Source organism: Schistocerca cancellata, chromosome 7, assembly GCF_023864275.1.
Source record: "Schistocerca cancellata isolate TAMUIC-IGC-003103 chromosome 7, iqSchCanc2.1, whole genome shotgun sequence".
Taxonomy (NCBI): Eukaryota; Metazoa; Arthropoda; class Insecta; order Orthoptera; family Acrididae; genus Schistocerca; species Schistocerca cancellata.
In genome coordinates this window covers 422,677,040-422,749,128 of record NC_064632.1, presented here as the reverse complement: position 1 = coordinate 422,749,128, position 72,089 = coordinate 422,677,040, and the positions used below count along the sequence as shown (strand labels likewise).

Sequence of the window (72,089 nt, the reverse complement as noted above, 5' to 3'; positions counted from 1 at the left end):
TAGGGCCCCCACAATCTGCCCTCTTTGGAAATCTGTTACGTCTTTCATTGCACGTCAACCTCGGCCTCTGAACGCAGATACGAAGAGTGCACTACTCGTAATCAACCTGCACTGATGCCTATCCCGTACTGAACACGCACAGTCCAGCGCGACACGTGTCTTACCTGAGTTGTTGACTGTCAAACACAAACATCCCATAACTACCTACCACTGTTCACATTATTTTGTCTGTCCCCTGTATCTTTATTACTATGTTGGAGCCCGTCCGATGGTCAAGTAACGGTACGATTCTCCTGTGTGAACGATTTCTTGAATGCGAAATTTAAAACTTTGGCTTTCGTTTTGCTGTCTTCAGCCTTAGACCTGCTTAGCGATTTTACGTAAGACCAGAATTTTCTCGGGTTCTCTACCAGATCTTTCGCTAAGGTGCGACTGTGGTGTTTTTGTATGCTTCGCGCATAGATCTTTTCACAGACGAACGAATCTCTCCTAACCTTCGCTTGTCATTTGTGGGTTCTCTTTCGAACCGAGAGTGCAAGAGCCTCTGCTTCCTCAGCATCCGCGTAATTTCGTTATTGAACTACGGTGGGTCTTTTCTATTTTTTATCCACTTATTAGGCACATAACTCTCCAGAATACTATTTACAGTCTGCTTAAACTTTACCCATAATTCCTCTACATCCATTTTACTGGAATTAAGTGATGCCAATGCACTGTCTAAGTGAGATGCAAATAATTGCTGATCTGCTCTGTCTAACAGAAGCACTCTCCTAGCCTTCTTGACTGACTTATTAACTTTTGTAATAATGGTTGCTATAATGACATCATGATCGCTGATCCCAGTTTCTATACTGACGTTGTCTATCCGGTCCGTCCCATTTGTAGCTACAAGGTCTAAGATATTTCTACTGCGTGTAGCCTGCCGATCTAGCTGCTCAAGATAATTTTCAGAAAATATGTTCAAAAGTATTTTGCATGACTGTCTGTCTGTGCCCGCCGCAGTGAAGCCATAGACATCTCAGTCTATACTCAGCAGGTTAAAGTCGCCTCCAACTAGTATCGCATGATCTGGGTATTTACGCTCTACTCACCGTAGACTTTCTTTGGCTGACTCTACAACTATCACAGCAGAATCGGGTGGCCGGTAAAAATATCCGACAAATAACATGGTTTCACCTACACCCGTTATACGCAAACAGACGACTTCACTGTCACATTCACCTTCGACCTCAATAGAGACAATATTTTTGTCAAATGCGATGAACACTCCCCCTCAAATGGCTCTGAGCACTATGGGACTTAACATCTATGGTCATCAGTCCCCTAGAACTTAGAACTACTTAAACCTAACTAACCTAAAGACATCACACAACACCCAGTCATCACGAGGCAGAGAAAATCCCTGACCCCGCCGGGAATCTAACCCGGGAACCCGGGCGTGGGAAGCGAGAACGCTACCACACGACCACGAGCTGCGGACCACTCCCCTCCCCCCCCCCCCCTAAGGCCTCTAATCTGTCTTTCCAATATACGTTCCACGACCCGCTAAATATCTCAGACCTTTCCATTTCGGGTTTCAGCCAGCTCTCTGTCCCAATAATAATTTTAGTGCCAGAACTTTCCTGGAGGGCAGTAACTTCAGGAACTTTATTGCGAATGCTTCGACAGTTTACTAAAACAATTATGATAGTCGAAGTGTCTTTATTGGCCCTGAGCACTATGGGACTCAACATCTTAGGTCATAAGTCCCCTAGAACTTAGAACTACTTAAACCTAACTAACCTAAGGACATCACACACACCCATGCCCGAGGCAGGATTCGAACCTGCGACCGTAGCAGTTCCGCGGTTCCGGACTGCAGCGCCAGAACCGCTAGAAGTGTCTTTATTCTGAACGCCGTTGCTGTGAATCGACTGGCGAGTGTTCATCAGAGCACCTCAAACTACCGCCCAGCCCAAAAAACCCTCAAGTGCACTCCACAAACACTCTGCTACCCGAGTAGCTGCTTCTTTGTGTGGTGCACCCCTGACCTATCAAGGATGTCCTACAAATCCTCACACGAAAACGCAGGTATAGAAATCTATAGCTAAGACCGTCACAGAGTCGACGAAGCCATTCGTTGAGACCCTCCACAAGGCTCCAAAACAAAGCACCCCAATCAGCTCTGGGAACGATGCTGCAAATTACGAACTCTGCTTGCACCCAGCGAGAGAGGCCAACAGTCTTCACCACCTCCACCAGCCACCTCAGAACCCGTGCGACAGGCGTTGTTGGTGCAGACGTGAGCCACAACATGCAAACGACTGCACCCTGCACGTTCAATAGCCACAGATAAGGCCACCTCCAAATCTCAGAAAAGGCGCCCCAGTAGACATACCGAGCGCACATTGGCTTTCTTTACAGCCCTGAATGCTGTCTGTGTAAGGAGCTCCATAACGCGCCTAACATTGGAGCTCCCAATAATTAGTAAACCCCTCCCCCGTGTGCCTGCCCAGACCCTGCTGAAGGAGCGGCCAACTGTCCACTCACAGGGTGAAATGGCAAGGTTACGCGGCCAGTCTCCACAATTGGCCGTCCGCTTCGAGCTACGCGAAAGCAACGCATTACCACCCGCCATTTACCCTGCTGTGAGGGCGGATCCACCGCGTCAGGTGCACTAGGAGGTGCCTCGGAAGCAAAGCCCGTGGACAAAACAAGCGATACCTGAGATGTCCCACGCGACACGCCAGATTCTCCGCCACCGCTACACCCCGAGCCAACAGCCTGAACGTGACTGACCTTAGCCACAAGTACATTCAGCTGATCGCGAATTGCAGCCAGCTCCTCCTGTGCCAGCACACAGCATGCACACATCCTAGCCATTCTAGCAAGACTAACTGAAGAAGTGAACCGTAAAAGCAGACAGTTCTAGATATACAACTTCCTACCCTCCTGATCTGTCACCAACGAACGCTGATGCGTTAATGAGCTACGTAGCTGGCTGCTCAGTGAGTAATTATTGCCCTACAGACTGAATGAATTTGCACTTACAAAAACGCGAGATTAAACCTCTTAAACAGGGAAACACACTCGAAATTTAATAAAGATACGACGAGGAAAGCACAGAAAAAGATAAACTCTTAACTTGCCGCTCTGTAGTTGTACATCAGCCGAGAGCTGGACCCTGACTCATTGGCTTATTAAACAAACGGACGGTTGCTTTCAAAACAAAACAAATGAGCAACTACTGCGCTACAGGGTGCCGTCACGCTCCAATTGCCTATTGCTGTGTTGTCTGTGTGGGTCGATAATTAAGTGATGAATTACAGTAATAATGCTTATGTTTAAATGCATTGTCCAATATGAGACACGATCAGAAATATAAACTACATTTTGAACGCCAATTTTATTTTATTTTATTTTATTTTTACTCGGTGCGTTGTGTTAGAACAGTACCGACATGATTTCGTATTCCTTGTTACAGTTATATGCAGCATCTGAAAATAACAGTCTCTATAATTCGTATTCACGATTACAAGTTACTCTTCCATTTGGAATTTATACCCCCCCCCCCCCCCCCCCCGTACGTCCTCTAACCCGTAGTTCCCACGCTGCTTCCCCCTCTTCCCCTGAAGTAAACATCCAACTTTAATTAGATCATGGCCGAAATCACCAACGTCAATTAAAATTAAGCACATCGTAAAATATTACTGCCTCTGCAACTTTTATATTTGCTAATGTGCAGGAAAACTACATTCTGAAGAAGCTCTCAATGTCAGGCGAGGTTTTTGGATTCTGCTGTTAGTTGTTAGATGCATATTACTGCAGAGTTAGTAAGCCCCCAATTACTTAAAGAATCGATCCTCGGTGTATAAAACAGCTTCAAACGTCTGATAACTTTACAAACGAGTTAATGTATTAAATAAGTGATTAAGTGTATACGGGAAAAATGTTTAGACAAGATTTGAAATTATGCTTAAAATTTGCTGAGAGTCCTAATTTGCATTTCATTTTAAGCAACAGAAAATTTTTAACCAATCTCAAAGTTTATGACATCATATCTCGTGCCCTATGTGTCATACAATGGCATTATTTTGCAGGTACGTTCAGTGATATATATAGATAAAGGTACATGGGGAGGAGTAAGACACTTTTTTTCATGCTAGTACTTAACATACATTATTTACATTTTCAAACTTTTCTTAGTACCACATCTCAGTGTAAGCTACAGTTTATGCAATTTGCTTTCAAAATGAAACAATATTATATATTAAATAATTTACACACAACTATTTAAGCAGATGTACTTTGTACATTGATCAGCCAGAACATTATGGTCACCCACATAATAGCTGGTATTCTACATTTGGCACGGATAACAGCGATAGCAGCGTATCATGGCATGGAAGCAGTGAGGCCTCGGTTGGTCACTGGAGGGAGTTCGCACTACATCTGCACACACAAGTCACCTAATTCCCGTAAATTCCGGGGAGGGGGGCTCTGAGTTCTCACACCACGTTCAGTTACATCCCAGAGGTATTCGATCAAGTTCAGATCTGGCGAGTGGGAGGAAGGAGAGTGGGAGGGGGGCAGCACATCAATTGGAACTCGCACTGTGTTCCTCGAACCACTCCTGGTCATGTGACACGACTCATCATCTTGTTGAAAAATGCCACTGCCATCAGGAAACATGATAGTCATGAAGGGCCTACGTGGTCTGCAACCAGTGTGCGATTCTCCTCGGTCATCATTGTGCCTTGCACATGCTCCAGTGGGCCCATGGATGCGCACGTCAATGTTCGCCAGAGCGTAGTGGAGCCACCGCTAGCTTGTTTCCGAGCCGCAGTACGTCTGTCAGGGAGCTATTCCCCTGCAAGACGACGGATTCGCGCCCTACCATCGGCATTATGAAGAAGGTAGTGGGATTCATCAGATCATGCAACGCTTTGCCATGGCGCCAACGTCCAGTGCTGATGGCCACGTGCCCGTTTACGTAGTAGTTACTGATGTCATGGTGTTAACATTGGCACATGCATAGGTCGTCGGCTGAGGAGGCCCATCATTAAAAGTGTTCGGTGCACTGTGTGTTCAGACGCACTTGTACTCTGCCCAGCATTAAAGTCTGATGTTAGTTCCGCCACAGTTCGCCGCCTGTCCTGTTTTGCCAGTCTGCCCAGCCTGCGACGTCCGACATCTGTAATGAAGGGTGGCCGCCCAAGTCCTCGACCTCTGGACGTGGTTTCGCCATGTTTTGAAACACTAACCATAGCACTCCACAAACACCCGACAAGTCGTGCTGTTTCCGAAATGCTCGTGCTGTGCCTACCCTCGGTCAAACTCAGGCAAATTGCACGCCTTCTCCTTTGACCACACAGACAGCACACTTATTGATACTACATGCACCATATGTGTGTCTGACTAGCAGCATTCCTCGCCAGGTGACGGTAGTAGGTCAGTGATCATAATGTACTGGCTGGTCAGTGTATGTGGAGCATACTGAGACAGTTGATGGGGAGGATTAATACAAGGAAATAATGTGAAAATAGTAAACTTCTTGGATAATTACAAAACTGGAATCAGTTTCAAAACTGTAAAAGAATTGCTGTCTTTTAGCGTCACTGCAAAATTCAGGTTTTCGAAGGATCATCTTTATGTTTCCAGTGCGAATTGGAGAAACATCTGGCACAAGAGGAACAAGAGATTTCCTACTGCTTTAGAACTTTTTCTTAAAAAACTAACTTCCACTCATCTTTCATGTCTCTTTTCTTGGTTACTTGTTTAGTAAAGAACACAACTCTTTTTTCCGTTTTAGAATTGAGTCAAAATGCAATCACCAATATCAGGTTCCCGATCTAGTTCTTCAAGCGCTGATGGATCTGTCTGTGGTTTCCATGATTCATCTGAACTGTCACGCAGCTCTAGTTCTTCTCCTTTTTCTGAAGTCTCCGCAACAAAAAAAGATTTTTTTTGTAGCTTTTTTCCTTTCCTTTCTGCCTTGCCTTGTGCGTCAGTCTTGCCTCTGTGAGGTTCTTTTCTGGAGTACCTGTTGCTGTTTTACTTCTCCGCTGTTTCTTTCCATTCCGTGTGTTCTTTCTCTCATCTGCTTTGGGATAGCCTCTTGCTTCCTCTGGGGCTATAAATGAACTAACAGCAGCTTGTAATTCCTCACAAGGGAACATCCCCATCGCACCCCCCTCAGATTTAGTTATAAGTTGGCACAGTGGATAGGCCTTGAAAAACTCGAGGGAAGACTTAAACCAAGGACCTCTCGTTCCGCAGCTGCTCACGCTAACCACGCGACCACGGCGATCCCGAGCTCACACTATCCTTGATGTTGCTTATCGTGCACATGGACTACTCAGTTTGTATATTTTGCTTATTTTTTCATAGTTCCACACAACTTCTTCCTGTTTCCTCGATTGATCTGTGTTCAGTTTTTCAAGGCCTATCCACTGTGCCAACTTGTTACTAAATCTGAGGAGGGTGCGATGGGGAGGTTCCCTTGTCAGCAAGTGTATTTGTAGCGTCTTGTAGTTCATAATTTGATTGACAAGGCACTGGCTCACTAGAGTTGGAATTGCTGGTTCCAGAGGACACGGATGGCAATGGTCTGCCAGTAACAGAACTTAGTGAGAGATCTCTTTCAGTGAAGATATTGCTATCATAGAGGACAATTCCACATTTCTTGAATGCTGCCAAGATACTTGAAGGAGTAAGGCCTTTCTGATGACCACTGCTTACACATGCAGCAGTTTCATAGATTTTGAATGGTTTACCTGGGTGCTGAATTAACCAAGCATCGACCACAACATCATATACGAGATTAAAAGGTTTAAATATCCCGACGTCTGGTGGCTGAACCCTGTTAGTCAAATGTGAAGGAACAGTCAAAATAGTGAGACGCCGTAATAGAAAGATGGCTCTCATAATTGTCATAAATTAATAGAGAAGGACTTTCCTTTGAGCTTGCTGATTGTTTTATGAAATGTTCCATCACTTCATAGGAAAATTCTGCGTCAACCAGATGGTGAAGATAGATTCAGCCTTCCAGGAGGTTCCCCATTCAACATGTGCTCTTTGAAATGCACTCTTGGAAAGGCCAGAACTGGTGGAAGACTGTTCCCTGCAGCACTCACCATGCAGCAAGATGTTACTAATTATCCTTTTCCAGCACTTGTCACTTTGGATACTTGCCTGATTCCTCGTTCACCGAGACTTAAGCAAATGTTCGCATGTGATGTTACGAACTAACGCAGTAAGATCCCAATTGCAGCCACCGTATGCTGGATCTTACAAAGTACAGTAACGTAACGCACACACAATGAAGCTCCTGATTCACGATAAACCGGTTACTGTGTCATTCGATCGTACGTAGCCTGCTCACTTGATGGCGGAAGACTTAAAGCAGGAGTACATACAAAACTCGCAGTGGAATACTGTGTCACAAGAGATGCAAGCATCTAGCAGAACACCAAATAAACCGAATCTGGTGGAAGATACGGTAGCGGAAGAACAAGACATGCAACCGGTGATTTATACAAGGGCGGGCCGGGAGGTCCGATACGAGGTCCCACGCGCACCTGGAGCTCCGCTATACCGGGAAGAGGCTGTGTGGGAGCGGGAAGATAAAATAGACTAAATTCCGCCGAACAGATCATGGAGGCCCGCCATGAAGGCCCAGGTGCACCGTGTCATCCTCTGCCCGCAGGCATCTCTGGATACTCGGTCAAGTAGCTCCTCAGTTTGTCACACAAGGGCTATGTGCAGCCCGCTTGCCAACAGCGCTCGGCAGATCGGATGGTCACCCATCCAAGTGCTAGCCCAACCCGACAGCGCTTAACTTCGGTGATCTGACGAGAACCCCTGACCCCTGCGGCAAGGCGGTTGGCCGCAGAAAAACGGACAAAACAAACAGTTACGCACGGTGCAGCAGTCGAAGGCAAGGACGTTAATTATTTGAGTACTGGTTATTCTTTGGCTTTGTTCTATGAGTGAGGTTGTTTCGTTGTAGATTATTCGCTTTTATGTTTTACGAGCAAGAGAAATAAAGGTGTATGTTCTCGCATATGCGTATAAGAAGTTATTATTTAATATGATGTTACATAGCGGCCATATAATAAATTAAAACATCATGCCTGATGCTGAAGTTATACTGGCCACCATTATAGGTCCAAGCCAGTGCTTCACACTTCTAAATATGTATGGTATCATATCTCCTAAACTATTTGTCGTACAATCATATAATTTTGCATGTACAATCAGCGGTACATGTGGATATGGCCTGCAAACAGTGTTACGAATAGAGTCGCCAGTAAAAAAGTGATACATTAAAACTGATGCTGAATTTTTACTGCATGAACAGTGAAAATGTAGTAAGCGATGAACTTTTCCCTTTTATCGTTTTGTGGGGATGTCAAGAAGAAATGATTTTTTAGAGGTTTGAAATTATGTGTAACGTTTGTTGGAAGTCATTCTCAAATACTGGATGAATAAAGTTCGGGTAATGCACGCCATCAGTTATCCTGCCTCAAGACAAACACACAGATTCTAACTGTAATACGTGAATTTCCTTGTTGAACTTGTAACACAAAATTATATCTCTTAATGAGTACCTAAAGACAGCATTTTAATTTTTTTTAAATTCGGTCAATAATTAGGAGAAATATTGAAAATATAATTTTTGTAGCCGTTGGAAGCCGTTACATGTGCAACCAGCAGCTAGTAATAAATTCCGGGTTATATGCATCATAAAAATCTTAAAATATGCACGAAAAATGCTTAAAAATACTTGAAAAGTGTCGAAATATGCAAGATCAAATAATTTAAAAATAACGTGGTAGTTACTGCGTGCATTATATCTCAATGTCGAACCTGTGCATATCAGTCACGAGGAAGAGCGCCGGCCATTCGAAAAATCGGTTCATTTAGAATATTGATATCATTTTCTGAATACTTTCCGGTCGAGGTTAGGAAGGGGACCGAGTGCTGTTCCAAATGTTCGGTATTAAAATTGTGTCTTCGATCACTTAAAACATGTTTATAAGCAGAAAAGAACCGCTCTGCATCATGTGAGGTTACGGGCAGTATTTGTATTTGGGTGCTATATTGGTACTTACTCTTTCTGGTAAAAATTCACCCGTCCCATAAATAAAACTATCCATTTGGCACAAGGGTTCAAAGCCTGGATTATTGTTTAAAATGTTTTAAAACCTTTCTTTACGGGTTTTTGGGAATACCTTCGGCAATGAGAAGTTCGATACAATAATTTTATTCATTAACTGAAAGGTTTCATTCAATGCCAAATCTTGAGTTTCAGGGTTGCTAATTTCTTGCAGGTATATGGGAGAAATGAGGGCTGGTCACAGCAATGTCTTTTTTAATACCGGAATCATTAAAACCTTCCTTGCAGTGGCAAACTGTCAAAGCCTCTGCACTATCGAAGTCGTTTACTACCCCTCTAAAAGCCTCGAAACGTTCACTGTAAAGCAACACAGCTTCGACCCACGTACCCTAACGAGGTACCACTGGTTCGAGAGGTAAACACACATTTGGTAATTTTTCTTGTAGGTCTTGATGCGAGCAGGATCCTTTAGAAACACATTTCTTTGTGGATGAAACCAGTTTATTTACATTCACAACAGTGGAAGGGCTTTTCCTGCTTTGATCATATTGGGAGCAGAACCTGAAATAAACATAAACACCCTTTAATCTGCAGAAGATTCCAGAAATATTTTTCTAATACTTTCATTCACAAATCTGGAGATCGTAGAATGATTTACTTTTCCAAGTTCTTTGCAGGTCGTTAAATAGGAAGAAGAAGGCTCTTCTTTAAAGCACCAACAATTGAATTTGCAATGTAACGGCCACAAGTGTCTGTAGCTTCGTCAACTGAAACCCAGATAATGCTGCCCTTGGATTCATTGCAAATTATCTGTATGTAATTTTTACGCAAGGTTGATTCATTTGTATATTTTGATTTAAGCAAAAATTGCGCAGGAAGCCTTTGAAGATAGGGTTTGTAAGTTTGTGAAGAGGAATATTGCTTGCAATGAATGCTTCACATAGTTCCATGGTAAACTGACCTTTTTGGTAACCTTTGCACAAATCCCTGTTACTGCCACTTGCTGTTGTCAGAAGTTGTTGTCGTGGTCCTTTCTTCTGCATTCCTGCGGTATGAAGACTTTTCTTGACATGCTGGTCTATTTGAAATTTTTCTTTATCTACACGTTTTTCTCGCAAACTCGACAATATAAAACAATTCTGTCATATGTAAATGTTCCGGGATGGTCAGCTATCCACGAAACGACGCTTCTTTTTTGGACGGCATGGCGCACAACACGTTACACACTACACCGCGTAAACACGTTCAACTGCGTACAAGTAAATAGAAAGCTAAACTGAAACAATGGACGAGCGACTAATTAATTGCTGCCGACGCGTACGGTATGACAGCGGAGGGGATTTGAGTGTTAAGTTCCTATGGAACCAAACTGCTGAGGTCATTAATGCCTAGGCTTACACACTACTTAATCTAACTTAAACTAACTTACGCTAAGGACAACACAAACACCCATGCCAAAGGGGGTTACCCGACAGGGGGGGGGGGGGGGGGCGAACCGTGGCTAGGCACCTAGACCGCATGGCTATTCCGCACGGCGACTAGGGGATTGACAGGGGGCGCGGGTGCAGAAGCAATGATTGCCTGCTTGTTCCTCTTCTGTAATGATTTCGCTAGGCAGTGGCCTCTCGGTTAGCGACTGCACGCAGTTCTAGGTAGAGCTCAATCTGTGAGACGTAAAACTAGATCGAGCTAGAGACTGCCCGTCTAAATTTTTAAAATGTTGGAAACATAGAGCGAAAATATGCATCGTCACTGGTTTTTAGTTAAAATATGCAATAATCGGTGAAAAGCAGCCATATAACAAATAGGGTGAACGAGACCTCCACCGACAAACTTTCTGAGGTGGTAATATGGAACTAAACAAGAAAAAAAATGTATGAAATACAGCTGTGTACCGCAAGCCGCATGCGGCCCACGGCCCGCAGTTTGACGACCACTGTTCTATACCATAGATAAAGTCTTGAAAATAAATAATTATTTATTTATGCAGAAATAAAACTGAGCAGCGCGTAGCCACATAAATATTTTTCCATGGCTTAAGATATATGTTGTATGTTAGTTCAGTTGGCATGAGCCATGAGCCATTCATAAAATTATCGTGAATATGGCCTAGGGAACACGCAAGTAACAAACAGTGCCTGCAAGGAGGTTAAAATGTTGTGCTCATCGCCATAGAGTCATAATCTACTCGATCCACGCCACCAACGAGTAACTGAGACTTCTGCGCATGTCTCAAACCAGGCATTCCCACAGTAGTTCCATTTTGCAGGGAAGCAACATTACGCGTAACAACGTCGAACTCGATGTATTACCTGTTTTCAAATTATATATTGATATAGTAATAAATCTATCGATTCAGTAGTATAATTTTAATTTACATGTGATTTTTTATGTGAGCTGTCAGAAATACTGTACAACAGGTAACGGATGTCAATATTTGGTTGCGTTGGTACACCTGCAGGACTCCTGCTGCCCTCTGCCACAGCTCTGCCATTTTCGTGGATTTAGGATTAGTTTAGTTGCAGCAATGGGAGGAGTAGGTCGGCTAGACGTACTTTGGACGAATCGGTAGTACACACCGACCGTGCAGAATGCAGTGCCGGGCGACTGTTGTGAGCGTGATAAAATTATTTCACGAAGCTTCTGTGTTAAGCGTCGGAAGAAGTGTGAACAGTTATCCTTTGCTTTGCTGTAATACCACGAAGTTCGCAGTATTGACAGCTCTTTGCTTCACGTTAACATAGAAGGTGCGAAACTAGCAGACGATGATTTTCAGCCTAGCCTGGGCCCTTTCAGTGTCTCTGTCGTTTGTAGACTGCCAGATATTCAGAGATACGAACTGTCAGTGATGAATGAAGAACAATAATACGATACTATCCGAAAAGCAGAGATTTGGACTGCGTCCATTTTTCTCGCATAGAGCATCATATCAGAAAATTTGTTATTAATATGACATATAATGAATTGAGGCCATTTGTATACGACACAACAATGTGCTTCAGCTCTGTGCACGAAAGAATTAAGTACTTGACATGATAATCACCTTGCCATGTCACTGTATCGCGCTGGCATCGTGTTTCCACGGTGTTCGAGCTTATGTTTACTCATCACCGTTTACGCAATTTTGTTTGCTGTAGCTGGTGTTTTGCTTCTGCAACTTCGCTACAGCAGACGTGTTGCAACGAAGCCCTCAAACTATGAGGATAGCTACTTGTGGGAGGTAGAGGGATGGTATAGTAACGAGAGTGGCTTGAGATGGCCAGTTGCTGCAGAAAGACACTTATTTGGTTGCCTTTCCTTGAGAGAACTGACTGACCTAGAGTTCGTAGCAGCAGGGTGGACAAAAGCTGTCTATAAGGGTACCTTTAGAGGTCAGAATGTAGCTGTAAAAACTGTAAACTTGAATGGAAAAGACATGAGAGAATGTGATGCTTCAATGTCAGTGTGCTATCGCAGAGCAGCAGCAAAAATTTTGAAAGAAATAGTGCTTTTAACGGAGCTTGCCCATGACAATGTTGTGACCGTAAGTAATAATTAAGTGATTTTAATCATCTTCCAATGCGTAAACAATTTTTAATACACGTTTTATTTACACGTAACATGATTTAAGAAAGCAAGCTGCTTGCTGTGTAGAATCAGTATTCTTCTAGTATGTAGTGTTTCTCCCGTAAATCACTCATGTAATTTAAATAATTTGTGGTGTAGAAATATTTTTACCTAAGCTTAGCCCAAACTAAATCACTCCAAAGAAATTAGCCCATAAATGAAGGTAATACTTGTCAACTTACAAATCTGGTGGCTATGCTGAACAACATGCTGTTTTTCCTTGTAGATAAGCTGCTATTTACTCAGCATTTGTTCGCCAGGTTATAAAGTGTCATAATGCAAATGTAGTACACCTGCATGTTGTGTATAAGCTTCTGTAGTCAGTTATGAAACAGACAGTGGGAGTGATACTGTAGTCATTTGAGGAAAAAAATATGAATAGTTGAGTAGGTATAGACAGTAAGACTGCAGTCATTAAACAGTATTGTCGTTTTGTGTTGTTGAAATATTTTGCTGGTGAGTTGATAGATACCGTACATAAAATACGTGCCATTCAGAGCATTTAATGTTCCATTTTTCTAATTGTAAAATGGACCTAGTACAGTGTAATCCACTGTATACAAAAGTGCTCTAACTCCTGATTTTTTTTTTTACAGGTTATTGGCTCATGTGTTCCTGAAACTGTTGGTCCTGTCGCCATTGTAACAGAACTTGGCGAACCTCTGGATACAGTCCGCTTACTTCAGTTGTCATGGGAAGACAGGCTGAGAGTATGTATCACATTATTATAAACATGATCTTAGTTTGTCTTTCATAGCATGTCTAAGCAAACATTCTTAATATTACAGTTGGCTCTTGGAATAGCCCACATTCTACATCACCTTGCAACTTCCCCCCTTGGTTCTTTGTCAATGAATGACTTTAGAAGACAGCAGTTTGTTTTGGTTGGAGGAACACTGAAGTTATCTGATGTTGATGATATTGGAGTTGGGGAACCAGAATGTGCAACAGATGATGACTGTATTATACAAGCAGAGGTATGAAAAGTGAAATGTGAAGAATGTGTTGACTTTCCTTAAATTTATCCCACTTTTATGATAGACTACTCCGGTAAAATGTCTTATAATTGTAACATAAGTAATAGGTGATTTGGCATTAAGTTATTTGTATAGATTTTACCAAATTAACTCATTCAGTATGGGTTATGGAATGTCTTGCATCTTTACGGTCCCAAAAAATATTAAGATAACCAAATGGTGATGACCATTTGAGTAAGTGGTAATGTTTTAACTTTCAGGTTTTACGTTAACTTAGTTGCTCTTGCTCTGGCACTTTTGTTGGCTACTTAACAGGATGCTTCTGTGTGAGACGTAACACACAATATCTGAATTCCTTTGTAGATTCTTCTAGTAGTCCTCAGTCTTGTGCGTGTTGTGTGTTGCAGGGAGGACATAATGGAACCAGAGAGATACACCTGAACTGCCACAACTCACACTGCGTAGGCTACAATGAACGTCTTAATGTGTTGCGTGCAGGTCAACATTTCATAAGTTTATTTTTGCCTCTGAGTGCTCCAGCATCACTAGAGCCTCAAGTCCAAGAGTTATTAAGAGCTTATAAGGAACCTGGTACATGGGAAACTGCTCATATATTATCTGCAACAGAACATTTGGTTCACAAATTTGCCTCTGGCGAATATTTGCAACGACACATACCACAGCCACCATCGTTGGACTCTCTAGGTTAGTATTACGTAACGTCATATAAAATTAGTCATGCTTTTTGAAATGAAGAGATAAATGTATCAAACAGTGGTAAAAACTTATCTTATAAGACCAGTACATTAGTTGCAGATGTTATTTATTTCTGATATCCATAATCTCACTATTGAAAATACAAACACCATCACTACATGCTGACAGCAGTGTGATGACCACCTCCTCCTCATGTTTGTCTACACTTGTGCATAAATTTCTGTTTATTAAAAATGAGTTCAAATGTACAGAAAGAAGTTTTCTCTTTCAGCCTTTATTTTAATATTATGTAGGCCTACTTCAAATATATTTCTCTTTGTATATTCAAATAGGTGTGAATGATATCCCCCATTGGTAAAATGCTATTTTTTGTGTACTCTTCCACAACACAAAAGAAGTGAGACCACTTGTGTTACAGAGGAACATTTTTTTGTGGTGTTTTAGAGTATGGTTGTTTTTTAACTTTAACTGTTTTCTTAAGCTGTGACTAGTGTAATCAAAATCGACCAACTCACTCGCTATGGGTAAGCCGTTTTCTTTCACTCTGCTGGGAAATATCATCTTAAGAGTTCTGGTGCAAAAGGAAAGATTGATTTTGGAAATTTATGAACTCACCAAGTATCGTTAATTATTTCTTGTTCCTGTCTGACTTGGACCAATTTGCATTACATGTGTCTGCATTTATTTCTCCACCATTCAAATCAGTACTGAATGTCATTCCGCGTGTGCCTGTGCAGCAGCTCTGCCATGTTTAGCTTTCAGCAGAGAACAAAAGCACTTCTGTAGTAAACCGCTCATCCACTATCTCTATTGATAAGCTTTGTTAAATGTTGTCATAGCATAGTGACACAGTTACTGGTCAAGCAATATCCATACCATTTCAGATACTTCATTAGTAACATAACTAGTCTCAATTTTAAGTATAGCTCAAATAAAATAACTTTGTGATTGAGATATATCTGTGTTGTGACCTAGTGTGATGCATGTCATTTACTCTTTCAGTCAGTAGTTGGCTGCACACAGTAGATGAAACAAATTGTATACTGAAAGACATGTCAGATTGGTGGTGGTTGTTATTGCAGCTGATATGGCAATGTATTAACAACACATTTAAAGATGGATAACTGCTATTAGAAGGGTGTTCAGTTATGTGTAACAAATATCATGGAGTAACAAATTACCCATAAGATTTGAACAAAACTGAAGTTCGTTAAAACAGCCCGTATCACTAATGCGTGGTGCTGCACTCACATTGGGAATCAGTTTCCCTACCTTTTGTTTGATCAGTAGAAGTTCTGTCAGAATTTAGCAAAATGATGAATGTGTACTACCCAACAAAGTGAACTGGTTATGTGGCCAGGGTGGCAGCACTGTCTTATATATGCCAGAGAGACAGGGAGTAGAGGTAGTAACAGCATACGCTGTAGAACTCTTAAAAGTGGAAGCACTGTCATAAACTAAATATCTGTATGTGCTACTGACTGTACTGTGTTATTTAGAGCGAAAGCAGAAACAAGACCTACTGTACATCTTATCTTGATCCTAATAACAGTTTGTCGGCAGTATCAATAAAATTAAGTTGCACAGTGATATTGCTATTTTCACAGGTGTGTAGGTTGATTCATTACTTGTTGTTTCTCTTGGATGATTATGCTGACACTTCATTCAACTCAATGCAGGCTGATTTTATTATATTTGTAGTTTCCTCTTCCATTAAAATATGTCCTCCAGTAGACATCCCAAACTTTTTTTTCGCAACAGTGAAACCTAACTTCACTCCACTGCCAGTTGATGGTTGGAGTACTGACACATTATCTGTGTATCCAGTAATGCTGGCAGCTGAGGGTTATGCGTGGGGATCGTATCAACCTTTACTGCGTCAAAGACAGCTTGAAGATTGATGCAATGAAGCGTTGAAACTGGTAGCAACAAAATAAGTTAAAATCATAGGAACGGCTGTAGTGTTTCTATTTTTTGTCACGAAAAGAATGGCAAAGTGTACCTGTCCTTGTGTCTACATGTTTTTAATTTCTTTCTGTCCATTTTGACAGGGTATCCTAAGTTAGTTTCTCTGTTATTCAAAAAGAAGTGAACAAGAATAAAGCCCTGCATTTGCAACAAAGAAATGTTGCCAGGCTCTACTGTTTGACAGTACTTTATTCACATTGTCACTCTGCAACATTTATTCAGTGTGGTGTGTATACATCTGCATTTTGTTTCAGTGAATGAGTGGTTGCTTTAATTCTGATGCTTCAGTTTTTCATAAAACACCTAATGTAGCATGCTATTTCTGCAAGTATGTTGTCCACACATAATGATTCGTATTATTTAACACCTTTCAAAATAAAATCACATAGGATATTGATGAAATAGGTTTCCTCAGAGCCCACATGTGCAGGTCTGCATGACGAAAGCTGCAAAGTTTTTGCAAAAATGGTAGTTCATAGTATTGCAGAGATTGCTGCCAGATAAAGCATTTATCGGTATCGCCAAAAAATGTGTGTGTTTGTGTATTTTGCTTCTGATTCATGGCAGGTGCTTGAATCCTGCTTCACTCAATATTGTGTCCCTCCTTTCACACTTTCACATCACCGACCTGCCTAAAGTAAGAGGTGCATTCAAGTTCTAAGGCCTCCAATTTTTTTTCTCCCGACTGGAAAGAGAGAGAAACATGCGTCATTGTTTTAAAATGATGCCGCGTTCATTGTCAATACGTCCCAGAGATGGCAGCACCATACGGCAGATGGAATTTTACCGCCAGCGGCGAGAATGAGAACTGTTTTAAATACTTAAAATTGCGACGTTTTCCTTACTTGAACAGCATGCAATCATTCGTTTTCTGAATTTGCGTGGTGTGAGACCAACTGAAATTCATTGTCAGTTGAAGGAGACGTGGTGATGGAGTTATGGATGTGTCGAAAGTGCGTTCATGGGTGCGACAGTTTAATGAAGGCAGAACATCGTGTGACAACAAATCGAAACAACCTCGGGCTCGCACAAGTCGATCTGACGACATGATCGAGAAAGTGGAGAGAATTGTTTTGGAGGATCGCCGAATCACTGTTGAACACATCGCTTCCAGAGTTGGCATTTCTGTGGGTTCTGTGCACACAATCCTGCATGATGACCTGAAAATGCAAAAAGTGTCATCCAGGTGAGTGCCACGAATGCTGACGGATGACCACATGGCTGCCCGTGTGGCATGTTGACAAGCAATTTTGACGCACGACGACAGCATGAATGAATGGGACTTTCTTCTCATCGGTTGTGACTATGGATGAGACGTGGATGCCATTTTTCAATCCAGAAACAAAGCGCCAGTCAGCTCAATGGAAGCACACAGATTCACCGCCACCAAAAAAATTTCGGGTAACCGCCAGTGCTGGAAAAAATAATGGTGTCCATGCTCTGGGACAGCGAGGGCGTAATCCTTACCCATTGCATTCCAAAGGGCACTACGGTAACAGGTGCATCGTACGAAAATGTTTTGAAGAACAAATTCCTTCCTGCACTGCAACAAAACCGTCCGGGAAGGGCTGCGTGTGTGCTGTTTCACGAAGACAACGCACCCGCACATCGAGCTAACGTTACGCAACAGTTTCTTCGTGATAACAACTTTGAAGTGATTCCTCATGCTCCCTACTCACCTGACCTGGCTCCTAGTGACTTTTGGCTTTTTCCAACAATGAAAGATACTCGTGGCCGCACATTCACCAACCGTGCTGCTATTGCCTCAGCGATTTTCCAGTGGTCAAAACAGACTCCTAAACAAGTCTTCGCTGCTGCCATGGAATCATGGCGTCAGCATTGTGAAAAATGTGTACGTCTGCAGGGCGATTACGTCGAGTGGTAACGCCAGTTTCATCGATTTCGGGTGAGTAGTTAATTAGAAAAAAAATTGGAGGCCTTAGAACTTGAATGCACCTCGTATGTTTGTCATGATTTACTTGCACCTTCTGTCAGCATCTCTGCCAGCACTACTGCATTCATCTTTATTTCATTGTCTTTAAAATTAATTACTATAACAGCAAGATGATACTGGTTCTTACAGAGGTATTTTCCACACTCACTTTTTGTGATATTATTTCCTGTCAGTTGGTTATTGTCGCACATTTTGTTAGTTTCATGACATTTTGCCACTGCAGTGACAAGTCTCATTTTGTCATTTCTCTTCAGTTCTACTTCTGCCAATACACATTTTTATTGCACTTTGTAAAATTTTTATTTTTCTTTGTCAGATAGTCCTTGGGGTGAATCCATTTAAATTCTATGCAAGTAAAAGGTCATAAATATCATCGCAGTCTCATTATCCTATGACAGAGTTTGCCTGCAGGAGCAAGTGGGGTTTGTTTGGATCAAATAATATTCCCTTTGTGTAGTTGTGTGGCATGGGATTGCTTAGTTTTCAAAAAGTAAATGATGTCCCATGTTGTGGGAGTAACTCGATGCACCTTGTGAAGGCTCATTGAATTATGAGAGATTTTGCCAATTTTAGTCATGAAAATTATTAAAGGTTAGTTAAACTTTGCAATATTGAGTACTTGAACAACCACTGATTTGTGTTCATGTTCATTTCTTCATAGTAGGAAGTGGTTACAAACCCCACCAATGTACCCCGTTGGAGGAGTCAGTATACTACTATTTTGTATGCGGAGAGCCTTCCATTAAAGTCTGACTGTAAATATTAAGAACTGCTGTACCGTTGTATTCTTTCCACAAGCTGTCAAAATAATTTAGAAAAAATTCCATTGTTTGGTTGCTTATATATATATATAAACTTCCCTCTTTCCTGATGAGGCAACAGTTTGTTGCGAAAGCTTGAATTTTGTGTGTATGTTTGTGTTCGTTTGTCTGTCTGTCGACCTGCCAGCACTTTCATCTTTGTTTTTAGGTGTATATATATATATATATATATATATATATATATATATATATATATATATACACCTAAAAACAAAGATGAAAGTGCTGGCAGGTCGACAGACAGACAAACGAACACAAACATACACACAAAATTCAAGCTTTCGCAACAAACTGTTGCCTCATCAGGAAAGAGGGAAGGAGAGGGAAAGACGAAAGGATGTGGGTTTTAAGGGAGAGGGAAAGGAGTCATTCCAGTCCCGGGAGTGGAAAGACTTACCTTAGGGGGAAAAAGGGACGGGTATACACTCGTGCGCACACACACACATATCCATCCACACATATACAGACACAAGCAGACATATTTAAAGACCGTCGTGGAACATGTCAGTGCATGAAATTACAACATACAAGTGATAACAGATAAAATAAGATGTTTTATGAACCCAAAAAAGAAGACAAGCCATAAGTTTGTGTAAAGGCGATCAACAATACAACATAGGAATTGGCTTAATTTTTCAAGGAACACCTTGACAGAATAGGAGTGACCGATAAGGAAACTCTTCAGTTACAATTTGAAAGTGTATGGATTACATCTAAGATTTTTTAATTCTTTTGGTAGCTTACTGAAAATGGATGCAGCAGCATACTGCAAACCTTTCTCCACAAAAGTCAAGGAGGTGCAGTCCAAATGCAAATTGGAATTGTGCCTACTATTAACTGTGTGAAAGCTCTGTGTGTGTGTGTGTGTGTGTGTGTGTGTGTGTGTGTGTGAACACCTACAAATTTTAACTGTTAAGTTTGACTAATCATATGCCCATTCTGTGAAATTAAAACATCAGGGTTTGTTGACTTGTGTGTTAAAAACTGAGTCTTACTGTGATTTAGCATTAGTTTATTTTGTACAAGCCACTATTTGAAACAGAGCCAGTGTTGGGAAACAGAAATATTTTAGTGTGGCCTGTAATACTAGAGGGCATATCATTTATACAAATAAGGAAAAGGAGTGGCCCAGTAATGATCCCTGGGGCATCGCCCATTTGACATGTTCTCATGGACCTTAAATTTTAGAGATACTATGTAACATAATGTAGCTCTTGTGGATCGTGTAGCATGTATAAAGAGTGTGTGCTGGTGGAACACACTTTTACTTCATATAGCAATGAAATTTAAATGGCTGGACAGACTTTCATGGAACATAGCTAAGAACCATTCTGATTAAACCAGCTTAGAGAGAGAACCTACATTAAAATCAAACCTTTCGTTTGGGTTTGGGAGACATGTTGGTGCAGACTGATATACAGACTGTCATAGGGGTCAAATATATAACAGCCTCAGTTTTGCGCTGGGAGTTGAAAATACTCCCCTGCTGGGAGTACCCCTCTACTGTATAAGTAATCCTAGATAAGTTGAGTGTCAACCTCTGTTTTAACAAGGGTGTGAGACAGGAAAAAAGCAAAAAGATCTTGACTGCCATGGGCAAAGGGGTATGAGGGGAAGGGTATTGGCTCGAAAGGCTGCCAACTATTAAATACATATGCATCATGTGCGCAGCTGGTCAGCAGCTATGACATCCATTATAACTCCGAAGAAACAAGATTTTCTCTCTCTCTCTCTCTCTCTCTCTCTCTCTGTCTCACACACACACACACACACACACACACACACACACACACACACACACACACGTGCCTCATGCCCATGCCTATCATATCACATTTGTTACCTATTGTCACACACCAGTGCCATCCCTGTGGCAAATTATAGTTACATTGCAGTGTAATATGTATGTACTAATTTAAACATCTGGTGCCAAGTTGCCCTTGGGAGGTGCCAGAACTGTTTCAGCCAAACTTTAGCTTCGTGCTGCAGCTTTGCCTTGTTTACATAAAAGAATTTTTTGGAGAGGCGCAACAGATGACATCTCCCCTCTGTCTCTTACAGTCTGTCAAACCTGACAAGGTTCGGTGTGTATTTCCAGAACAAGCAACACAGTCCAAGAAAGAACCGTGATTGGCTTATTGGCAGCCCATTTTCTTAGGCTCTTTAGAACATCAATCACAAAGTTATTTTTCACACTATGCTACCTGTACTCATGAAGGTGTCATCCACAACACAAAATGGTGTATTGAATGTATATATGAATGATTTTAGAAATGTTTTATTTAAATCTAAATGTAATACACTTAATACAGAAATGCAGTAATGTATAGACTAGGTGATAAATATTTTGGCAATTGTTCATAAACAGCTAGAGTACCTCTCTGAAAGCAGCCAACTTGTCATTCTTTCTGTGAACACCTCCAAGGATACTATCAAACCTCAGATACCTTAAGTGTGACCTGAATCAGTTTTAACTCATGAGTTAGTAATATGATTCAATTCCATTGCCTTTTGAGCTATCCCATAACTTTGATAAACTCTTTCTAGAATGTTTCAGATATCCTCATAGACATTACAAACCAATGAAAGCTCTGACGTCCATAACAGAAATTGCTTTAGAATTCCTTCCCCTTGAAAAATTACCATGAACTTCATTGACATAATTATTAGTACATGTTGCCATAAGCTGTATTATATTTTTCCTCTGTTTAGCTTGTCCATAATAAAACATCCCTGGCTGTCATGCTGTGGCCGAAGGGATATCACTTTAAAACGTGACGTTTCATCCCCATCTGCAGAGGACAATTTCAAGGGGGATTGTAGCTTTGTTGAATGTCCAATTCACACCCTGGCTTGCTACTGACTACAGCAAAATTCCACTTCCACTAGCTTCCGCACCTTGGCATGACTTCACATGTTTTGAATACGCGAGAGCATCTGGCCGTTGTCGACTGCCGTTGTCGACTGCCGTTGTCGACTGCCGTTGTCGACTGCCGTTGTCGACTGCCGTTGTCGACTGCCGTTGTCGACTGCCGTTGTCGACTGCCGTTGTCGACTGCCGTTGTCGACTGCCGTTGTCGACTGCCGTTGTCGACTGCCGTTGTCGACTGCCGTTGTCGACTGCCGTTGTCGACTGCCGTTGTCGACTGCCGTTGTCGACTGCCGTTGTCGACTGCCGTTGTCGACTGCCGTTGTCGACTGCCGTTGTCGACTGCCGTTGTCGACTGCCGTTGTCGACTGCCGTTGTCGACTGCCGTTGTCGACTGCCGTTGTCGACTGCCGTTGTCGACTGCCGTTGTCGACTGCCGTTGTCGACTGCCGTTGTCGACTGCCGTTGTCGACTGCCGTTGTCGACTGCCGTTGTCGACTGCCGTTGTCGTGGTAAAAATCTTCTTCAGCACTGGAATCCAAATTTCATTCAATTTCACACCCTCCTTCTTCCCATTGAAATTCCTGGAGTGTTACACAGTGGTATCCATTTGTGGCTGCCACAACTTCAGTCCGGTCAAAATCAATGTGGTGGTCTCCCGGCTCTAAAGCATGTTCCACAACCGCTGATCTGTCAATCTCCCCTCTTCTGCAATTGTCCTTGTGTTCTTTGAGTCATTTTTTACAGTATTTTGTAGTAGCCATATATATCTCCCCACAGCTACATGGAATCCTATAAATTCCAGCGGTTGGTGAGCATCCTTAGCCGATTTTAAGAGATCTTGTATCTTCCATGTGGATCTGTAAATTACTGTGATGTTCCGCTTCCTCACGATTTTTCCAATGCAGTCAGTCACGTCCTTAATGAATGGCAGGAAAAGTTTTCATTTCACCAGCACTTGAGCATCACTAAGATTTCTACATGGTGGTCTTAACGCCCTTTTCACCTCAGTGAACAAATAACTTAATGATCAATGCGGTGGTGAGATGTTTCAATTCTGCATCAAGCAGCTCTGATTCACAGATTTTCCTTGCTCTATCCACCAACGTGAGGCATCATAAAAACTTTTGTTGTGAGTGGTGGTTTGAATCCCGGTGTAGGTAGCAGTCTGCATGCATGAGTTTTTGGTAAACTGTGTGGCCCAAGCTACCATCTTCTTTCTTGAAAACTAGTACACCAAGAAAATTTAATCTTCCATCTGTCTCCTCCTCCTCCTCGATAAACTAAATCTTTGGATTGATCCTGTTCAAATGCTTGTGAAAATGATCCAGTTCCTCCCTGCCGTGCCACCACTAGACAAATGTATCAGCCAAGCAAGAGAACCAAATATTCGGTTTCTTGTTCTCAGTTGCCTGCTCCTCAAATTTTTCCATAAAGAAATCTGCTATAACTGGGTTTAAGGAGCTCCCCATAGCAGCACCATCCGTCTGTTCCTAGAACTCTTCATTCCATTTGAAATATGTGGTTGTGAGGCAATATTTAAACAGTTCTGCAACATCAGGAGGGAAAATCCGATTCAGCTGTTGCAACACTTCATTAAGTGAACCATAGCGAACAGCGACACATCAAAATTAACTATTACGTCCTCCGGCTGTACCACTATGCCATTTAATTTACTGATAAAATGTGCTGAATTCTTGATATACTAATCCAATTGGCCCACATACGGTTGTAATAATTTGTAATAAAGTTGTCAAGAACTTGGAAATCGAATAGGTAGACGAACCAACGGTATTCACTATAGGCCTTAGAGGAACATTTCTTTGTACACCTTCGGCAATTCATAAGGTCTTGGTACTAATGCAACTGAATTGAACAGACTTTCCTGAATGCGCGGGCCGACAGAGGACTTCCTTATCAACTGCGTAACAGTTCTTAATGTTTGTCAGTGAGGTCTTTAGTTTCCTTTATGTTTGCAGATCTAGTAAGTAGTTGTTAGTCTTACTATAATAGTCAGTCACATTCAAAACAACTGTTGCATTTCCCTTGTCAGTAGGGAGAATGCGTTCAGGAATTTTGAGGCATTCCTCTCACCCCCAGTTAAATTACTTTTTGGAGGCTTTGTGCGAGAGAATACTCTTGCAGCTTCTATATGGATTTCTTCAGCCGTAACTTTGTCCACACTATGAATGCCTGCTTCTGCACTGGTTGTTATTTCTTCCACGGGCACAACTCGTGGGCTGATGTCAAAATTTCCACCTTTGGCAAGCTCAAATCTCTTGTTGTCAGATAACTTGCAACCTAATAAGAGCATTCATCATTTAGATGCTTCCCGTGCCATTAGCAATTTATCCGGACGTTTGGTACCTGACGATAGTGATGCTAAAACACAGGTGAAATCAAAAGTTTTCCTGTCATTCATTAAGGACGTGACTGAGCGCATAGGGAAAAATCTTGAGAAAGCAGAACATTGCTGTAATTTACAAACCCACATAGAAGATAAAAGTTCACCTAAAACTGGCCAAGGATGCTCGCCAACCACTGGGAAAAAGCTGGAATTTATGGGATTCCTCGTAGTTCTGGGAAGGTGTATATAGATACTACAAAAACAACTGTCAAAAAATGCCTCAAAGAGCACAAGGGCAATTGCCGAAGAGGAGAAATTGACAAACCAGCTGTTGCGGAACATGCTTTACAGACAGGAGACCGCCACATTAATTTTGACCATACTCAAGTAGTGGCAGGTACAGATGGATACCACGAAAGACTGTACAGAGAGGCTATAGAGATAGTGGGCCAGGGTGTGAATCACATTCAACAAAGCTATGATCCCCCTTGAAAATGTGCTCCGCAGGTGGGAACAAAAGTCAGGTTTTAGAGTGAAATCCCTTCGACCACGGTGTAATAGCCCAGAATATTTTTTTAATTATTCCATCTTTTCTTAAAAGAAACACAACCTCTTGAATTACTCCTTCCTATGATTCGTATTCATCATTTTCTGGCTCTTCTTCTGATCCTGAATCATGACCACTTTCATGTACACAATCATGGTTCTCTGTCTGTCAATATCACTGTCAGGATCACCACCACTCAACTCATGGAACCATTCCAGCCATTTTGTTTTTTTTTTTTTTATTCTTAGACTTTTATCCCACATAGTAAAAGTTTAGAGAATATTTACTTTCATATGTGAGCATTCTGGGTAAAATGAAAATTAACTGTAATTAGTTTCAATATGCTTCAAATTACACACATGAAATTTAGATTGAATCTAGGAAAATGGTGAAGTAACACTCAGTTTGTTTCAGATAGTAGCAGTAGTGCTCGCGCAGATGACCAGCATCCTCCAAGCAATAATAATGTTTCATAAGCAATGCAGCACTGCTTAATTAAAAGACAGTGATGGCTCAAGCTAACAGATGAGTGTCATCTGCGCAAGCAATGGAGAGTTACTTAGGATCTAATACATAGTAGTCTTCCACTCGTTTTATTATATAAGATTGTGTGTGTATGCTTAACAGGATTCGAGAAACTGAGAGATAGGGACCTACCTGGGGAATTTGATTACCACTGCCACCATTCATCGTCCTCTGTTGTTTGTATAAAGTCAGTTATGAATGAGATCGAAGCTGCAGAGATTTGTGCCAAGGATGCTGGTTGCCGAGCAGTTGTGATCGGACACGAGTACACGTGGACAGGTATGAAAAGAACACAGTTCATTCATTGAAAATGCCTCTTCATGAAATTATCACCAAATTGTTTTTTTTATCTGTGGAGTATTGTGCTTACACTAACAATTTAATTGCTAAAGGCTGAAAGTAGTTGAGAAACAAAAGTGAATTTGCTTAAGTGGAAAAAAAAGCCTTCTTACTAATGCTGTAATTTATATTAGCAACAAACATAACATCTTAATTGTTGCATTAAAAGGTATCTATCTTATAAGTATTTTCTGCTCTAGTGTGCACTAACTTTGTTACACACACACACACACACACACACACACTGATGACTGCAGCATCTGGCAGCTGAAGCCACACTGCAAGCCAGCAACAGAGCATGATAGGTATGGGAGGGGGTAAGGAGGAGGCTGAGGAGCACGCAAGGACAATGTGGAGAGAGGGTAGGGCAGCTAGGTGCAGTTGGCAGGAAAGAAGTAAAAAGACTGGGTGCGTTGCTGGAATAGGGCTGTGTAGTGCTGGAATGGGAATAGGGAAGGGGTTGGATGGATGAGAAAAATGATTAACAAAGGTTGAGGCTTGGTGGGTTATGGGAATGTAAGATATATTGCAGAGAGAGTTCCCACCTGTGCAGTTCAGAAAAGCTGATGTTGGTGGGAAGGATCCATATGGCATAGGCTGTGAAGCAGTCATTTATACGAAGGATGTTGTTTTGGGCAGCGTACTAAGCAAAGGGTGGTCCATTTGTTGCTTGGCCACAGTTTGTTTGTGGTCATGCCCACATTGAATTCGGCATGATGGTTGCAACTTAGCTAGTAGATTACATGACTGGTTTCACAGGTAGTCCTCCCTGTGATGGAGTAGGTGATGTTTGTGACTGGAGTAATTGGGAGGGGGGGGGGGGATGTATGGGACAGGACATTTCTCATTTCAGAGCAAGACAAGAGGCAGTCAGAAGCCTGGTGAAGAATGTAATGCAGTTCCTCCAGTCTTGGGTGGTATTGTGGGAGACTTGAAAGCTAAGGCATGGGAGATTTGTTTCTGTACAAGGTTTTGGAGGATAATTATGGTATGCGAAAGCGTCAGTGAGACTCAGTATATTTCAAGAAGGACCGCTCATCTGCATCTACATCTACACGGTTACTCTGCAGTTCACACTTAAGTGCCTGGCAGAGGCTTCATTGAACCAATTTCATACAACTTCTCTACCATTCCACTCTCAAATGGGTCGTGGGGAAAAAGGAACACCTAAATCTTTCTGTTTGAGCTCTGATTTCTCTTACTTTATTATGACGATCATTTCTCACTACGTAGGTGGGTGTCAACAAAATATTTTCGCATTCGGAAGAGAAAGTTGGTGATTGAAATTTCGTAAATAGATCTCACTGCAAAGAAAACCACCTTTGCTTCAGTGACTGCCACACCAACTCGCATATCATATCAGAGACAATCTCACCCCTATTGCATGATAACACGAAACTAGCTGCCTTTCCTTGCACTCTTTCGATGTCCTTTGTCAATCCTACCTGGTAAGGATCCCATACCATGCAGCAATATTCCAGCAGAGGATGGACAAGTGTAATGTAGGCTGTCTCTTCAGTGGATATGTCGCATCTTCTAAGTGTTCCGCCAACAAAGTGCAGTCTTTGTTCCGCCTTCTCCACAATATTATCTATGTGGTCTTTCCAATTCACGTTGCTTGTAATTGTAATTCCTAGGTATTTAGTCGAATTGACAGCCCTTAGATGTGTGCGATTTATCATATACCCTAAATTTATCGCATTTCTTTTAGTACCTATGTAGATGACCTCGCACTTTCCTTTGTTTGGTGCCAATTGCCACTTTTCGTACCATATAGAAATTCTCTCTAGATCATTTTGTAATTGGAATTGATCATCTGATGATTCTACTAGATGGTAAATTACAGCGTCATTTGCAAACAATCTAAGGAGGCTGCTCAGATTATCACGTAGATCATGTATGTAAATCAGGAACAGCAGAGCGCCTATGACACCGCCTTGTGGAACGTTGGATATAACTTCTGTTCTACTCGATGATTTAACGTCTATCACTATGAACTGTGACTTCTCTGAGAGGAAATCATGAATCCAGTCACGCAACTGAGATGATACTCCACATGCACGCAATTTGATTAATAGTCGCTTGTGCGGAATGGTATCAAAAGCCTTCTGGAAATCTAGGAATATGGAATCGATCTGAGATCCCTTGTCGACAGCACTCATTACTTCATGGGAATAAAGAGAATGATATTTTCTGAATCCGTGTTGGTTATGTATCAATAAGTCATTTTCTTCAAGGTGATCCATAATGTTAGAGTACAGTATATGCTTAAAAATCCTACTGCAAATTGAGGTCAGTGATATGGGTCTGTAATTGAGTGGGTTACTCCTATTTCCTTTCTTGAATATTGGTGTGACCTGTGCTACTTTCCAGTCTTCAGGAATATACCTTTCGTCAAGTGAGCGGTTGTGTATGATTGCTAAGAAAGGTGCTATTGTGTCTGCATACTCTGAAAGGAACCTGATTGTATACCATCTGAACTGTGAGTCTTGCCTTTCTTGAGTGATTAGAGTTGTTTTGCAACACCTAAGATACCTACTTTTATGTCATACATGCTAACTGCTGTTCTTGTTTCGAATTCTGGAATATTTACTTGTTCTTTCATGAAGGAGTTACGGAAAACTATATTTAGTAACTCCGCTTTAGTGGCACGATCATCACTGCAGATGCAACGACCACAGGTGGCTAGACTGTGTGGAAGGGACTTCTAGTATGGAATGAGTGGCACCTGTCAGAGTGGAGGTATTGCATGTGGTTAGTAAGTTTGATATGGACAGAGGTACTGATGTAGCCATCTTTGACGTGGAGATCAACATCTAGGTAGGTGGTTTGTTGGGTCGAGTAGGACCAGGTGAAGCAAATTGGGGAGAAGCTGTTGAGGTTCTGGAGGAATGTGGAAAGGGTTTCCTTACCCTCAGTCCAGATCGCAAAATATATACAGGGTGGTCCATTGACCCTGACTGGGCCAAATATCTCACGAAATAAGTGTCAAACGAAAAAACTACAAAGAACGAAACTTGTCTAGCTTGAAAGGGGAAACCAGATGGTGCTATGGTTGGCCCGCTAGATGGCGCTGCCATAGGTCAAACGGATATCAACTGCGTTTTTTAAAATAGGAACCCCCATTTTTATTACATATTCGCATAGTTCATAAAGAAATATGAATGTTTTAGTTGGACCACTTTTTTCGCTTCGTGATAGATGGCGCTGTAATAGTCACAAACATAGGGCTCACAATTTTAGACGAACAGTTGTTAGTAGGTTGTATGTTTCAACATTTTATTTCAGTTGTTCCAGTGTGATACGTGTACCTTTGTGAACTTATCATCTCTGAGAACGCATGCTGTTACAGCGTGATTACCTGTAATTACCACGTTAATGCACTAAATGCTCAAAACGATGTCCGTCAACCTCAATGCATTTGGCAATACGTGTAACGACATTCCTCTGAACAGTGAGTAGTTCGCCTTCCATAATGTTCGCACATGCATTGACAATGCGCTGACGCATGTTGTCAGGCGTTGTCGATGGATCACGATAGCAAATATCCTTCAACTTTCCCCACAGAAAGAAACCCGGGGACTTCAGATCCGGTGAACGTGCGGGCCATGGTATGGTGCTTCGACGACCAATCCACCTGTAATGAAGTATGCTATTCAATACCGCTTCAACCGCACGCGAGCTATGTGCCGGACATCCATCATGTTGGAAGTACATTTCCATTCTGTCATGCAGTGAAACATCTTGTAGTAACATCAGTAGAACATTACGTAGTAAATCAGCATACATTGCATCATTTAGATTGCCATCGATAAAATGGGGGCCGATTATCCTTCCTCCCATAATGCCGCACCATACATTAACCCACCAAGTTCACTGATGTTCCACTTGTCGTAGCCATCATGGATTTTCCGTTGCCCAATAGTGCATATTATGCCAGTTTACATTACCACTGTTGGTGAATGACACTTCGTCGCTAAATAGAATGCGTTCAAAAAATTTGTCATTGTCCCGTAATTTCTCTTGTGCCCAGTGGCAGAACTGTAAACGACGTTCAAAGTTGTCGCCATGCAATTCCTGGAGCATAGAAATATGGTATGGGTGCAATTGATGTTTATGTAGCATTCTCAACACCAACGTTTTTGAGATTCCCGATTCTCGCGCAATTTGCCTGCTACTGATGTGTGGATTAGCTGCGACAGTAGCTAAAACACGTACTTGCGCATCATAATTTGTTGCAGGTCATGGTTGACGTTTCACATGTGGCTGAACACTTCCTGTTTCCTTAAATAACGTAACTATCCGGCGAACGATCAAGACACTTGGATGATGTCGTCCAGGATACCGAGCAGCATACATAGCACATGCCCGTTGGGCATTTTGATCACAATAGCCGTACATCAACACGACATCGACCTTTCCCGCAATTGATAAATAGTCCATTTTAACACGGGTAATGTATCGTGAAGCAAATACCGTCCACTCTGGCGGAATGTTACATGATACCACTTACTTATACATGTGACTATTACAGCGCAATCTATCACAAAGCGAAAAAAGTGGTCCAACTAAAACATTCATATTCCTTTACATACTACACAAATATGTAATAAAAAAATAGGGGTTCCTATTTAGAAAAATGGATTTGATATCTGTTTGACCTATTGCAGTGCCATCTAGCGGGCCAACCATAGCGCCATCTGGTATCCCCCTTCAAGCTAGACAAGTTTCGTTCTTCGTAGTTTTTTCATTTGATGCTTATTTCGTGAGATATTTGGCCCGGTCACTCTCGATGGACCACCCTGTGTGTATGGTGTGACTTACCAAACGAGAAAGTGCTGGTAGATGGACACAGTGCTGGTTGATAGACACAATAAAAAACACACAAATTTAAAGCTTTCGCAACCCAAGGTTGCTTCATCAGGAAAGAGGGACGGAGAGGGTAAGGAGTCATTCCAATCCCGGGAGCGGATTGGTAAGTCACAGCATCTTTGTTTTTTAATATATTTTTCCCACGTGGAATGTTTCTTTCTATTATATTCATATCATTAATTTGAACCCAACAATTACGTTTGTTATATTCACTGTTGCATTTTGGGATCTTTTCTGTCATCTTACTTTCTCTTTTTGTTTGTGCAAGTAGTTTCACTTTGTATTCACCTTCCCTTTTTACCGTAATCTACCATACAATTTATCCTGCCTATATATACACTTAATAATAGGTAACTTACTTCCAAACCATAACCAAAAAAATTTTTTACCACTTTCAACACTACCGCTGCTATGAAATACACCTTTCCCAGTTCACAAACATTTTCTCGTGAATACTATTTCACAGCTTCAGTTCTTTTCCCTCATTTTCATAATCTGTCACTATATAACCAGACCTTTTAATACATTTTCACGGAGGTTTTTCGAAATTTTCCCAAATTTCTCCACCCTTTAACATGTTTTGGAGGCGACACAACTACCTAACCTTTGTACACATCGTTGTTTACCAACCTAAGTTCACCACAGGATCAACGTAGCTCAGCTTAAACCAACACTCTTCGACTTTTTTCACACCAGATCTCCAGTTGCTTTCTAGTTCTCCTTTATCTCTCCCCATATATTTTTATTTTCATTTTAGCCTTATGTTACACTTTCCACCTTCTAATACCATGTCACCCTCACAACATCCCCACAACAACCCAATTAAGTTTTATTTACATTCCCTCCGCAAACATGCCTTCGCCAAAGCCAGATTACGCTCCCATATTTTATTTTCTCAGGCTTGTCTGACATTTGGCATTACCCCAAAGGCCTCACACTTAATGTTTCCATCTCTGGCTGTAACCCTTCTTTCCATCAGTCCCTGTTCCAGTTCCAAACTGAACAATCCATTGCCCTCACCCACCTAATCCTTCACCTACACATCAACTCAGCCAATGAATACACCCGTCAACTCCTATCCTTAATAAAAGTCCTCAATCTTTCCTCTCCCACAAGCACACCGGCTGTTCAGAGCATCCTCTTACAGGCCAACCGCAAATTAGAACAGCATGCCACCCTCCACCTCAAACAACTATCCAATCTCCTGGTTTCCCACCTCCGGAAAGGCAACTCACTCACCCCCCACCACCTTTCCAACAAACCTCAACCTCTCATTGCACACAGACCCAGTCTCTCCCATCTACTCAATCCCCCACTTCCAGCTCCACTCCCCCCAAAACCTCAAAATTCTAGTCAACGCAATCTGGAACCACAACACCCCAATTCTGTAGCTAACATTTCCTCCAAACCTCTGTCCTATCCAAAGGCCTCACCTTCAGCCCCACTCCCAGATTCAACCAAACAGCCTTCGTCAAAGATTTACTGTCCTACACTCCTAGTCTCTGCTGGAAATATCACTTTGCTATGAAGAAAAATAATCCTAATCCTACTCCTAATGATCCAACTCCCCAAGACACTATCCAAATTGAACCCTGCCTGGAACAGTTCCATCCTCCATCACAGCAGGACCAACCTCCTCTTCCTCAAAATCACCCTCTCCAAACCTTCCAGGAATTTCTCACGTCCAGCCTTGCCTCTCAATCTTTCTTGAAGAACCTTAATCCTACTCCCAACATCACCACAGCTGAAGCCCAGGCGATCCGTGATCTGAAGGCTGACCAATCCATCGTCATTCTTCTGGCTGACAAGGGTTCCACAACTGTGGTACTTGATCGTCAGGAGTATGTGGCTGAGGGACTGCGTCAGCTTTCAGACGATACATACAAAGTTTGCCAAGGTAATCCCATTCCTGATGTCCAGGCGGAGCTTCAAGGAATCCTCAGAACCTTAGGCCCCCTACAAAACCTTTCACCTGACTCCATCAACTTCCTGACCCCACCAACACCCCGCACCCCTACCTTCTACCTATTTCCTAAAATTCACAAACCCAAACATCCAGACCACCCCATTGTAGCTGGTTACCCAGCCCCCACAGAATGTATCTCTGCCTATGTAAATCAACACCTTCTACCTATTACATGCAGTCTCCCATCCTTCATCAAAGACACCTACCACTTTCTTGAACACCTGGAATCCTTACCCAATCTGTTACCCCATAAACCATCCTTGTAACCATTGATGCCACTTCCTTGTACACAGATATCCCACATGTCCAGGGCCTCGCTGTGATGGAGCACTTCCTTCATGCTGATCACCTGCCACCCTACCTAAAACCTCTTTCCTCATTACCTTAGCCAGCTTCATCCTGACTCACAACTTCTTCACTTTCGAAGGCCAGACATACCAACAATTAAAGGGAAGAGCCATGGGTACCAGGATGGCCCCCTTGTACGCCAACCTATTTATGGGTTGCTTAGAGGAAGCCTTCTTGGTTACCCAGGCCTGCCAACCCAAAGTTTGGTACAGATTTATTGATGACATCTTCATGATCTGGACTCACAGTGAAGAACTCCAGAATTTTCTCTCCAACCTCAACTCCTTTGGTTCCATCAGATTCACCTGGTCCTACTCCAAATCCCATGCCACTTTCCTTGATGTTGACCTCCATCTGTCCAATGGCCAGCTTCACACATCCGTCCACATCAAACCCACCAACAACCAACAGTACCTCCATTATGACAGCTGCCACCCATTCCATATCAAACGGTCCCTTCCCTACAGCTTAGGTCTTCGTGGCAATCGAATCTGCTCCAGTCCTGAATCCCTGAACCATTACACCAACAACCTGAAAACAGCTTTCGCATCCCACAACTACCCTCCCAACCTGGTACAGGAGCAAATAACCAGAGCCACTTACTCATCCCCTCAAACCCAGAACCTCCCACAGAACCACCCCAAAGGTGCCCCACTTGTGACAGGATACTTTCCGGGACTGGATCAGACTCTGAATGTGGTTCCCCAGTAGGGATAAGACTTCCTCAAATCCTGCCCTGAAATGAGATCCATCCTTCATGAAATCCTCCCCACTCCACCAAGAGTGTCTTTCCGCCGTCTACCTAAGGTTAGGTAGACGGCGGAAAGACACTCTTGGTTCATCCCTATGAAATCCCCAAACCACCTTCCCTAACCTCTGGCTCCTACCCTTGTAACCGCCCCCCGATGTAAAACCTGTCCCATGCACCCTCCCACCACCACCTACTCCAGTCCTGTAACCAGGAAGGTGTACACGATCAAAGGCAGAGCCAAGTGTGAAAGCACCCACATGATTTACCAACTGACATGCCTACCCTGTGAAGCCTTCTATGTGGGAATGACCAGCAACAAACTGTCCATTCGCATGAACGGACACAGGCAGACGGTGTTTGTTGGTAATGAGGATCACCCTGTGGCTAAACATGCCTTGGTGCATGGCCAGTGCATCTTGGCAGAGTGTTACACCGTCCGGGTTATCTGGATACTTCCCACTGACACCAACCTATCAGAACTCCAGAGATGGGAACTTGCCCTTCAATATATCCTCTCTTTCCGTTACCCACCAGGCCGCAACTTCTGCTAATTTCAAGTTGCTGCCCCCTCATGCATCACTTGTCATTCAACAATGTCTTTGCCTCTGTACTTCTGCCTCGACTGACATCTCTGCCCAACCTCTTTGCCTTTACATGTCTGCCTGTGTCTGTGTAGATAGATGTGTGTGTTCGTGCGAGTGTATACCTGTCCTTTTTTCCCCCCTAAAGTAAGTCTTTCCGCTCCCGGGATTGGAATGACTCCTTACCCTCTCCCTTAAAACCCTCATCCTTTAGTCTTTCCCACTCCTTCCCTCTTTCCTGATGAAGCAACCTTGGGTTGCGAAAGCTTAAATTTGTGTGTGTTTTTTATTGTGTCTATCTACCAGCACTTTCTCGTTTGGTAAGTCACAGCATCTTTGTTTTTTATATATATTTTTCCCAGGTGGATGTATATACCAGAGCCAGTGGTTCCTTCTTCTGGTGGAAGGGTTGAAGGGGAAGGGAGAGGAGTACAGGAAAAGGACTGGAGAGGTTTAGGAGAAGGGGTACAGTTCAGAAGTCACCCAGAACCCTGGGTCAGGGGAGACGTGCCAGATGGGATGAGAAGGAAAGACTGATTGTTGGGGACTGCACTGGATGAGATTTTAAAACCTGAGAGCTTAAAGGTGGAAGACAAGGTAATATGCTAGAGAGAGATAACTAATAAAATGTAGTGCACAAGTTAAAAACAGTGAAAAGCTAATTGCATTGTATGTAACAGAGGTGGGATGGCGGATGGCGAAAAATAGAAAAGTCGGAAAACGAAAGATGTAGAAAACTGAAAGGGAGTGAAGAAAGGAGTACTTACTGTGAATAAATGCCGAGACAGAAGGAATTAATTTAAATTAAGGCCAGATAGATGGCGAGAACCAAGGACATGCTGTAATGTTAGTTCACACCTGTGGATTTCTGAGAAATTGGTGTCTGGAGGAAGAACCCAGATGGCGCACGTAGTGAAACGGGCACGTTGTACAGCATGTTCTGCAACAGAATATTGTGTGTTGCCTGTATATACCCTCTGCCTGTGCCCATTCATCCTGACTGATATCTGGGTGGTATTCACACCAGTGTAAAAGGCTGAACAGTGTTCACATAACAGCTGGTATATGACATGTCATTTCACAGGTGGCTCTCTCTTTGATAATACATGTTTTTCCAGTTACAGAGCTAGAATAGGTGGTGGTAGGAGTGTGCATAGGGCTAATCTTGCACTGGAGATGATCAGTGTTAAGAGCTATATGGTAGGGAGATGGGTGAAGAAGGAACATAGGGTCTGACAAGGATATTGTGGAGATTGGGAGGGTGATGAGAAGCTATTCTAGGTGTGGTGGATAATATGACAGAATGGATCTCATTCAGGGCATAATTTTAGGAATTCATGGCCATATTGAAATAGTTGACTAATACATTCAAGGCCAGGATAATACTGAGTGACAATTGGTGTGCTTCGAAGTTTTTTTTTTTTTTTTAAGGGATCAACAGTACCATTATTGCATGTGGTGGTCCGGGAAATCTGTTTTTGAACTATGCTGTTGGGAGAATGATGTCCAGTGAAGGCTGGTGGTGTACTGCTGTAAAGAGTCTGCATCCGAACAAATGTTTTTGCCTTAAGTGCCAAGGCTGTATGGGAGGGAATGTTTGACATGGAAAGGATGGCAACTGTCAAAATGTAAGTACTGTTGACTGTAAGTGGGCTTGATGTGGACAGAAGTGTGTAGCTGGCCTTAGATGAGAATGAGATCAACATCAAGGAAAGTGACATGGTATTCAGAAATATGAAATTTCATTGGGAGAAGGTATTTAGATATTCCAGGAACTTTAGCAAGTCAGTCTCACCATGCGTCCATACAGCAAAGATATCATCAATGTGTCTAAACCAAAACAGGTTCTGAAGGCTTATGGATCCCAGGAAAGTTCCCTCAAAGAGATCCATGAAGATGTTGGCATAGGAAGGAGCCATCATGGTTCCCATGGCCGTACTCCTGATCTGTTTGTACTTTTGCCCCTCAAAGGTGAAGTAATTGTTGGTAAGAATAAAGTTGATTAAGGTGATCAAGAAAGATGTCATAGGTTGGACAGACCATGTGCATGGGGGATGTTGTTATAAAGGGAAGTAGCATCAGTGTTGATAAGCAAGGTGTGTGGTGAGAGTGGGACGGCCACAGATTTCAGGCACTTTAGGAAATGGTTGGTGTCTTTGGTATAGGAGGGAAGTTTTTGTACTATGAGTTTGCAGGTGTTGATCAGCTAAGGCAGATATACATTTGTGGGCGCTTTGAAGCCAGTGGCTATAGGATGGCCAGGATGAGTGGGTTTGTGGATCTTAGGAAGAAAGTAAAGGGGGGGGGGGGGGTGCGTGGCTTGGGTGGGGTAAGAAGTTCCATAGATTGAGATTAAGTCCTTGTGAGGGACCTTAAGTTTTTAGGAGGGATTGCAGGGCAGTTTGAATCACAAAGATGGGATCGTAATGGCAGATGCTGTATGTAGGTGTGTCAGGCAGCTGTCGTAGGCCTTCACTAAAGTACTCCTGTCAGTCGAGTACCTCAGTGGTCGATCCTTTGTCTGGTGGGAGGATAATAATGGAGTCATTAACTTTTATGGAAAGTAGAGCCTGGAATTCTGCAGAGGACAGGTTAGTCATGTTGTAGGGACCTGAGGAGAAGCTGTGAATCAATGCCGGACATTAGTAGTTCTTGGAAGGCTTGTAAGGGATAATTCTGAGTAGTAGTGGTGGTGGATCAAGTTGGGATCATGGCTAGAACTGTTAAAGGCAGGGATCAGTGCTATGTTCATTTATTGGAAAGGTTTTGGGATTGGGTTGCAAAGTGATATTTACAATTGACATTATGTGTGAAGTACAGTAAGTCATTCACCAAAACAGCATGGTTAAATGCAGGTTTAGTGCTGAAAGTGAGATCCTTGGATAACAGATATTTCGGGAGTGGAGAGCGCTTTGAACGAGACTTGTTCTTGTTATTATGAGTTATTACAGGTCTGAGAGGCTGTGGGTTGTTAAGGAGGTTGGCCAAGCTCAGTTTGTAGGAGAGGAGCAGTGGTTGATGGTGTGGCTGTTTGGGGAGCTGCAGAGACAGGAAGGAAACCACCATTGTTGAGGTAGTTTAGGGGAAGGTTGGATATGTTTTTGAAGTGAAGTCTGGCATGTTGTTATAGTCTGCAGTTGGCTTGGTGGATGATACTATCCAAGAAAACATGAGGAACAGTTATCTGCAGGATTTTGTGGGAGTAGAGAAGAATGGTGGAGTGGAAACTGGCAGACGAGGCATGTAGGTTGCAGATTAGTTGAATAAGTGCATGAGAGTTATGTATTTAAACTGTAAAAGAGGCTCGTGTAGAGTAGAATTACATTCAGAAACAGGGACTTTCAATATTAGGCCTTTGGGAGTAACTGCAAGGCTTGACCTATGCACCATCCTACCACCAACTTATTCTAGCCGTGTAACTGGCAAAACATACTATCAAAGAGAGAGTCACCTGTGAAATGACACATCATATACCGGTTGTTGTTTAAACACTGTTTCTTTTACATCAGTGTGGCTACCACCCAGTGGCTGAAGGAGCCATAAGCTGCTGGCCACAGAGCTTTGTGATCAACCTGTTTACCTGAAACTGATTCAGAGAAGCCCTTGCAATCATCAGAATCCTCAAAGGAGAGTAAAGACAAGAAAAACTCCTCCAAGGAGGACATTCCAGTGGCCCCCAAACTACCAGATCCTGCCTGTTTAACTCCTGTGGCCGAGGCAAGATTCTGGCAGCCCCTGAGGCCCCAGTGGGCACCACACAACAGAACCCAGAACCTATGTATAGTGATGGCATAACCCCTCAACCAGTGGCAACAGGTGATCCTAGGGCATAACCTGTCCCCTTGCTCCCTTCTTGGCCTCACTGTACTTCGACATCATCATTCAACAGTGGAATTTTAGCAGTTTTTTTCCACCCGTTGGTTGAGCTATAACATCTTTTAACCACATCAGCTGCCTTCTGCATTGTACTTCTTGGATATGGGGATATTATAAGAACCATGCTGCCTATGGCAGGGTGTTAGGCGGAGTTTGCACATATGTTCTAGACACTATATATAGCAAACTCCTGCCTCTTAATACACCTTTGTAGCATTTCAGGATATTACCCTCTGCACTTAGTACCCATCTCTCGTGCTCTTGAGCATATCCATTCCTGCACTGGTGGGTTCTTTCTCATCTGTAGCGACTCCTTGAGCAGTTGGCAAGCTCTCAACCAGTGCCACCCTCACTATCCCTTGGTCATTACTATCCAGGATTCCCTGTATGCTCTTGAACAATGTGTATGCTCAGTGACCTTTGTCTGGACCCCAGGCCACATTGGGATGCTGGGGAATGAACTCACAGATAGCCTGGCCAAACAGGCTACCAATATACTGAATCTTGATACCGGTATTCCAGAAACAGACCTCCAGTTGGTATTATGCCGTCAAGTTTTAGGTGCCTCTAATATGGAATGCCTCACTCTGACTTACCAAACTAACTACGGATGATAGAGGAGACATGAATCTGTGTAGGTCATCTGTGAAGGCATCTCACAAGGACTCTACCATCCTATACCGTCTCCGCATCAGCCATACTTTGCTGACTTCATAGTGAAGACCCACCTTACTGTCATTGTGACACCCATTTGATGGTGGTCCACATTTTCTCTGACTGTCCCAACCTAGCCACTCTATGGCAGACTCTTTCTCTCCCTGACTCGCTATCCCCAGATGAATGCTGACTGCCAAACTATGACCAAGGGCAAAGTGGACCACCCTGTGGCACAGCATGCAGCTGAAAATGTCGTGCTTGATTTCAGTGGGTGCTTCATAACCCAGGGCATCTGAATCCTCCCTCCACCATCAGCTTTTCTGAACTGTGCAGATGGGAGTTACGCTTACATCACATTATCTGGTCCAAAATCATCCCGGCCTCAACCTTTGATAAGTGTCCTCACACCCTCCGGCCAACAGTTTCCACCCTTCCCCTCCCCAGTCCTATAACCTCCTCCCAGTTCACATCTCCTCATCCTCATTGTGCGCCACCCTGTGCGAAAGCACCCACTGATCTTTTGTTCTTCTCTCCTCCCGCTCCTCTCACCCATCCCTCTCCCTACCCATCCAACATCCCATCCCTTGCCCTTCTCTTTCCGCCACAGCTTCCAGATGCAGCGTCTGGCATCTTTGTCATGTCACCTTCTAATCCCTGCATATACTGCCAAAGAATGCTCTTCTCTCCTCCCCCCCCCCCCCCATACCCTGCTATCCCTCCCCCTTCCCCACCTCGTCTAGATTGCTGCTTCTATTTGATGTGATTGAGCTGCATTTTGGTCAGAGCAGCTGGAGATAGCTGTCATGTGTACATGAGGTGTGCTTGCTGTTGTGAATTTGTGTGTGTGTGTGTGTGTGTGTGTGTGTGTGTGTGTGTGTGTGTTTTCCTTTCTGAAGTAGGCTTTAGCCAAAACCCCAATGTGTAACAGTGTTTTTGTTGCACCTATCTGCAGCTCGCAGCATCTTAGCAATCTATCCTTTTTGTAATATTGTTAACCTCTTTTAATTTCCCATTGAATGGGTGATGTAAAGGAAGCAGTTTTCTCGGATCACTAGACAACAGTTCAAGCAAATCATATTGATGGCATTTATTACTCTAAGTCAAATCAACAATACTTAATGTTGTTTATTCACAAAGATGTGTCGCATGCAAATGGCGACATGCAAATAATCAATGTCCTTCGATATATACAATTTCAAGGCAAGCAAAACAATATAGTTCATAAGTCACTGCTATAATGTTTGTATGTCAGCTCGTCTTCCACTGTGGCCATGGTAAGGCACTGCGGCGCTTACATTCTCTTCGTGTAGAAGCCGCTCCTTTCTTCTTGTTGTCCTATAGGGTGTACCATTGGCTGATGTCATCTCAGGCCCTCTCTGCCCTCCCTTTCTTCATCATCATGCCGGTGCTTGTCGTTTCATCAGAACATTCCTCTCCACCAAAGCGACGGGCTGTCATTGTGTAGGGACCATGACAATGGCGGGGGAGGCAGTAGTGTGGACGCTTCACTGGACCGGAAGCTGTGGCTACAGGGGACACAAAGCTTCCAGTCGTACACCACCATCTGGCCTTCGCTCTGTTGGAAACATCCCCCAGAAAATGGCCAGAAGGAAACGCGTCCACCTCCTGATGCCAATAACTAGATGTAGAAGGTGTTGGCTGCTGCGGTGTGGGCGGCTCCAGCTCCATCAGTAGGATGAGAGGAGACAATTACCATGCACATGACAGTGATGAAGTTGATTGTGATGTCAATGCTGCAATCCGTCTGGACTCGAAATAAAATTTGTACGAACTATCCCCGGTGTGCAATAACTGCAACACTTCTCTTTGCAAAGCTTTAGGGATCAACACACATGACTGTCCACTGCCATTCTGAATGAGAACCACACCTTTCTGTGTAGTAAGGCCATGCCAATGTGCAAGGTATCGGTGCACCAAAGGGTTCTTGATGCTATGCAAAAAGATGCCAAGATGTGCAAATGTATGTTAGCAAAATGTTCAAATCTGAATCAGCTTCCATGGCCTGTGGAATTTCCCTGTAGGTCAGAGGAGAGGATTGAAGCAATTCAGAATTCTGAGCAACAATGTGACATCAAAATGCAGCAGAAGCATCAAAGTCTGTGAAGACGTGAAAGTGCATCTTTGGTGAGTATGTGCGTCGCGATCACGTGGCCCCCCCGCAGCACCACTTCTCTTTCAGTGCTGCTTCTCTCCTCCTCTTCTGTCCTTTACCCCTCTCGTGCCTCCATGGGCTCTTGAAGCTCATTTGCGTTGTTTACTTGTAGGTGTCTCTCCCTGCCCCGCTCTCTCCCTCCCTGCCCCGCTCTCTCCCTCCCTGCCCCGCTCTCTCCCTCCCTGCCCCGCTCTCTCCCTCCCTGCCCCGCTCTCTCCCTCCCTGCCCCGCTCTCTCCCTCCCTGCCCCGCTCTCTCCCTCCCTGCCCCGCTCTCTCCCTCCCTGCCCCGCTCTCTCCCTCCCTGCCCCGCTCTCTCCCTCCCTGCCCCGCTCTCTCCCTCCCTGCCCCGCTCTCTCCCTCCCTGCCCCGCTCTCTCCCTCCCTGCCCCGCTCTCTCCCTCCCTGCCCCGCTCTCTCCCTCCCTCCCTGCCCCGCTCTCTCCCTCCCTCCCTGCCCCGCTCTCTCCCTCCCTCCCTGCCCCGCTCTCTCCCTCCCTCCCTGCCCCGCTCTCTCCCTCCCTCCCTGCCCCGCTCTCTCCCTCCCTCCCTGCCCCGCTCTCTCCCTCCCTCCCTGCCCCGCTCTCTCCCTCCCTCCCTGCCCCGCTCTCTCCCTCCCTCCCTGCCCCGCTCTCTCCCTCCCTCCCTGCCCCGCTCTCTCCCTCCCTCCCTGCCCCGCTCTCTCCCTCCCTCCCTGCCCCGCTCTCTCCCTCCCTCCCTGCCCCGCTCTCTCCCTCCCTCCCTGCCCCGCTCTCTCCCTCCCTCCCTCCCTGCCCCGCTCTCTCCCTCCCTCCCTCCCTGCCCCGCTCTCTCCCTCCCTCCCTCCCTGCCCCGCTCTCTCCCTCCCTCCCTCCCTGCCCCGCTCTCTCCCTCCCTCCCTCCCTGCCCCGCTCTCTCCCTCCCTCCCTCCCTGCCCCGCTCTCTCCCTCCCTCCCTCCCTGCCCCGCTCTCTCCCTCCCTCCCTCCCTGCCCCGCTCTCTCCCTCCCTCCCTCCCTGCCCCGCTCTCTCCCTCCCTCCCTCCCTGCCCCGCTCTCTCCCTCCCTCCCTCCCTGCCCCGCTCTCTCCCTCCCTCCCTCCCTCCCTCCCTCCCTCTCTCCCTCCCTCCCTCCCTCCCTCCCTGCCCCGCTCTCTCCCTCCCTCCCTCCCTCCCTCCCTGCCCCGCTCTCTCCCTCCCTCCCTCCCTCCCTCCCTGCCCCGCTCCCTCCCTCCCTCCCTCCCTCCCTCCCTGCCCCGCTCTCTCCCTCCCTCCCTCCCTCCCTCCCTGCTCCGCTCTCTCCCTCCCTCCCTCCCTCCCTCCCTGCCCCGCTCTCTCCCTCCCTCCCTCCCTCCCTCCCTCCCTGCCCCGCTCTCTCCCTCCCTCCCTCCCTCCCTCCCTCCCTGCCCCGCTCTCTCCCTCCCTCCCTCCCTCCCTCCCTCCCTGCCCCGCTCTCTCCCTCCCTCCCTCCCTCCCTCCCTCCCTGCCCCGCTCTCTCCCTCCCTCCCTCCCTCCCTCCCTCCCTGCCCCGCTCTCTCCCTCCCTCCCTCCCTCCCTCCCTCCCTGCCCCGCTCTCTCCCTCCCTCCCTCCCTCCCTCCCTCCCTGCCCCGCTCTCTCCCTCCCTCCCTCCCTCCCTCCCTCCCTCCCTGCCCCGCTCTCTCCCTCCCTCCCTCCCTCCCTGCCCCGCTCTCTCCCTCCCTCCCTCCCTCCCTGCCCCGCTCTCTCCCTCCCTCCCTCCCTCCCTCCCTGCCCCGCTCCCTCCCTCCCTCCCTCCCTCCCTGCCCCGCTCTCTCCCTCCCTCCCTCCCTCCCTCCCTGCCCCGCTCTCTCCCTCCCTCCCTCCCTCCCTCCCTCCCTGCCCCGCTCTCTCCCTCCCTCCCTCCCTCCCTCCCTGCCCCGCTCTCTCCCTCCCTCCCTCCCTCCCTGCCCCGCTTTCTCCCTCCCTCCCTCCCTCCCTGCCCCGCTCTCTCCCTCCCTCCCTCCCTCCCTCCCTGCCCCGCTCTCTCCCTCCCTCCCTCCCTCCCTCCCTGCCCCGCTCTCTCCCTCCCTCCCTCCCTCCCTCCCTGCCCCGCTCTCTCCCTCCCTCCCTCCCTCCCTCCCTGCCCCGCTCTCTCCCTCCCACCCTCCCTCCCCCGCTCTCTCCCTCCCTCCCTCCCTCCCCCGCTCTCTCCCTGCCCCGCTCTCTCCCTCCCTCCCTCCCTCCCTCCCTCCCTGCCCCGCTCTCTCCCTCCCTCCCTCCCTCCCTCCCTGCCCCGCTCTCTCCCTCCCTCCCTCCCTCCCTGCCCCGCTCTCTCCCTCCCTCCCTCCCTCCCTGCCCCGCTCTCTCCCTCCCTCCCTCCCTCCCTCCCTGCCCCGCTCCCTCCCTCCCTCCCTCCCTGCCCCGCTCTCTCCCTCCCTCCCTCCCTCCCTCCCTGCCCCGCTCTCTCCCTCCCTCCCTCCCTCCCTCCCTCCCTGCCCCGCTCTCTCCCTCCCTCCCTCCCTCCCTCCCTCCCTCCCTCCCTCCCTCCCTGCCCCGCTCCCTCCCTCCCTCCCTCCCTCCCTGCCCCGCTCTCTCCCTCCCTCCCTCCCTCCCTCCCTGCCCCGCTCTCTCCCTCCCTCCCTCCCTCCCTCCCTCCCTGCCCCGCTCCCTCCCTCCCTCCCTCCCTCCCTCCCTGCCCCGCTCTCTCCCTCCCTCCCTCCCTCCCTCCCTCCCTGCCCCGCTCTCTCCCTCCCTCCCTCCCTCCCTCCCTCCCTCCCTGCCCCGCTCTCTCTCTCCCTCCCTCCCTCCCTCCCTCCCTCCCTGCCCCGCTCTCTCCCTCCCTCCCTCCCTGCCCCGCTCTCTCCCTCCCTCCCTCCCTGCCCCGCTCTCTCCCTCCCTCCCTCCCTGCCCCGCTCTCTCCCTCCCTCCCTCCCTCCCTGCCCCGCTCTCTCCCTCCCTCCCTCCCTCCCTCCCTCCCTCCCTCCCTGCCCCGCTCTCTCCCTCCCTCCCTCCCTCCCTCCCTGCCCCGCTCTCTCCCTCCCTCCCTCCCTCCCTCCCTCCCTCCCTCCCTGCCCCGCTCTCTCCCTCCCTCCCTCCCTCCCTCCCTGCCCCGCTCTCTCCCTCCCTCCCTCCCTCCCTCCCTCCCTCCCTCCCTCCCTGCCCCGCTCTCTCCCTCCCTCCCTCCCTCCCTCCCTGCCCCGCTCTCTCCCTCCCTCCCTCCCTCCCTCCCTGCCCCGCTCTCTCCCTCCCTCCCTCCCTCCCTCCCTGCCCCGCTCTCTCCCTCCCTCCCTCCCTCCCTCCCTCCCTCCCTGCCCCGCTCTCTCCCTCCCTCCCTCCCTCCCTCCCTCCCTCCCTGCCCCGCTCTCTCCCTCCCTCCCTCCCTCCCTCCCTGCCCCGCTCTCTCCCTCCCTCCCTCCCTCCCTCCCTGCCCCGCTCTCTCCCTCCCTCCCTCCCTCCCTCCCTGCCCCGCTCTCTCCCTCCCTCCCTCCCTCCCTCCCTGCCCCGCTCTCTCCCTCCCTCCCTCCCTCCCTCCCTGCCCCGCTCTCTCCCTCCCTCCCTCCCTCCCTCCCTGCCCCGCTCTCTCCCTCCCTCCCTCCCTCCCTCCCTGCCCCGCTCTCTCCCTCCCTCCCTCCCTCCCTGCCCCGCTCTCTCCCTCCCTCCCTCCCTCCCTGCCCCGCTCTCTCCCTCCCTCCCTCCCTGCCCCGCTCTCTCCCTCCCTCCCTCCCTGCCCCGCTCTCTCCCTCCCTCCCTCCCTGCCCCGCTCTCTCCCTCCCTCCCTCCCTCCCTGCCCCGCTCTCTCCCTCCCTCCCTCCCTCCCTGCCCCGCTCTCTCCCTCCCTCCCTCCCTCCCTGCCCCGCTCTCTCCCTCCCTCCCTCCCTCCCTGCCCCGCTCTCTCCCTCCCTCCCTCCCTCCCTGCCCCGCTCTCTCCCTCCCTCCCTCCCTGCCCCGCTCTCTCCCTCCCTCCCTCCCTGCCCCGCTCTCTCCCTCCCTCCCTCCCTGCCCCGCTCTCTCCCTCCCTCCCTCCCTGCCCCGCTCTCTCCCTCCCTCCCTCCCTCCCTGCCCCGCTCTCTCCCTCCCTCCCTCCCTCCCTGCCCCGCTCTCTCCCTCCCTCCCTCCCTCCCTGCCCCGCTCTCTCCCTCCCTCCCTGCCCCGCTCTCTCCCTCCCTCCCTGCCCCGCTCTCTCCCTCCCTCCCTGCCCCGCTCTCTCCCTCCCTCCCTGCCCCGCTCTCTCCCTCCCTCCCTGCCCCGCTCTCTCCCTCCCTCCCTGCCCCGCTCTCTCCCTCCCTCCCTGCCCCGCTCTCTCCCTCCCTCCCTGCCCCGCTCTCTCCCTCCCTGCCCCGCTCTCTCCCTCCCTCCCTCCCTCCCTCCCTCCCTGCCCCGCTCTCTCCCTCCCTCCCTCCCTCCCTCCCTGCCCCGCTCGCTCCCTCCCTCCCTCCCTCCCTGCCCCGCTCGCTCCCTCCCTCCCTCCCTCCCTGCCCCGCTCGCTCCCTCCCTCCCTCCCTCCCTGCCCCGCTCGCTCCCTCCCTCCCTCCCTCCCTGCCCCGCTCGCTCCCTCCCTCCCTCCCTGCCTGCCCCGCTCGCTCTCTCCCTCCCTCCCTGCCTGCCCCGCTCGCTCTCTCCCTCCCTCCCTGCCTGCCCCGCTCGCTCTCTCCCTCCCTCCCTGCCTGCCCCGCTCGCTCTCTCCCTCCCTCCCTGCCCCGCTCGCTCTCTCCCTCCCTGCCTGCCCCGCTCTCGCCCTCGCCCTCTCCCTCTCCCTCTCCCTGCCTGCCCCGCTCTCGCCCTCGCCCTCTCCCTCTCCCTCTCCCTGCCTGCCCCGCTCTCGCCCTCGCCCTCTCCCTCTCCCTCTCCCTCTCCCTGCCTGCCCCGCTCTCGCCCTCGCCCTCTCCCTCTCCCTCTCCCTCTCCCTCTCCCTGCCTGCCCCGCTCTCGCCCTCTCCCTCTCCCTCTCCCTCTCCCTGCCTGCCCCGCTCTCGCCCTCGCCCTCTCCCTCTCCCTCTCCCTCTCCCTGCCTGCCCCGCTCTCGCCCTCGCCCTCTCCGTGCTCCGCCCCTTTCTTTCCTTGTTCTGCTCTCCTTTTCCTCTGCTGTGGTGTTTGAGACCATCCTTCCTTTCCTTGTTCTGCTCTCCTTTTCCTCTGCTGTGGTGTTTGAGACCATCCTTCCTTTCCTTTGTATCTTTCCTTCTCCTCCCTGTGTGTGCCTGATGGCCAACCACACATTTGACGCGTAAGAGGGGACTGGGTAACGGGTAGTTCCCAGCCCCAGGGAGGGGTGATTGCCTGAGCTGTTACCTTCCTCCTCTGCCGATTGGTCCCTCCGTCTGTCGCTCGGGAGGTGTGACCTAAGGTGTGGACACTCACCTAAGGCAGGGGGTTGCCCTTTATAGGGCCCCTGCTGGAAGGAGTGCGCCATCGGAGATGCTGGCAATCGTGGAGGACTTCTGCCCAATGACTGATTTTCTTTCTCTTTCTCAGTGTTTCCTATAAACGAAAGTGGAATGAGGCTCTTGCCTCAATGTATCTTCATGTTGCACCTCAATATCTAGTAGTCTAACGTTTAGACGAAAACCAGACTTTTGCTTCTGTAAACCCCTTTGTTATACAGTGTTTCATTCACCGGCCCTGTGAAGTTACGCTCTCGTCTCCACAATGGAATGCTGCTTTTGGAAATTGATAGTGCTCTGCAGGCCCAGAAACTACTCAAGACCCAAACCCTCCACGAATATCCTATAAAAGTGGAGGCTCATAAGATACTTAACTCGTCCCGCAGTGTTATCTACACCCGGCTGTTGGTTGGCTTGACGGTGGATGAAATAACTAATTATCTATAGGATCAGGGTGTTACTGCTGTTCATAGAGTTATGAAGAAGGTAGCTGACAATTTGGTGCCCATTCGTACATTATTCCTGAGTTTCGATCAGTTAACGCTTCCTACCAAGATCAAGGCAGACTCTGTGCGCCCGTACATTCCCAATCCATTGAGGTGTCAAAAATGCCACCAGTTCAATCATACCAGCACGTTACATAAAAACATGGCCAAATGTGTCACTTGTAGCAGGGATGCACACGAGGGCACCTGTCCACCTCTTTCCCCCCTCTGTCATGGAGAACATGGTGCTTCTTCTTGTTCTTGTCCCATCTATCAAGACGAGCAGGCCATTCAGGAGATAAGGGTGAAGGAGAAGGTACCTTTTCCTGTTGCCCAGAAACTGTTGGCGACCCGTAAACCGAATGTCCATTCGTATGGAAGCTACAGCACCATGTTAGCCTCTCCCCGTCCCACAAAAAATGTGGCTATGCAAACTTGAGACTTACAGTTCAGTTTGACGGTGGGGTTCTTGCCTCACCTTCAAGCTGACACTCCTCCCACTTTCCGGGCAGTAGAGTCTGCTACCCGTTCTTCGCCCTCACCAGCGAAGACAGTTGCAACACAGCCAGCAAACCGTCAGTTCAAAAAGGATTATTCCTAGGAAAATTTCTTACATACCTTGAGTTCGCAGCCATCTAGCTCTTCTGCCAATCGCCAAAAGCCAAAACAATCATCCAAAGGCAAACAGTCTTCCCCTTCTCTGACTCGTCATCCCTCTTAGACTCATCGGTCCATTTCAACTGACCGACACCAGGGAAGCTCCGTTGATCCCACTGAGTTGATGGACAAAGATCCTCCACCTGTGGATTCCAGTGGCCGTCCTCCCTCGACAACTCGCTCTAAGTGGCCATCAAAGTGAGTTTCTTCTTCATTCTCTGGTGTTCCTAAATGTTATGGCCCTTTTACAATGGAATGTCCGTGGCCTTCGATCTAACAGGGCGGAGCTCCAGCTGCTCCTGTAATTTCAATGTCCGCTCATCGTCTGTCTCCACGAAACCAAGCTACATCCTCAAGACCATTTTGCTCTCTCCCATTTTACTTCTCTCCGGATGGACCTTCCTCTTAGGGCGGGGATTCCTGCTCATGGTGGGGTCATGCTGCTTCTTCGAGATGATTGTCATCGTCCTATCCCCTTGCACACACCCACCTGCAAGCAGTTGCTACCCGTGTTTTCCTTCCCAAATTTACCTTTTCCCTCTGCACCATTTATATCCCTTCATCTTCTGCTGTCACTAGGGCAGACCTGATGCAGCTTGTTGCTAAGCTTCCTCCACCCTTTCTCCCCCTCGGTGACACCAGTGCCCATCATCCTCTTCGGGGCTCACCTGTCGCCTGCCCAAGAGGTTCTCTTTTTCGTGGATCTTCTTAATGATCTTGTGTGCCTTAACACCAGCGAAGCCACATTTCTCTGATTCCACGCACACTTATTCCCACTTAGACCTCTCGATCTGCTCTGCCCAGCTCGCTTGACATCTCGAGTGGTGTGCTCATTCTGATACTTACTCGAGTGACCACTTCCCTTGTCTGACTCGCCTGTACAGTCATACCCCACCACCGTGGCCTGCTCATTGGAAATTCTCTCTTGCTGGCTGGAGGCTATATTCCTCCTTGGCAGTCTTTGATGAACGGCCATTTCCCAGCTGTGATGATCAGATCGAGCACCTCGTGCCTGTTATTCTCTCAGCTGCTGAATCCTCTATCCCTCATACTGCTACTTCTACCAGTTGGGTCCTGGTCCCTAGGTGGACTGTGGGTGCGGCAGTAAGATTCGTGCCCGACGACATGCGCTTCATGTCTTTCACCGTCGTCCTATGTTAATGAACTTCATCCGCTACAAGCAACTACATGCGCAGTGCCGCCACACTATTAAGGAAAGCAAGTGCTGGGTTTCCTTCATCAGCTCGTTCAACAGTTTTACTCCATCCTCTCTCGTTTGGGGTGGCCCTTCGCCGGCTTTCTGGGACTGCACCCACTCCCCAATCCTTGGTCTGACTGTTGCGGGAAATGTCATAGTCGACCCTGTAGATGTTTCCAACGCTTTGGGCCAGTACTTTGCAGAGGTTTCAAGCTCCACCAACTACCATCCTGCCTTCCTTCCTCAGAAACAGGTGGAGGAGGCTTGTGCTATCTCTTTTCTCTCTTTGAATCGCGAATCCTACAATACTCCTTTTACTATGAGGGAGCTCGAACGTGCTCTCTCTCTCCTCATCCAGGTCTCCTCCTCCTGGGCCCGATACAATCCATGTCCTCATGCTGCAGAATCTTTCTCCTGCGGGAAATCTTTGCCATAGCCATCAACCCCATTATGGACTGGCATTTCCAGTTCTCTTTTCGTTGACAATGTTGTTATTTATTGCAGCTCCCAGCAGATGTGTCTCCTGCAACGCTGTCTTCAGCGTTGTCTGGACTGTCTCTATTCGTGGAGTGTTACAAATGGCTTCCACTTTTCTGCTACCAAATCCGTTGGCATCAACTTCTGGTGGTATAAGGCGTTTCTTCCACCGTCCTTGCAACTGGGCCAAAATTATCTCCCGTTTGTGGATGCAACGAAGTTGTTAAGGCTTATGTTAGATAGGAAACTCAGTTGGTCTCCCCACGTGTCCTACTTGGCTGCACGCTGCACCCAGTCCCTAAATGTCCTTCGTGTATTGAGTGGTACCTCTTGGGGAGCTTAGCGGACTATCCTCCTCTGCCTCTATCGATCTGTCTGCTCCAAGTGAGATTATGGATGCACGGCAGTCTATCTTACACTGTCTAAATACAATACACCATTTGGGGATTCGTCTTGCCACTGGTGCCTTCCGTACTAGCCCTGTAGAGAGTCTCTACGCAGAAGCCAGTCATACCAGTGCAACGTCCTACTCAGTAGGTACGTATGTCGGCTTTCTTCCATGCCAGGCCACCCAACCTTTGACCCTTTTTTTTAAAAACATTGTTGACCGCCAGTACGAGATGTACGTTTCTTCTCTGCGGCCTCCCGGTGTCCACTTTTGTCACCTGCTTCAGCAGCTGCAGTTCACACTTCCTGCCACTTTCTGAATGGGGAAGAGCCCTTCACCACCTTGGCTTCAGACACAGGTTTGTGTTCGTTTTGACCTCAGCTCATTCCCGAAAGATTCGACTCCCGAGGTGACCTGCAAATTTCTCGAACTTCGCTCACAACTTGCCAATAGCATATTTTTGTACACTCATGGTTCCAAGATCACCCACGATGTTGACTGTGCTTTTGTCATCAGGGCTGATAAGTTTCAATACCGACTCCTCGACCAGTGCACAATTTTTACAGCAGAGCTTTTTGCCCTATATCGGGCTGTTCGCTATGTTCGGAGGCACCAGCTCACTCGCTGTGTGATCTGCTCTGACTCCCTCAGTGCCCTTCAGAGTCTAGATGATACTTATCCAGTCCATCCCATCATTCAACAAATCCATGACTGCCTCCATTTGTTCCCGCATGGGGGAGCCCAAGTGATGTTCATGTGGGTTCCTGGCCATGTTGGTGTGCCTGGGAATGGCACTGCTGATGCTGCGGCCAAGGCCGCAGTCCATCTTGGTCAGCCCAGCTCTTACTCTGATCCCTCACAAGATATTTGTACTTTTCTCTATCGGTGTATTACATCACTTTGGCATGACCATTGGTGCTCCCTTCATGGGAACAAACTCAGAGAAGTCAAACCTCTCCCAACAGCCTGGTTGACTACCTCCCGGCCGTCTCGCCGTGAGGAAGTAATGTTAGCTTGGTTGCGAATACGGCACTGCCGCTTTAGTCACCGCCACTTGTTGAGTGCCAACCCTGCACCCAGCTGTCCTTCCTGTAGCCAGCCATTAACGTTCAGACATTTCCTGGTCATCTGCCCCTATTTTAGCCACTTACATCTCAGGGTTGGGCTGCCGCCTGCTTTGCCGGACATTTCAGCAGATGACGTGTGAGCTGTGGCTCGTGTTTTAAGTTTTTTAACAGGCAGTAATATGACAAAAGAGATTTGATTTCTACCTGGCGACTCCGGTGTCTTGTCGACGTCTTTTAGATACTCTTCCGTAATGTCTTGATGTTTTAGATTTGTTTATTCTTCCTTTTTGTATTGGATCTTGCAACGGTCTTTTACCCTCACGGATCCAGCATTCTATGGTCCTATACTGGGTGCTTATGACCTTAGATGTTTTGCACCCCAAAACCCCACAATAAAAAATAACAAAATAAAAAAATAAAAACATTACCATGTTGAGCTGTCAGACGGTACACAATCTCGTACTGGTATTTAGAAAACACACTGTAATTTTTGGGCAGTTCGTACGGGAACCATTTTCATTGGATGAAACAAGGACTGCAGAGGCTTGTCATCCGTTACTAAGTAGAATTTTCTGGTGGAATTTGGTGACACCATACACAATATCCAAAGCCTCTTTTTCAATTTGTGAATAGTTACACTGAGCTTTGGACAACAATGTTAATGTGAAAACGATAGGCCTGTCTTTACCACTAATTCTGTGTGAAAGCACTGCACTGGATCTGGAAGAGGAAGTGTCAACTTGCAATACAACTGGTTTGTCAGGATCAAAGTGAACTAAGCATCAATCACTGAAAAGATTCTTGGCACTCATCTGTCCAAACAAAGGGGACATTCGTGCGATTCAATGGAGCTGTGATTTGTGCAGCATCATTATGAACAGAATATAATAATTCATTTTCCCTAAGATTGACTGCACCTTTGGGACATTGCAAGGAACTGGAAAATCTTACGTGGCTAATAAATGCAACTGATGAGGATGTACATCTCGTCTGTTGATGATGACGTGACCAAGATAACTGCAATGCAGGTTTTAAAAAAATCACACTTGTCCAATCTACACTTTAGTTCAGCATCAGATAACAAGAGAAACAAAGTATGCAAAATTGCAATACGATCTTCAGGTGTACAACTTGATATGGCAGTCTCATCCAAATAGTTTGAACAGTTTGACACTTGAGCCGTCAGCTGTTCCGAATACCACTGGAAAATGGTGGGTGCGGAAGCACTGCCAAAAGGTAAACAAAAATATTCAAACAAGCCCAAATGAGTATTAACTACACCAGCTACACAACCAGCAGGCTGAAAAGCACACAAGGCTTACTCCCGTGAAGATTTCTTATGACCCTCCAGCCAACCAACATCTGAGTCTTCCTCTGCCAATCGGAAAAGCTCAAAGAAGTCAAACAAAGGCAAACGGTCTTCTCCTTCACTGACTCAAGGATCCTCTTTGATGGTGTCACCACATGATACAATTATCTGGCTGAGCTCTGTGTTGGCAGTGCACACCACCAACTTTTTTAATGCCTTGGACCCCGCAGGCCAACAGACAGAGAATGCCGCCGCTTCTGTAGACCTCATGGAGCAGGATACTCCTGCTTCTGTATCCTGTAGCAGCAAGTCTTCGAAGGTTGGCACTTGGCAGCTCCTGTGGTGACACCCCTTCATTTTTTAGTTGTCATGACTCTTCTCCAGTGGAACATTTGCAGTCTTTGATCTAACAAAGAGGATTTGTGAATGCTTTTAGAATCACAAAATCCACTTGTTCTCTGCCTTCAGAAACAAAATTGCGCCCTCATGACTGCTTTGAGCTCTCGCATTTCTTACCGGTCCATTTCAACCTTCCCCGAGGCCATTATTCCATCTCATGGGGAAGTCATGCTACTCATACAGAATGATGTTCCTAGTCAACCCACTTCCCAGAGGGCCGCCACTCTTCGGCGGGTTCATGCTTGGCTACCACGGGTCCTGAGCCTTTGCAGCATCTTTTCCCTTCTGTGCTGTATGTGTATCCTCTTGCTATTCTTTTTCCCCTCCCTCGGGGAACATGTGGGTGTGGGTGGCTTTTTTTTTTTTGGGGGGGGGGGGGGGGGGGGGATGTTCAGCATTGTCTAGCCGACATAAGAACAGTCTCACCACTCTTTTTCATTCCTTTTTCCTTTCTTCATGGACCTTCTCCTATCCTTCCTGTGCTTCAGCGTTTGAGGCTCTTCTTTTTTTCTTCTTCCTCCCTGTGCACTTCTGAAGGCCGCCCATACATCTGCCCCATAACAGGTGACTGGATGATGCTTAATTCCCAGCCCTGGGTCAACAGGTAGGGTTCACATGTACCCCCTGGTACAGGCCAGGCCCACAGGTGTTAGATAGGTGTGGCCTGAGGTGTGAACAATAACTTAATGCTGGTGCACCCCTTCTGAACGGGTCTCCAGTTCGGAGGAGCGTGCCATTGGAGATGCTGGCAATCGTGGGATTTTCCTATCTTTGCAGTCCATGTCTACCAGACATGAACCAAATGAAGCTCCTGATTCAAAGACCCTGCCAGCTGCACCATGGTTCCTCTTGGTGTCATGTACTGAAAAAGGTCAGTCCTATGCAATGGTAAATCAGTTTCTAATTCAGAAGGTGTTGATGCAGTTGTCTGCCCTGTGAAATCCTGCTCTCATTTACACAGTGGCACTTTGCCTTTGGAGACTACTTCTGTTTCTCAAGAACAACTACCGTTTGCCACTTCGCTTCTCCACAGCTATCCTGTTCATTTCGAGGCCCGTGCAATGCTGAATTCTTCCTGTGGTATTAGTTACATTAGGCTGCTCGACGGTCTGACCAAGGCCGAAATCCAAACATATCTCTCTGATCAGGTGTCATTGCCATCCATTGGGTGATGAAAAAGGTAGATGCATCCTAAATGCCCATACACACACTCCTTTTCTCACTTGTTAGAGTGGTACTTCCGTCCAAGATCAAAGCAGGCTATGAAGTTATCACAGTCCAACCTTACATTCCGAACCTGATGCGCTGCTTTCAGTGTCATGATTTCAACCACACTAGAATGTCTTGTCAACACCCGGCCAAATGTGTAACTTGTGGTAGGAAAGCTCATGAGAGTGACTGTCTGCCTCCTCCTCCCCACTGTATCAATTGCAATGACAACACTGCAGCCTCTCCCAAAACTGTCCCATGTATCTCGATGAGCGGGGCAGTCCAGGAGATCCAGGTGAAGGAAAAAGTGCCATACCCTCTTGCTCGCAACTTGTTGGCTAGTTGGAAACCCTGAGTTTTACCATCCAGCACTTACAGTACTGTTGTTGCTACCTCTCACTCTACGGACATGGCTACACAGACATGTGACCTCAAATTCAGCACCGCAGCTGTAAAATTATCCAGTGTCACAGTAGCATCCCTTGTCTCCTCCAGCTGTGCAACAAGCCACCAAGTGTTCGCCTCACATGGCGAAATCACCTGCTACACAATCAGCAAGCGAGAAAGTACAGAGCAATACTCCCACAGAGACTTTACATCCCTTGAGTTAACAGTTAGTCACAAAGGTTCCAAGAAATTCAACAAAGGCAAATGGTCTCCTTTGCCTAATTGGAAATACTCTTCAATGGTGTCACCATGTCATGCCCTCATCTGGCCAACCTCCATGTCATTGGTGTGCACCATCAATCATTTTTCTGCCCTGGACTTCGCAGACCAACTGAGGGAGAATGCCGATGCCTGTCTAGATCTCATGGAGCAGCACCTTCCAGTCTCTGCACCCTGCAGCAGATCGTCTTATATGACACCTCTTCATTTTTTCCCTCCTCCCTTTTCCTTGTCATGACTCTCCTCAAATGGAATGTTCGCAGCATTAGATGCAACAAGGAGGAACTATGGCTGCTCTTGGAATCACAGTGTCCACTTGTTTTCTGCCTACAGGAAACAAAATTGCATCCTCATGACCACTTTGACCTCCCGCATGTCTTTTAAATCCGTTTTGACCCCCCTCCCCCTTCCCCCATCCCCCACTGAGAACGGCATTCCATCTGATGGGGAAATCATGCAGCTCATCCAGGATGAAGTTCATAGTCAAACCATCTCCCTTACTGCACGATTTCAAGCTGTTGCAGTTCACATTTTTCTTCCTCACTTAACCTTTTCCCTTTGTATCATTTACGTTCCTCTGTCATTCGATGTCACCAGGGCAGACATCCTCCAGCTTATTGAGCAGCTACCTCATCCTTCCTGCTGCTCAGTGACTTTAATGTGCACCATTCCCTTTGGGGTTCTCCCAGAACCTGTCACGGAGGTGCCCTCTTGGCTGACTTCATCTGCCTTAACAGAGGAGCACCTATGTTACTTTCAGACTCCACGCTCACCTATTCCTATTTGGACAGCCCAGCTTGCCCAACATCTCAAGTGGTCCATTCTCTGACACATATTCGAGCAAACATTTCCTGTGTTATCTGTTCACTGACTCCTAACCCACCTACATGCACACCCAATTGGCAGCTTACTAAAGCTGACTGGAGGCTTTACTCCTCCCTGGTGACCTTCAACGAACAAAATTCCCCAATTGTGGTGACGACCAACTGGAATACCTTACAAACTTTCTCCTTACCGCTGCAGAACATTCCATTCCTCGCACTTTCTGTGTACCATGCTGTGTCCCAGTCCCTTGGTGGACTGAGGCATGCAGTGACGCAATTCGCACACGGAGACATGCTCTCCATGTTTTTAATAGTCATCCTACAATGGCAAACTGTATTCATTATAAACAGATGCGTGCACTGTGTCGTCACATTCTTCAGGATAGCAAAAAAAACTAGCTGGATTTCATTCACTTGGTCTTTTAACAGTTCCACTCCTTCTTCCGTCGTGAGGGCCAGCCTTAAACAGCTCTCTGGAACGAAGATCCATTCCCCAATTTCCGGCCTGACAGTACTAGATGATTTCATCACTGACCCTATTGCTATCTCCAACAACTTGGGTTGCCATTCTGCAGGGATTTAGAGCAACTCCTCCTATCATCCTGCCTCCTTCCATCAGAAACAAATGGAGGAGGCTCAAGCGATACCCTTCTCTTCTCAGAATCATGAGTGCTACAATGCCACCTTTACTATGAGGCAGCTAGATCATGCTCTCATTTCATCCCGATCCTCTGCTACAGGACCAGGTGCGGTTCACATTCAGATGTTGCAGCACCTTTCTCTTGCAGGCAAGCACTTTCTGCTTAATATGTACAACAGCATCTGGGCAGAGGGCACATTTCCCAGACGCTGCCATGAAGCCACTTTCATATCCATACCTAAGCTCCGTAAAAACAAATACCTTCCTTCTAGCTACTGCGCCATTTCTCTCACCAGCTGTTTTTGCAAGGTGAAACCTCCCTCCTCTGTTTGTACTGGTCTGTTGTCCTTTTGAAACTAGATTATGAATGTTTCATTTATGCATCTGCACGTCCATCCCTCTTACAACGTCTCAATACCATCCACCATCGTGGCATCTGTTTGGGCACTAGCGCCTTTTACACTAATGCGGTTGACAACCGGTATGCAGCAGCTGCTAACTACCACTGTTCTACCGCTGTGACTTTCTCCTCAGTAGATATGCATGCTGTTTGTCTGCCACGCATGGCCACCTATTCTATGCCTCCTCCTTCGATGACTCCTTTGATCACCAGTATGAAGCGCATCCCTCTTCTCTGTTACCTCTTGGAGTTTGCTTTCAGCTCTTGCTCCGGGAGCATAACTTCATGCTTCCTGCAACTTTCCCAATGATTGTGAACCCTTCACCACCTTGGCTTCTTGTGGCCTCACTCTATCGCCTTCAGTTTCATGACCTTCGCATGGAACTTCGTGATGGTACCTTTGTGTACACTGATGGCTCCCAAACTGACCATGGTGTTGGGTGTGCCTTCGTCATTGACACCGACATTTTTGAGTATTGGCTTCCGGAACACTGCTCAGTATTTACAGCAGAGCTCTGTGCCCTCTATCAGGCCATGCAGTACATCCAGCCACACAGAATTTTAAATTGCCTCATCTGCTCTGACTCTGTGCCCTTCAAAGCCTCTGTGTGCTGTATGCCATCCATCCCTTAGTGCAACGGGTCCAGGAAAGCTGTCACTTGTTCACTCTTGATGGAGCCCCTGTGATGTTTATGTGGGTTCCTGGTCATGTTGGTCTGATAGGAAACGAGGCTGCTGTAAAGGCTGCAGTCCTTGTACCTCAGCCCACTAGTCCTTAAATTTTCTCCAATGATCTCTGTGTTGCCATCTGTAGGTAGATGGTGTCCCTTTGGCATCACCACTGGTCCTCCCTTCATGGGAACAAGCTCCGGGGTTATTAAGCCTCTCCCAGTGGCTTGGACGACCTCATCTTGGCCCTCTCGCCACGAGGAAGTCATTTTAACTAGGTTGCATATTGGGCACTGTCTTTCTAACCATCGCCATTTGTTAAGTGGTGCTTCCTCGACACTTTGTGCACATTGCGCTCAACTTTTAATTGTTCACCATTTCCTGACTGAATGTTCTTCTGTAACCACATGTGTTACAGTTTGTGTTTGCCATCTGAGTTACCGGCCATTTTAGTCAATGACGCTTGGGCTGTCAATGTTTTTTACTTTTTATGTGTCATAGCAGTATAGCGAAGGCCATTTAATTTTTAGTTCTGGATCTCCATTTCTCTATTGTATATTTTATAAATCTTTCTCCACATCCCTGTTTGTAGCTGTCTTCTCTTCTGTCAATTGGGATTGACATGTGGTCATTTTTTAACTCCTCTCTTTGTCTTCGTGTTTTACAGTTTTGACATGGGTACATACAACCCTGTTCTTTTTGTGCCCTAAAACAAAACAAAACAAAACAACCACTTCATAATTTTCTGTCTAAAGTACCTTTTCTTTCACATCAAATTTTTATATATTTGATTATTTTCTTTCTTTTGCAATTAATTACTATGGTTTCATTATTTTATACCTAGTTGGTATGCTAGACAATTTAATAACCAGTTACTGCTATTTTTATACTGTAACCAGAGAATTATACTTCCCCCTTCTTACGGAACATCTGGTATGTGTACCATCGACTATAATCCTCATTCCCCCTCCCCATGGGGCTCACCGCTCTGTGGTGGGTTTCTGCTTGGCTACCATGGGGCTCCAGCCTTTCCAGCATCTTTTCCTTTCCGTGCTGCGTGTCTATTCTCTTGCTATTCTTTTTCCCCTCCATTGAGGAATATGTCTAGGATGTTTTTGGGAGTGTGTTCTGCATTTTCAGTAGCTGACATCAAAACAGTCTCCTCACTGTTTTTCATTTCCCCTCTCCCTATCCTCCTTCCACTTTGGTGTTGGAGGCTCTTCTTTCTCTTCTTCCTTCCTGTGTGCACATGAAGGCCAACCCACACATCTGACACTTCACAGATGACTGGGTAATGCATAATTCCTAGCCCCGGATCAACAGGTAGGGTTCTCATGTACCCCCTGATACAGGCCAGGCAAGGGAGGGGTGATTGCGTGAGCTGTTACCTTCCATTGCCATTGGGTCCCTCTGTCAGATGTTTGGGAGGTGTGACCTGAGGTCAGTTGGACTTAACATGTAAGTGTTTTTAATTCCTCTTTTGTCTTCGTGTTCTACGGTTCTGACATGCGTATGACCCTAGCTGTTTTTGCACCCTAAAACAAAAACAATAATAATAATAATAATAATAATAATAATAATAATAATAATAATAATAACAGGATACCCCAGTCAGAATTAGAAAACATCAAACAACAAGTACAACAAATACTGGAACAAAATAATGTGCAATCAGAAGAAGAAGAAAACACAGTAATGGACTCAAACATCCCAGAGCAAACAAACAAAGACCAACACGCATCAATTAAACAATCAGAGGAAAACGAAATCTTGAGACAGCCACCAGAACAAGCACAAATAGAACATGAAGTGACACACGTGTTAGATATAGAAGAGAAATTTCAGCTGACATATATAGAATACAAAGACACAAATACAGACATTAGACCATTCTTGCATAGACCGCCAAATAACCCACAAGTCGAAACAACAATAAAAACTATCAACACAATCATACACAACAAAATAAATGAAAACACAACTATGGAAGAGTTAAAACTACTGGTTTATATAGGAGCACTCACTACACTAAATATACACACTAGGCATAGATCAGAACAAACCAACACACAGAAGAAACGCACAAAACCAGCATGGCAACACAGGTTACAGATCAGAATAGAAAAACTGAGAAAAGACATCGGACAGCTAACACAATTTATAAGAAATGAAATATCAGACAAAAAACGAAAAAGGTTAGGTAAAATCTCACAACAAGAAGCAATAGAGCAATTAGATGAAAAAAAGCAGAAATTGCAAGCATTGGCCAAACGACTTAGAAGATACAAAAAAAGTGAAAATAGAAGGAAACAAAACCAAACATTCAACACAAACCAAAAGAGATTTTACCAAACAATGGATAACACACACATTAAAATAGACAATCCACCAAACATAACAGACATGGAACACTTCTGGAGCAGCATATGGTCAAACCCGGTACAACATAACAGGCATGCACGGTGGATACAAGCAGAAACAGACACATACAAGATGATACCACAAATGCCTGAAGTGATAATTTTGCAACATGAAGTCACCCGAGCAATTAATTCTACACACAATTGGAAAGCCCCTGGAAATGATAAAATAGCAAATTACTGGCTAAAGTAGTTCACCTCAACACATTCACATCTAACTAAGTTATTTAACAGTTACATTGCAGACCCATACACATTCCCTGATACACTTGCACATGGAATAACCTATCTGAAACCTAAAGATCAAGCAGACACAGCAAACCCAGCTAAATATCGCCCCATAACATGCCTACCAACAATCTACAAAATATTAACTTCAGTCATCACACAGAAATTAATGACACATACAACACAGAACAAAATTATAAATGAAGAACAAAAAGGCTGCTGCAAAGGAGCACGAGGATGTAAAGAGCAACTGATAATTGATACAGAGGTGACATATCAAGCTAAAACTAAACAAAGGTCCCTACACTACGCATACATTGATTACCAAAAAGCCTTTGATAGTGTACCCCACTCATGGTTACTACAGATTTTGGAAATATACAAAGTAGATCCTAAATTGATACACTTTCTAAACACAGTAATGAAAAACTGGAAAACCACACTTAATATCCAAACAAATTCAGATAGCATCACATCACAGCCAATACAGATTAAGCGTGGAATATACCAAGGAGACTCATTAAGTCCTTTCTGGTTCTGTCTTGCTCTGAACCCACTATCCAACATGCTAAATAATACAAATTATGGATACAATATTACTGGAACATATCCACACAAAATCACACATTTGCTATACATGGATGATCTAAAACTACTGGCAGCAACAAATCAACAACTCAACCAATTACTAAAGATAACAGAAGTATTCAGCAATGATATAAATATGGCTTTTGGAACAGACAAATGTAAGAAAAATAGCATAGTCAAGGGCAAACACACTAAACAAGAAGATTACATATTGGATAACCACAGCGACTGCATAGAAGCGATGGAAAAAACAGATGCCTATAAATACCTAGGATACAGACAAAAAATAGGAATAGATAATACAAATATTAAAGAAGAACTAAAAGAAAAATATAGACAAAGACTAACAAAAATACTGAAAACAGAATTGACAGCAAGAAACAAGACAAAAGCTATAAATACTTATGCTATACCAGTATTGACCTACTCATTTGGAGTAGTGAAATGGAGTGACACAGACCTAGAAGCACTCAATACACTTACACGATCACAATGCCACAAATATAGAATACATCACATACATTCAGCAACAGAAAGATTCACATTAAGCAGAAAGGAAGGTGGAAGGGGATTTATAGATATAAAAAACCTACATTATGGACAGGTAGACAATTTAAGAAAATTCTTTCTAGAACGAGCAGAAACTAGCAAAATACACAAAGCAATCACTCATATAAATACATCAGCTACACCATTGCAATTTCATAACCACTTCTACAACCCTTTAGATCACATAATATCAACAGATACAAAGAAAGTAAATTGGAAAAAGAAAACACTACACGGCAAGCACCCGTATCATCTGACACAGCCACACATCGATCAAGACGCATCCAACACATGGCTAAGAAAAGGCAATATATACAGTGAGACGGAAGGATTCATGATCGCAATACAGGATCAAACAATAAACACCAGATATTACAGCAAGCATATTATTAAAGATCCCAATACCACAACAGATAAACGCAGACTTTGCAAACAACAAATAGAAACAGTAGATCACATCACAAGCGGATGTACAATACTAGCAAATACAGAATACCCCAGAAGACATGACAATGTAGCAAAAATAATACATCAACAACTTGCCATAAAACATAAACTAATAAAACAACACATTCCCACATACAAGTACACACCACAAAATGTACTGGAGAATGATGAATACAAATTATACTGGAACAGAACGATTATAACAGATAAAACAACACCACATAACAAACCTGACATCATACTCACCAATAAAAAGAAGAAATTAACACAACTAATTGAAATATCCATACCCAACACAACAAATATACAGAAGAAAACAGGGGAAAAAATTGAAAAATACATCGAACTGGCTGAGGAAGTCAAGGACATGTGGCATCAGGATAAAGTCGACATTATCCCAATTATACTATCAACTACAGGAGTCATACCTCACAATATTCACCAGTACATCAATGCAATACAGCTACATCCAAACATATATATACAATTACAAAAATCTGTAATTATTGATACTTGTTCAATTACCCGAAAGTTCCTAAATGCAATATAACATATACCATACAGTTACAAGGAAGTCACGCTTGACCGAGGTCCGCGTCACGTTCCATTTTTAACCAGACTTAAGTCTGAGAAAAAAAGTCAATAATAATAATAATAAACCCCGTGGAGGCCCGGGAAAAGAATAGACCTCCGGTATGTTCTGCCAGTCGTAAAAGGTGATGAAAAGAACAAACCACTAATAGGGCTAACCCCCCTTTTAGTGTTATTACTTGGTACAGGACAGAACTAAAGAAGCGTCGGACAAGCGCCGTCATGGTCGGGGACGACGCTTGAACCCTATGCCCGCCCACAATGGTAACGACACTGCTAGCCAACTGGAAAATGATTTAAATCCAAATAGAGGTGTTTTGCAGGATATGCTTCCTGCAACCACCCTAGAAGGAAAACAAAGACAGAGGATGAGATGGTCAGATGAAGTTAATCGACACCTCATGTTCTGTTATTACCAAGCAACAAACCTAGGAACCAACACAACTGGATACAGATCACAAGTATACACAACATTTATTACCAGATACCCATAACTAAAATTTTTAACAGAACAACGACTAGCTAATCAGATCCGTGTAATAATCAAAAATAACAGGATACCCCAGTCAGAATTAGAAAACATCAAACAACAAGTACAACAAATACTGGAACAAAATAATGTGCAATCAGAAGAAGAAGAAAATACAGTAATGGACTCAAACATCCCAGAGCAAACAAACAAAGACCAACACGCATCAATTAAACAATCAGAGGAAAACGAAATTTTAAGACAGCCACCAGAACAAGCACAAATAGAACACGAAGTGACACACAAGTTAGATATAGAAGAGAAATTTCAGCTGACATACATAGAATGCAAAGACACAAATACAGACATTAAACCATTCTTGCATAGACCACCAAATAACCCACAAGTCGAAACAACAATAAAACCTTTCAACACAATCGTACACAACAAAATAAATGAAAACACAACTACTGGTTTATATAGGAGCACTCGCTACACTAAATATACATACTAGGCAGAGATCAGAACCAACCAACACACAGAAGAAACCCACAAAACCAGCATGGCAACACAGGCTACAGATCAGAATAGAAAAACTGAGAAAAGACATTGGACAGCTAACACAATTTATAAGAAATGAAATGTCAGAAAAAAAAGGAAAAAGGTTAGGTAAAATCTCACAACAAGAAGCAATAGAGCAATTAGATGAAAAGAAGCAGAAATTACAAGCATTGGCCAAACGACTTAGAAGATACAAAAAAAGTGAAAATAGAAGGAAACAAAACCAAACATTCAACACAAACCAAAAGAAATTTTACCAGACAATAGATACCACACACATTAAAGTAGACAATCCACCAAGCATAACAGACATGGAACACTTCTGGAGCAACATATGGTCAAACCCGGTACAACATAACAGGCATGCACGGTGGATGCAAGCAGAAACAGACACATAAAGATGATACCGCGGATGCCTGAAGTGATAATTTTGCAACATGAAGTCACCCAAGCAATTAATTCTACTCACAATTGGACAGCCCCTGGAAAAGATAAAATAGCAAATTTCTGGCTAAAGAAGTTCACCTCAACACATTCACATCTAACTAAATTATTTAACAGTTACATTGCAGACCCATACACATTCCCTGATACACTTACACATGGAATAACTTATCTGAAACCTAAAGATCAAGCAGACACAGCAAACCCAGCCAAATATCGCCCCATAACATGCCTACCAACAATCTACAAAATATTAACTTCAGTCATTACACAGAAATTAATAACACATACAACACAGAACAAAATTATAAATGAAGAACAAAAAGGCTGTTGCAAAGGAGCACGAGGATGTAAAGAGCAACTGATAATAGATGCAGAGGTGACATATCAAGCTAAAACTAAACAAAGGTCACTACACTACGCATACATTGATTACCTAAAAGCTTTTGATAGTGTACCCCACTCATGGTTACTACAAATAATGGAAATATACAAAGTAGATCCTAAATTGATGCAGTTCCGAAACATAGTAATGAAAAATTGGGAAACCACACTTAATATACAAACAAATTCAAATATTATCACATCACAGCCAATACAGATTAAGCGTGGAATATACCAAGGAGGCTCATTAAGTCCTTTCTGGTTCTGCCTTGCTCTGAACCCACTATCCAATATGCTAAATAATACAAATTATGGATACAATATTACTGGAACATACCAACACAAAATCACACATATGCTATACATGGATGATCTAAAACTACTGGCAGCAACAAATCAACAACTCAACCAATTACTAAAGATAACAGAAGTATTCAGCAATGATATAAATATGGCTTTTGGAACAGACAAATGTAAGAAAAATAGCATAGTCAAGGGAAAACACACTAAACAAGAAGATTACATATTGGATAACCACAGCGACTGCATAGAAGCGATGGAAAAAACAGATGCCTATAAATATCTAGGATACAGACAAAAAATAGGAATAGTTAATACAAATATTAAAGAAGAACTAAAAGAAAAATATAGACAAAGACTAACAAAAATACTGAAAACAGAATTAACAGCAAGAAACAAGACAAAAGCTATAAATACTTGTGCTATACCGATATTGGCCTATTCATTTGGAGTAGTGAAATGGAGTAACACAGACCTAGAAGCACTCAATACACTTACACAATCACAATGCCACAAATATAAAATACATCACATACATTCAGCAACAGAAAGATTCACATTAAGCAGAAAGGAAGGAGGAAGGGGATTTATTGACATAAAAAACCTACATTATGGACAGGTAGACAATTTAAGAAAATTCTTTCTAGAACGAGCAGAAACTAGCAAAATACACAAAGCAATCACTCATATAAATACATCGGCTACACCACTGCAATTTCATAACCACTTCTACAACCCTCTAGATCACATAACATCAACAGATACGAAAAAAGTAAATTGGAAAAAGAAAATACTACATGGCAAGCACCCGTATCATCTAACACAGCCACACATCGATCAAGACACATCCAACACATGGCTAAGAAAAGGCAATATATACAGTGAGATGGAAGGAGTCATGATTGCAATACAGGATCAAACAATAAACACCAGATATTACAGCAAGCATATTATTAAAGATCCCAATACCTCAACAGATAAACGCAGACTTTGCAAACAACAAATAGAAACAGTAAATCACATCACAAGCGGATGTACAATACTAGCAAATACAGAATACCCCAGAAGGCATGACAATGTAGCAAAAATAATACATCAACAGCTTGCCTTACAACATAAACTAATAAAACAACACGTTCCCACATACAAGTATGCACCACAAAATGTACTGGAGAATGAGGAATACAAATTATACTGGAACAGAACCATTATAACAGATAAAACACCACCACATAACAAACCTGACATCATACTCACCAATAAAAAGAAGAAATTAACACAACTAATCGAAATATCCATACCCAATACAACAAATATACAAAAGAAAACAGGAGAAAAAATTGAAAAATACATCGAACTGGCTGAGGAAGTCAAGGACATGTGGCATCAGGATAAAGTTGACATTATCCCAATTATACTATCAACTACAGGAGTCATACCACACAATATCCACCAGTACACCAACGCAATACAGCTACATCCAAACTTATATATACAACTACAGAAATCCGTAATTATTGATACTTGTTCAATTATCCGAAAGTTCCTAAATGCAATATAACATATACCGTACAGTTAAAGGAAGTCACGCTTGATCAAGGTCCGCGTCACTTTCCATTTTTTGACTGGACATAACATCTGAGAAAAGAAAGAAATAATAATAATAATAATAATATCCTTTCCTATGATCTTGACCTGGTCACGACTATAATAAAAAATTAAATTGCTTCAGCAATTATGCTACTAAAAAAATCTTCAGCACTTCAGGCATTAGCTTTTTTGTGGTGGTGGTGGTGGTGGTGGTGGTGGTGGTGGTGGTGGTGGTGGTGGTGGTGGTGGTTTGGTTTATTTGTGGATCTCTTATACAAGGATATTAGACATGCCTTGGTATTACAATTTAAGAACAACAGAAATAATGTAATTCACATGTACAAACAGGTTTACAATGACAAGGATTTCCCTTTTATAGACAGGGAACTCAGCAATGCACTAACACGATGCAGAGATACCTCCCTAAGCTCATGTAATACACACAACCAAATGCTTCACCATCTTAGTGACTAAAGGAAACAAAATATCCTGGTGTTATAAGATAGGGCAAGAGGGAGATTTTAGAATCCAATGAATTGTACCATACTGAAACCTGATAAAGTGAGATGGCACAGAGTTTAGCCCACTGGACTCGCATTTGGGAGGACGACATTTCAGATCAAAGTCCAGCGATCCTGATTCAGGTTCTCCGTGATTTCCCTAAATCGCTTCAGGCAAACAACCGCTTGGTTCCTTTGAAAGGAAAAAAGGTCTTGGCTGACTTCCTTCCCTAATCCAAAGGGACTGATGACCTCACTGTTTGGTCCCCTCCCCATCAAACAACTAGTGAACCAACCAACAAAACATGGTAAGAGCCGCACAAATACTGACAGCTAACAAACCAACCAGTTCAGTGCCAACTGTATGCAAACTATTGGAACAGATGACCAGTCACAGATGTAATTGGTGTCTATAAATTATAAATTTGCTTTCACCATTTAAATAGAGATTTCAAAGGTATTCATCCACAACAAACCATCTTTTACAACTTGAGTCCACTCTCAGGGAAGCCTTCAGATTTCATTTACACCTGGTGGTGGTCTTCCTTACAAAAGATTTACAATACAGCATGACAACACCAGATCTTAGCTGCATTAGTTGGGTGGGGCTTGCTAGCCAGTCTGCAAACTTCCATTAAATAATTTCTTGCCCTTTGGCATGTCATTGTTAGTATGGTCATTTAGTAATCAACGTGTACAGGAAAATGGGATACCATACCTTCTTCACAGTTGCCATAAACACAGTCGCTGCTGTTGCAAGACAAACATCAGTCTTGAGCTTAGTGTTCTGCAGAGTGTATAAATAGCCATTCAGAAGACAATAGTATGTGCCCATAATCCTAGGTATCATTTTTTCCCACTAAATTCTGACTTAAGCACTTCTGCAGAATTCGATTAGCCCATCCAGTACATGTATTATATATGGATAATAGATGGCCGAAAGTGGTATGACTTCGGCCTCTGGAATTGCTATTCGACCACCAGTTGATACAATTACCACTCACAAAGCAGGTCAAACCTACCTGTATGCTGTAATCAAATGTCTTACATGTCTTCAGAAACATTTCTTGGGAAGCACACCAACAGATTCCAGTAAATTTTTACCAGTCATCAATTTTATCCCAACCAGTCTACAAATGTGTTGCATGCTGGTCAACAGCACCTTCTGCTGTAGCCCTGCTAGACACTCTGACAATAATGGAGTCCATTTTGTAATTGGAGCTTTATGTATGAGTCCCATTTGAAAGTTTCCTTTCAGGAGCAGGTACTGCATATTTAAAGATACACTGTCAGCAAATGTTAATTATGCAGTTAAAATTTACTCTAGGGCAAAACATCCTTGCTACTACATGGTTTTCCAGACCCCCTTATGAATATTTGCTTATGAATATTTTGAAAACAAACACACACAACAACAGCAGCAGCAGTTAGGCAAAAAGACATGCATCAAGAGCTCCCTCCCCCAGCTCCCCCCCCCCCCCCCCCCAATAGCAACTTTTTTCCCACCTATTCCAGAGGCAGAGCTGCACTAAATCGTCCTCCAGTGTGGCATCAAGGATCAAACAGTCCCTAATATTCATTGCTATAGGTTTTACTCTGTCATCTGATCATGCAACCTAAGTCCAACATACAGTAAGGATGATGATAGTTGGCTATTCGTTTATCTGTAACTAATGTTCATGAACAGTGCTCCTCACTATACAACGCTTCGACACGGAGAATTAGTAGCAATAGATAGAGCTCTCCCACGTATTAAAACCTCAACCTGCCTGAAACAGTCTGCTGTACAGTGACCACTTCAACTAGTGTGAAGGCAGTTAAAAATTATTCTCCACTGATTTGCTTCCAGCACCCACAAACTTTTATACCTCTTGATCAATACAGAGACTACCATGCTATTCCCCTGGGCACAGAGCCACATAGGTACCCGGGCAATGATCGTGCTAATACATTAGCCAATGAAGCCTCACAATGGACCTGCTGCCAATAAAAATCCCAGAAACTGGCTTACAGGCACATCTCACACAACATATCGTACAAAAATGGAAAGAAGAATGGATGACCAACATTAAACCCAACAAATTCTGAAAGACAGAAGCCCCTACTAAGAACTGGAGAAAATCACTTTACCCCTCTCAAAGAGAAGCTGTAGTCCTGTCACATCTGTATTTTTCATAGTTACCTCACACATGGCTATGTACTATGGCAAGAGAAATCTCTTCAACACGTATGGAGAGAACATGGCAGTCCAACAGGTGCTTGAAATGTATCAAAAATCTCTTGATGTACGGCACAAATTATGTACTGATAATTGCCACGGAGTGTAGTTGACAATGCAACAAAAACAGATGACATTTTAGTCATCTTAGGGATTTTTTTTTTGTGGTCTTTGGCTTGAAGATTGGTTTGGTGGAGCTTTCCATGCTACTCTATTCTATGCGAGCCTCTTCATCTCCGAATAACTACAGCAACCTACATCTTTCTGAATCTGCTTATTGCATTCATCTCGTGGTCTCCGTGTACAACTTTTACCCCTCACACTTCCCTCTAATCCTAAATTTGAGATCCCTTAATGTCTCAGAATGTGTCCTATCAAATGATCCCTTCTCCTTGTCTGGTTGTGCCACAAATTTATTGTCTCCCCATTTCTATTCCCTACATCATGATCAACCCATCTAATATTCAGCATTCTTCTGTGGCACCACATTTCAAAAGCTTCTATTCTCTTTTTATCTAAACTGTTTAGTTTCATTTCTGTACATGGCTACACTCCACACAGATACCTTCAGAAAAGACTTCTTAACACTTAAATCTACTTTTGATGTTAACAAATTTCTCTTCTCCAGAAATGCTTTTCTGGCAATTGCCAGTCTACATTTTATATACTCTCTATTTTGGCTGTCATCAGTTATTTTGCTGCTCAGATATCAAACCCCCATGTACTACTTTGTCTCTTTCCCTAATCTGAATCTCTTAGCATCACCTGATTTAATTCAACTACATTCTGATATCCTTGTTTTGATTTTGTTGATCTTCATCTAGTATCCTCCTTTCAAGACACTGTCCATTCCATTCAACTTCTGTTCCAAGTCCTTTGCTCTCCCTGGATGTTCATTCTTGCTCCATATTTTTCTTTTGTTTCCGTTACTGCTTGCTCAGTATACAGTTTGAATAACATCAGAGATAGGCTACAACCCCGTCTCACTCCCTTCCCAACCACTGCTTGCCTTTCATGCCTCTTGACTCTTATAACTGCCATCTGGTTTCTGTACAAACTGTAAATAGCCTTTCGCTCCCTGTATTTTATCTCTACCACCCTTAGAATTTGAAAGATAGTATTCCAGTGAACATTATCAAAAGCTTTCTCTAAGTCTATAAATGCTATAAATGTAGGTTTGCCTTTCCCCAGCCCGTCTGCTATGGGAAGTTGTAGTGTCAGTATTATCTCGCATGTTCCTACATTCCTCTGGAATCCAAACTGATCTTCCCCAAGGTCGGCTTCTACCAGTTTTTCCATTTCTGTATAAAGAATTCATGTTAGTATTTTGCAGCTGTGACTTATTAAATTGAGAGTTCAGTAATTTTCACACCTTCCAGCACCTGCTTACTTTGGAATTGCAATTATTACATTCTTCTTGAAGTCTGAGGGCATTTCTCCTGTCTCTTACATCTTGCACACCAATGGAAGAGTTTTGTCATGGCTGGCTCTCTCAAGTCTGTCAGTAGTTCTGACGGAATATCATCTAAACCCTTCCCCCCATGGGCTTGTTTCGCCTTGAGCTTTGTGAAATTCTTCTTGCAGTATCAATTTCCCATCTCGTCTTCATCTACATCCACATCCCCTTGCCTTTCTATAATATTTACCATCTGAGCTCATGATATTCTTACAGCTGCTTCTATTTTCCCCAAAGACCACTTTAATTTTTCTGTAGGTGGTGGTATCTATCTTTCTCATAACGAAATACGCTTCTAAATCCTTAAGTTCGTTCTCTTGCCATTCCTGATTAGCAATTTAGCACTTCCTCTCAATCTCATTTTTTAAATGTTTGTATTCCTTTTTTAGCAATTTAGCACTTCCTCTCAATCTCATTTTTTAAATGTTTGTATTCCTTTTTGCCTGTGTCATTTGCTGCCTTGTAATTCCTGTCCTTGCATCAGTTAAATTCAGTACCTCTCACATTACCTAAGGATTTCTACTAGGCCTTGCCTTTTTACCTATTTGATTCTCTGCGGCCGTCATTATTTCATCTGTACCCATTCGCCTTCTACTGTACTCCTTTCCTGTCTTCTAGTCAACTGTTTCCTAATGCTTCCTCTGCAACTATCAACAACCTCTTGTTCTTTCAATTTATCCAGGTCTAGTTATATTTCTACCTTATGTAAAGTAGTTGATTTGTGAGTAGAGGAGGGGATATCTCCTGTTGCTTTTTTTGCATCAGAAAAGGGGAGCGAGGCTGCTGGAGAGAATTTTGCCTCCTTATATTTGAAATCTGTGTTGTTTGTCCTTACCAACAATATCTTTTCCTTTTTCTTATGATGCACTCTCTAAGTAAGTATCAGTGTGGGAAGGAGAGGGGGTTGTGGGTAGCATTTTTCTCCGCAGATCTTACTTCGGCAGTTCCTCTGTCCACTCTATTTTCACCTGTACATGTGCTACATCTTTTGTCATTGCTCTCATTTCACTGTACTCTGGAAGTGGTATCTTGTGACAGTGTGACCACTCTTTACCACTCTGTTCATTTTACTTGCAAAACTTTGTTATTGGCTTATTGATTCTGATGGTAAAGGGATTAAATCACACTTCCATGGAAACAACCACCACCACCACCACCACCACCACCACCACCACCATAATCGTTGTCGTTGTCATCCCATACTTAGATTTTAAACCGTGACCTTCTCATATGCGTACCATTATTCGCTTTCTTTTTACTCCTGTTTTTGAATAATTGTACATTAAGGCCCACAGCCTTAGCATAGATTATGTACACAAATTTCTTGGTGCAGATAACAAATTAGTCACAAAACTGAAACACTGAATGTTGTTTTCAGTTGCAGAATGAACTATTTACCCTTCATGAGCATCACTTTTCAGTTCTACCTAATCAGCTGTTTTCGACTCGTAAGCCACCAGGCTATCTGGAGCAAGTGTTGTTCTTTTAGAAACTAGGGCTTTCAGTACAAAGAAAAAATTAACTGATGAAGCAGTAGCCAAGGAATCGTGCAGGAAGCAAACTGCTGCATATTTTGCAATGGCTATGTTTGTTGTTTTTCTGCTAATTATGTCAGATGATCAGGAATGAAAAAAATGGGGAGTGATCGGAAGTTCTCCACACCTGAGAGCTTATGATGTACATGTGGAGGCCGTGATATATTTGACTGCTATTATTATTATTATTATTATTATTCTGTACTAACAGAAGTAAGGTTGCTGGAGGAAGTCTCATTACTGTGATCCAGCAATAATTTGTTTGCAAAAAATAGCTAACCATTGTGTTTGCATTGTAAATATTGATGTCACATGTGAAAACAACTTTTTCACTGCTATTTTATCAACATTATATGATTTCAGGCAGAACATTGGCTGTCTTCAAGAATGGTTGCAGTTTGCCTTCTGAAAGGAAAGGTTATACTTTATTGATAAAGAAAGATGAAATGTGAGAATGTGATAATTGTGAAATGTGGGCTTAAATTTCAGTGACATTGTGAAAATGTGTGCTGTGTCTGTTCCTTACCACACAAACGCAAAGAAAATATTACATTTGCAATGAACATTCATGAAATGTGCATTATAATTGAGGATGTAACAGATCATTTAACTTTTATGTATAGTGTTTGGTTAAAGTGACAGGACACCTGCATGGAGAAAACTGAAGTCAAATATTTTAAACATTGTTCAGTAATGCAATAATTTCAGTATTATTTGTACTGTATTCAGCAGTATTAGGAAGGATTGATAAAATTTTATTATAATCATGTTTATTCATATAATTCTGTACAGAATACCATATTTTTATTGTTGCAACATGTCATAAGGGGCATTTTTCAATAAAAAGCTTGATTGTTTTTCCTGTGTCTGTTGATGTTTGTTAAACTGAGATTTCAACTGTAAATGTGCTCTTAAAATTATCAAACTTAATTCTCACATATTGCCCATGAAACTGACACACATTAATATTGCATCAGTTTGGTCCTTCATCCTGAATGCTATCTGCAAAATATTTTTTGTGTCATAATCCTACTGTACAAGAGCTGATAAATTCATTAGCCCCCCCCCCCCCCCCCCAAACAGAAATTACATTGTAGCAGACAACTTCTTTCTGAAC

The 72,089-nt window shown here is 44.6% G+C and overlaps 1 protein-coding gene across 1 annotated transcript; it reads left to right on the top strand.

Annotated features, from left to right (window-relative positions):
* Nucleotides 1-11,587: 11,587 nt before the first annotated feature.
* On the top strand, nucleotides 11,588-71,829 carry LOC126092293 (extracellular tyrosine-protein kinase PKDCC-like). Its single transcript, XM_049907812.1, has 6 exons — nucleotides 11,588-12,623; nucleotides 13,303-13,416; nucleotides 13,495-13,683; nucleotides 14,091-14,388; nucleotides 25,534-25,710; nucleotides 71,336-71,829. Exons 1-6 carry the CDS (start codon nucleotides 12,150-12,152, stop codon nucleotides 71,422-71,424), a joined length of 1,341 nt encoding a protein of 446 aa, XP_049763769.1. The 5' UTR covers nucleotides 11,588-12,149; the 3' UTR covers nucleotides 71,425-71,829.
* The last annotated feature ends 260 nt before the right edge of the window (nucleotides 71,830-72,089 follow it).

Bases quoted from the DNA above. Each gene is read 5' to 3' on its own strand.
- LOC126092293 (XM_049907812.1), top strand. From the start codon at position 12,150: ATGTCACTGTATCGCGCTGGCATCGTGTTTCCACGGTGTTCGAGCTTA. The intron at 13,417-13,494 runs GTATGTATCACA...TTAATATTACAG, and splicing joins CATGGGAAGACAGGCTGAGA to TTGGCTCTTGGAATAGCCCA. The intron at 13,684-14,090 runs GTATGAAAAGTG...TGTGTGTTGCAG, and splicing joins ACTGTATTATACAAGCAGAG to GGAGGACATAATGGAACCAG.